The sequence below is a fragment of the Sarcophilus harrisii genome, chromosome 2 (assembly GCF_902635505.1).
Source record: "Sarcophilus harrisii chromosome 2, mSarHar1.11, whole genome shotgun sequence".
NCBI lineage: Eukaryota > Metazoa > Chordata > Mammalia > Dasyuromorphia > Dasyuridae > Sarcophilus > Sarcophilus harrisii.
This window is the reverse complement of record NC_045427.1, coordinates 581,437,789-581,509,877: the sequence shown is the minus strand read 5'-3', so window position 1 is coordinate 581,509,877 and position 72,089 is coordinate 581,437,789. Positions and strand designations below refer to the sequence as shown.

General features: G+C 33.0%; 1 protein-coding gene across 4 annotated transcripts; it reads right to left on the bottom strand.

The window, feature by feature from the left end:
* Positions 1–26,265: 26,265 nt before the first annotated feature.
* BUB3 (BUB3 mitotic checkpoint protein) lies at positions 26,266–71,501 on the bottom strand. Of its 4 annotated transcripts, XR_004232498.1 has the most exons (9): positions 71,299–71,501; positions 70,531–70,725; positions 69,694–69,763; positions 67,503–67,654; positions 65,118–65,276; positions 63,196–63,373; positions 62,710–62,926; positions 58,486–60,541; positions 26,266–27,042 (listed from the first exon to the last, which is right to left on the bottom strand). XR_004232498.1 is itself a non-coding variant. In XM_012540660.3 (8 exons), exons 2-8 carry the CDS (start codon positions 70,723–70,725, stop codon positions 27,012–27,014), a joined length of 1,002 nt encoding a protein of 333 aa, XP_012396114.1. In that variant the 5' UTR covers positions 71,299–71,501; the 3' UTR covers positions 26,266–27,011. The 4 variants fall into 4 exon arrangements, 3 of the variants coding, with proteins under 3 accessions (XP_012396114.1, XP_031811864.1, XP_012396123.1); XM_012540660.3 differs by lacking the exon at positions 58,486–60,541; XM_031956004.1 differs by lacking the exons at positions 58,486–60,541; positions 71,299–71,501 and adding an exon at positions 71,193–71,271.
* Between the last annotated feature and the right edge of the window lie 588 nt (positions 71,502–72,089).

Below are 72,089 nucleotides of genomic sequence, written 5' to 3'. Positions count from 1 at the left end.
GCTAAAACAAATCTAGTAGTGCCATGGATTTCTTGATGCTCATGAAAGACATTTAAGTATAGTGGGAGGGAGGGAGGGAGGGAAAGAGAGAAGGGGAAAGAGAGAGAGAGAGAAGAGACAGACACAGAGAGAGAAAGAGAGAGAGGAAGGGAGGGAAAAAGGGAGGGAAGGAGAGAGAGAGAGAGAGAGAGAGAGATTATTACTGTAATAATTCAAGATAATTACTGTCTTGATCAAGACCCTATGGAAAGACCTGATATGTATATGGCATGGCTTTGAGTTGGATCTCAAGTAGCTAGTTACTAAGACTAAGAAGACAGCAACAGGCCACAGCAGTAGAGGTAGCAGACAATAGCAATTTCCTTGAGCAATGGCACAATTGACTGCATTGAAGATTAAGACCCCTTCCTAAATTGGAGCATGAGTTTTGTAGACATTTGTTTTTCACAGTACCTGAGGAAGGAGACTATACTCACTTAGGAAAGTGCTTTCCTGTTATCTTTTAATTTTTGATCTGACAAAGGGGCAGCTAGGTGGTGCAGTGAATAGAGTACCAGCCCTGAAGTCAGGAGGACCTGAGTTCAAATCTGTCCTCAGACACTTAATACTTCCTAGCTGTGTGACCCTGGGCAAGTCACTTAACCCCAATTGCCTCAGCCAAAAAAAAAAAAAAAAGATCTGACACCCAATCCTATTAAAAATACTAGAGTGTATAGGAATAATGGGGTTTTCCTTAAAATGATAAGTCAATGCTATCTAAAACCATCAGCAAGCATCATATGTAATGAAGATAAACTAGAAACATTCCCAATAAGATCAGAGGTGAAACAAAGTTGCCCACTATCACCATTACTATTGTTACATTATTATTGTATTAGAAATGTTAGCTTTAGCAATAAGAAAAGAAAAAGAAATTGAAGGAATTAGAATAGGTAATGAGGAAAAAAATTATCACTCTTTGTAGATGATATGATGGTATACTTAGAGAATCCTAGAGAATCAATTAAAAAACTGCTAGAAACAATTAACAAATTTAGCAAAATCGCAGGATATAAAAAAAAATCATACATAAATCATCAGCATTTCTATGTTATCAACAAAGTTCAGCAGCAAGAGATAGAATTTAAGATAAATGTAGATAACAAAATATTTGCAAGTCTATCTGCCAAGATAAAACCAGGAACTATAAAAACACAATTACAAAACACTTTTCACACAAATAAAATTAGACCTAAACATTTGGAAGAATATCAAGTACTCATGGGTATGCTGAGATAATATAATAAAAATGACAATTCCACCTAAATTAATCTACTTATTCAGTGCCATACCAATCAAACTACCAAGAAATTACTTTTTAGAGCTTGAAAAAATAATTACAAAATTCAACTGGAAGAACAAAAGATCAAGAATTTCAAGGGAATTAATGAAAAAATGCAAATGAAAGTGGCCTAGCTGTACCAGATTTAAAACTATATTATAAAGCAGCAGTCATCAAAACCATTTGATACTGGCTAAGGAATGGGTTAGGTTCACTAGATACATTAGTCAATGATTATAGTAATTTAGGGTTTGATATGCCCAAAGACTCCAGCTTCTGGGATAAAAACTCACTTTTTGACAAAAATTGCTGGGAAAAATGGAAAATAGTATGGCATAAACTAGACATTGACCAACCCTATACCAAGATAAGGTAGAAATGGGTTTATGATTTAGACATAAAGAGTAATGCTATAAGCAAATTAAAAGAACAAAGTTCAGTCTACCTCTCAGATCTGTGGAGAAGAAAGGAATTTATGGCCAAAGAAGAATCAGAGTATAGTATAAAATGCAAAATCGGTAATTTTGATATAAATTTAAAGTTTTTGTACAAACAAAACCAATGCAGACAAGATTAGAAGAGAGGCAGTAATCTGGGGGGGGGAGGGGGTGTGAAATTTACATCCAAGGGCTCTGATAAAAGCTTCAAAAAACCTGATAAAATATAGAGCATTGACTCAAATAAGAATACAAGTCATTCTCCAATTGATAAATGATCAATGGATATGAACAATTTTCAGAAAAAGAAATTAAAGAAATATGAAAAATAAATGCTCTAAATCACTATTCATTAGAGAAATACAAATTAAGACAACTCTGAAGTACTGCTTCACACCTCTCAGACTGATTAAGATGACAGGAAAAGATAATGATAGATATTAGAGGAAATGAGGAAAAACTGAAATACTTACGATTTTTAGTAAAGTTGTGAACTGATCTGGAGATCTACATTCTGGAGAGCAATCTGGAACTATGCCCAAAAGGCTATCAAATTATGCATACCCTTTGATCCAGCATACTGGGTCTATAACCCAAAGAGAATCATAAAAAGGGAAAAGGAGCCATGTGTTCAAAAATGTTAGTAGCAGTTTCTGTAGTACAGGAACTGAAACTGAGTGGATGCCCATCAGTTGGGGAATGACTGAATAAATTACAGTATATGAATGTAATGGCTTATTATTGTATAAAAAATGTTCAGCAGGATGATTTCAGAAAGGTTGTAGAGACTTACATGAACTGTTGCTAAGTGAAGTGAGTAGAACCAAGAGAACACTGTACAGAGCAAGTATAAGATTGTGTGATTATTAATTGTAATGAACTTGGCTCTTCAACAATGAAATGATTCAGAGCAATTCTAATAGATTTGTAATGGAGAAAGAGATCTGCATCCAGAGAGAGGACTGTGGAGACTGAATGTGGATCACAACATATAGCATTTTCACCTTTTGTTATTTGCTTGTTGTTTTTTTTTTTTCTCACTTTTTTCTTTTGTAATCTGATTTTTTTCTTGTGCAGCATGATAAATGTGGAAATATGTTTAGAAAAATTGCACATTACAGCAAAATAATGTTTTGGTCATGTATACTTATTGTGTATCTAAGTTATATTTTAATATATTTAACATCTACTGGTCATCCTGCCATCTAGGGGAGGGGGGGGAGGGGTAAGAGGTGAAAAATTGGAACAAGAGGTTTGGCAATTGTTAATGCTGTAAAGTTACCCATGTATAAATCCTGTAAATAAAAGGCTATTAAATAAAAAAAAAAAAGAAAAAGAAAAAAGAAAAATTGCACATTTAATCTATATCGGATTACTTGCTGTATAGGGAAGAGAGGAGGTGGGAGGAAGGAAGAAAAATTTAGAATGTAAGGTTTTGCTGAGGTGAATATTGAAAACTATCTTTGCATGTATTTTGAAAAATAAAAAAGCTATTATTATAAAAATAATTTTTTATCTGATTGGCTACTGAAGATGTGGACCAGAGTTTGAGATTGACCAGAATTTGAAATTTCAGGTTAACTGCTGGAACTATAACAACTATAATCATGTAAATGAAAAAGACAATAACAAACAAAATCCTGCAAAATCATAATGATTGAGATTGGTTCCAAAGAAGAGATAGGAAAATGCACTTTGTAGTGCTGGGGGACTATGGTTATAGAATGCTACATAAAACATTAGCTTTTTTTGAAATGCTAGCTAGTTTAGTGAATTTTTTTTCCTTTTTCTAATTCTTTATTATAGAAGATGGCTTTGTGAGAGAGGAAGAAGGAATACATTTAAAAATGTAGGTGACATAAAATCAAAAGAATTGAGAAAAATTATATAGTATAAATTATATTCACATTGAAGTACTAAGAGATTTGAGAGATATGTGAATGATGTTCTAAATAAGACAAGATAACTATAAAGGAAAAAATACTATGCATGGTCCAAGGGCAAATGGTTATTATCACTTGGGGGTGAAAGGGAGATGAGGGAGAACTTTACCAAAAGGATGAGAATGGCTAGACTCTCATGTTCACAAATCTCTCACTGTCTCTGGTACATTTTAGTCAAAAAATAAAGTTGTTATATTTTTCCTGTTTCAGCTTAATGTAGAGAATCATGTTTCTGGCCTTGTCCAATGCTATCTTTCTCTTGATACTTTTTAGAATACATAGTCATTTGAGCTATGAATTGCCTTGTCACATCTGTAGCTAAGCCACTATAAAGATTTCCCTCAGTCCACAGGACTACATAAATAAATTTGTGGGAAGCAATTTTAAATGACACTCTGTCACATGTAACATACAGGTGGCTATAAACATTTAGGGTGTTATTACAGAATTTAAAATAATGGCTCTTTGGCAAGTATTTTGATCACACCCATACCTTTCCTACATTTATGAACCCCTAAGCCTCTTGTCTGTGAAGATAATAGTTTATTACTTGGAGCTACCAGATCAGAATATAGTGTTATACACATACAACCATACCTAATACTTTAATGGATCTATAATATCTTCTATTTTGGCATTCTTTTCATTGGGATACATACAAGTCAGAATTAAGAAAGTAAGAATAGAAGGTATTTGTGTTTGTTCATTTATTTGCATAATTCCCCTTTCCTCTTTACCATTTTATTTTGTCCAAAAAATGAATAAAGAAGAGGCAAAGATAATACTATAGATTAAACATACGAATTCAGATCTTCAACCACCCATGGAAATCTCCATCGTAAAGATTCCATTTCGTCTTTAACCTTTATTTTCCAAAGAACAGAAATCTGCTGGAATTATACCCCAAGTAGTAGCAAAGATATATTCAAGGTCTCTTAGAAATTTTTTCTTTAACAAAGCTTTGAAGCTTTAAATGAAACACTAACTACATCAAGCTTCCCTGTGTATTAATGGAAGGGGAAAGATTAAAAGCGGGGAGGAGAAATAACTTGCAAGTAATTAGTTTTGGGGATTTCTTTCCTTTTAGTTCATCTCTGCAGATGACTCATATCTATGAACCCAGTCCTAATCTTTCTTCTGAATTCCAATCTCACATTGCCAACTACTTGCTAGACATCTTGTAGATGTCTTATTGACATCTCATCCTCAATGTCTAAAATAAAATTTTATCCCTGCCCAGTTCTCACACCTCATCCTAATTTCCTTCTTTCTATTAAGATCACTACCACCTTCCCTATCATCCAACATGGGTTCACAGTCTCCTTGATTCCCCACCCTTAATATTCAATTCGGTGTTAATTCTTGTCAATTCTGTCTATAGAAACTTTTGAAGTTACTCTGTCTACTCATCCAACTCTATTTCAGGATCTAGTCACCTCTTATCCCTAATTGATCTCTCTGCTTTTAATATCTCTTCTCTCTGATCCATCTTCCACACAGGTATCAAATTACTATTGCTGACACACATTTGGTCATGTTATTCTCCTGCTCAAAAAACTTCAGTAGCTCCCTAGTACCTAAAGGATAAAATTCAAATTTCTCAACCATTTTATATATAATAGATATTTCAGTCAAATGATTAATTTTCCTGAACCCAACATGCCATTTCTATCAGTCTAAAATGCAGTCCTCATCATTTCTGCTACTTAAAAATCCTTCATTTCACTCAAGGTAAACTCAGATGCCATTTCCTACATGAAGCCATTCCTGACCTACCTCTACCTTTCCTTTCCACTTATCCTCTGGGTCAGAATAAAATAATCTTAGGTCATAGAGATTACTGTTCACCTCCCTCACAAGATCAGGGGTGCTATTATTTAGCATCACTGATGAACATTTATATTGAAAAGATAGATGACTGTGCACTGAATCTATTACTATAAGCACTATATAAACTCAAATTATTTTCTCAAAGTACATAGCTTACAGCAGCACAAGGTCTACAGTACATATAGACACATCCCACACAAGTACACTGTCATGACCATATCCAGAGTTAGATTTAGTTTACTGTATGTAGATTGGTTGCCAGATTTTCTTGGTAGATTAGGTTAGGAAAAAACAAGATGGAAAACTTGGAACCCAATATGGCAGTTGTATGGGTGGGGCCATTTCCTAGCTACAGTAATAAGACTTAATAAGTAGTAGTTTGAAGGTAGATTGAGACCAAGTGTACAGAACTCTTTGGTTTCTCTACCTATTTTAGCTTTAAAGATCCACAACTTCATTACTATGAGTGCTTCTTCAACAGGTAAAAATAAATCTTTCAAGTCTCTCAGAAAAGAGGTTTTATAAATTACTATAGCACCCTCCAAATTTTTTTTAAAATCCAAATTCATCACCTGGTATCTAACTTTCTTAACTAGGCTGGTATTGGGATAAGAAATCATGGCTAACCTGTACTTAAAGTATAAATGGAATATATAAGCCTTGTGGGCAAGAAATGAATTGGGTCTTCTTTCTGTACACTCAGTGTTTCTGTACAAAAACAAGGATTTTATGGATTAGATTGGACCTGAAGGACAATCTTTCAGTAATCTATGCTGTCTCCCTCATATCATAATGAAACACTGCAGGTCTTTACTGAAAAGATCATTCTTTTTTTTTTTTTTTTTTTTTTTTTTTGGCTGAGGCAATTGGGAACAAGTGAATTGCCCAGGGTCATGCAGGAAGTGTTAAGTGTCTGAGGGCAGATTTGAACTCAGGTCCTCCTGACTTCAGAGCTGGTGCTTTATCCATTTCGCCATCTAACTGCCCCTAGATCATTCTTTTTATTGAAAAGACTTTTTCTTACTGTACTGGATGAAAATAATCTCTCTCACCTTTGAACTATCACTCATTTACTAGATTCTTCATGTTTCCATCTTTCTATCAGATAACAAACTCTGAAATAAAAGAAATACTTGTATTTACTCAAGCCATCAGAACAGTGCTCATGTACACATAGGTACTTAATAAAAATCATTTGAATTGATAAGGTTTCCTCAACCATTTATTTGTCTGAGCAGGCCTAATAATACTACATAAAATTAGTCCAGGTGAAAGATTTAGGGTGTTATAAAGAAATAAAATCTCTACATTATCCACATAATCTAAAGAAAATACAGCTTTTTTCCTATTTAGATCTGTAGTTACTAATCAGCAACTAGGGAAGGGAGAAAGAGAATCATTGTTTTTTGTTGTTGTTTTTTTAAGCCAACAAAATCAAGCTTAATTAACAGAGTTGTATCCACAGGCCTTCATGCTGAGAGATACTACATCTCAGTGATCACATTAACTAGATTCAGTTTTGCTTATCTGTAATTACAATCTTTTACTATGAACAAGGAGGACAAACTGAATTATAAAGAGGAAACAGCCCATACTTTCATTCTTAAAAAAAACAAATATTAGATTTAACTTTATTTGAACTTATCAGGATACTTATATGGGTTTCAAAATCACTATACTAAGAACATACCCAGTTAAAAAGTCTTTAATGAGATGTTTAGAGAATGACTAATTAGAGAAACTTACATCATTTCCACAGTGTTCTAGCATAAATATTTCATGAATTACATGTAATTATTAGCAATATCAACATTAGCAAATTAACAATTGTCAATTCATATTAATAAAATTCCATTTTGTAATAAATAAACTTAGTTTATTGCAGCACATCAGTCTCATAGGTATTTATATTTGTCAATTGTCTTCTACTTCAGGCTAAAACAAAAGTAATCAAATAACTAATTATTTTACAAGATATATCACCATGTGTTTAGGTGTCGATGGAAATGCAAAAAGATATTTATAACCCTCAGAAATGAGCACTCCAATCTGTGTGTTTACTCTTATGCTAAAGGAAAATGTCAAAGTCTCTCCCACCAATATTCAATAAACTATAACCTCCACCAACTAATTCCCTGAAGAAAAAAATATACTACACTTAATAGTAGTATCTGGAAGAACTGTCTACAGGTTAGAGAAGAAACAGGTCTTTACTCCAAAGTAAGCCTTGCCATGTTTTATAGAATTTGGTCTAGGTTAATTACCATTAACAGCAGTTCTTTGCCCTGATTTTTTTTTTTTTTTTTGATTCACTCCCTTTTAGTCCAGGGCTTCTTAAACTTTTCCCACTCATAACCCTTTTTTGCCCAAGAAATTTTTATGTTTCACTAGGCATAGAGGTATATATGTATATAAAATGGGTATACAAATCAAACATTTACTGATAAGTCATAATTTCATGAAAATTTCATGAAAAATTTCATGAAAATTTCATGAAAATTCATGATGAAATATTCAAATAAATAAATAATATAAATTTATAAAAATACATAAATAAAATAAACCACCTAATAAGATGAAAGATTCAGAATACAGAATAAAACTTTTTTTGGTCACAGAAAATATGGAAATTCATTTTGCTTAGCTCTATGTGTTTGTAGTGGTTTTGTTTGTCTTTTTAAATTGATGAGAAGGAAGAAAAATATATTTGGTGATTTTTTAAAAAATAATTTTTTGTAAACAGAAGTCACCTAGCCTATACCTTTATATCCAGGCAATAATTTTATCAGAGCCATAACAAGCAGGTTAAAATCTACCCTGTCTCTCTAAAGACCCCTACATGATAACCCATTCTAGCACTTGATATCCTTTGCTGCTAATTTTATATATATATTATATTATATATATACACAATAAGACATACATATTGTATCATACATACAACAAAATATATATACTATATATATGTGCATACATTTATTCATTTTTGTATGTCTAATACTCAGCCTTGTCTATAGTATTACCATCTACAGAGAGCCTTTCCTTGACCCCAAATGCTAGAGACCTCCCTCCTTATCTCTCATATTTAATTACTTTGCATCCACTCTGTCTATATTTGTACTGTATGTGTATATTTATTAATTTCAGATTAAGAAAAACTGGGTTTATTATATTATTATAAAAATGAGAGCTATTGTTGGCAATATACAATCTACTTAGAACCACCAAATATCCATACAATGATATATTATCCATAATTTTGATTCTTTAGCTGCTATAATGTCCCGTTATTTCCATGTATTTCCAGACATGACCAATGTGCTGATTCATTTTGCTCAACTCTCTGTTTTTGTTGCAAAGGTTTTACTGGGGTCAGAGAAAAGTCATTAAGAACTTAGATGGAGGGATGGAGAATCAATTAATAAATTTAAAAGGAACAAGGACTTATTGTTAAAAACAAGGGTAACAACTGGATTTTTGTCTTGAGGAATAACTAGGGATCACTGAGAATGGAGCACAACTGTGATGTATACTCATCTTTTCTATTTAATCATTTCTGGATCCAGCTCAATATCAACTGTCAGTGACTATCCAAGATACTGATGACCTAGCAATGTTTTACCCATTATAGCTTCAATGAAAAGTCTTCATTTATTTTTTCTGAGCTACTTGGCTGATCTCTTTGGAATGACCACAGATATCATTGTAGTATTCTGATAACTTAATGAGAGACTCCTCAGAAGTGTCCTGATACTTCACAGGCCATGATCCTAATTTCTTATATTCTTAAACTAAAGAGCTTCAATATACATGCTGAGGTTTTCTCAAATAACTATCATAATTTCCTAACTACTCTTTTCCTTAAATCCCATCACCTGTTCTTCCATTCTACTTCAGTTACAAATAGGAATGATTATATACTTAATCTTACTCATCTTCCACAAAAGTTCCACTTCCTTGATCAAAACTCTTATATTCTTTACCTGAACATTACTTCCTAAAATCTTCACTTTCCTTTAGTTTTTCCTAAACTATTCTTCATCTTCATCTTGACCTCTGATCCTGCCACCTTTCATACTTTCTCAGGCCATCATTACTTTTGACTTTCCCCCTTTCCAATCATGACCCCACAATTGACTGTTAAAACGCCAGTGCTCTACTCTCAAATCCCTTGAATTTTTATCTTATCAGTGCTTTGACAAATCCTAACCCTCTATTACTCCCACTATCTCCACTTCATATTCACACAATGCTAGATAGAGCAGGAAAATGCTAAAGCTCTAAATCCACTATACATCTATTACCTAAACACAACTGGACCCTCATTAAGGAAATTCTTTTTCTCTTTCTTAAAATGATTTTGCTCATTCCCCACGGAGTCTATTCTAAACTTTGGCTTTTCTCCTCAAGCTATAATATATATATAAAAACATATTTATATTATATATCATTAATTATATTAACGATATATAATATAATATATAATCTAATTTATATATATTATATATATATATATATATTATAGGTTGAAAGTTATATTACATATATATAACTTTCAACCTATAATCAATCTCCCTTTTCACAGTTGAACAAAGGAAAAAAGCTATCTATACTCACTGTCTTCACTTTCACTCCATCTTACTCAGCCCTTTGCCAACTGAGTTCAGACATCATTATTCAATTGAAACTGTTCTCTCTAAAGTAATCTAAATAATAAATCTAAATACTCTAAATTGGATGTTCCTTTCTCAGTCCTTATCCTTTTAGACATCTGCAACATATTTGATATGTTCCCATGTCACTGCTTTCCTGATTTTCCTTCTGCCAGTCACTGCTTCTTCTTAATCTCCTTTATTGACTAATCATCCATAATCATGCCCCATAACTCGGGTTGACCCTCAAGGCTGTGTCCTGAACCTTCTTTTCTTTTCTCTCTATACTATCTTACTTATGGATCTTATGGACTGCCTTGGATTTATTTCTATGCAAAAGACTTCTAATTTATATCCACAGCCCATTTCTCACCTACATTCCAGTACCACATAATCTGCCTATCCCATATGTATCTTAAATACAATATGTCTAGAACAGTCCTCATCTTTTTCCATAAAACCTACTCTCTCTTCCAAATTTCCCTGTTTCTATTGAGGGCACCATCTAGCCTTCCATTCTCCCAGGTTCATAACATTAACCTTACTCTTGACCCAATATATCCCAATGGTTAAAACTTAAGTCTTTTCTTTTCTTCATCAACACATCTCACTTTTAACCTTACCCCCTAGTCACACAGCTATCATTTGAACACAAATTAGATTACAATTCTTCTATCTGGTGGATTTTTCAAAGGAACTGTCAAGTAATACTTCTGTAAGAGTATAATCAAGTAAAAGAGAAAAAAATTATGTCTATAAAGATTAGTCAATATATAAACTTTGTTAAAAAATGAAATATATGCAATTTAACTTAAAATAAATTTATCATTTACTACAGTTCTCAATAGCTGGTTGAAAAGCAAATATTTTACATTACAGCTTGGCTAATTATTTTAATTGATTGGTTAGATGGCTAAAAACAACACCAAAACAGTAAATACAACAAAACTCTCCACCAGAAGGCTTGCTGGTTTTTTCATAGTAACCTATGATATTCATTTTTAAAGATAATTCTTAGAAGATAAGCTCTTTAAAGTGTTATCTTAAAGATTAATAAATTAATAACCAATAATAAAAAATTTAAAATAGGTATCTTTGGGGGGAGAGGATGAAAGCATTCCAATGCAAATGCCCCATTTTGGTTATCCATTCAAGTATTCAACAGATGTTTATGGAATTACTGCTATGTGCCAAAAAGCCATGAGGCCATAGTGGGTGTAAGTAGGCTACAGTACTGCCTAACTAGGCATACCAGAGACAGTAAAGAATATCAAAAATGTAATTAAAAAAAAAAAGGCTAATAAAATAGCAAATTGTGGGACAATAGCTGACTGGCCTAAGTGCTAGTTTCCATGAAAATCAATACAACAAAGTCTCCAGAATACTAAATAGATCCTTCTTGGAAATCTTTTATCAAGATAAGAGACACAAATGAAGTGAATGAAAAAGTATAATTGGTAACTTATATTGATGTAAATATTAAAGACTAAGAGAGATAAAATGATAATTATAGCTGGTACCTTCAAAGAACTTCTAACTTTTTCAGGACCATGTCAGATGCACTAACCACTCTCATAAAAGAGAAAGAAAAGCGAATAAGCATTTATGTATCACTTACTATGTGCCAGGTCCTACGCAAAGTGTTTTACAAATATTATTTCACTTGATCCTCAAAACAACCCTGACAATTAGGTGTTATTATGATCTTCCTTTTATAGTTGAGGAAACTGAGAAAAACAAAAGTTATATAACTTGTTCAAGGTCACACCAATAGCAATAATAATAATATAACAGTTACCATGTGCCAGGGATTATGCTAGACATTTTACAATTTTTATTCCATTTTACCCTGGGAGACAAGTGCTGTTGTTATCTTTTTGCAGATGAAGAAACTGGGACAGAGATTAAATGATTTGCCCACACAAGGTCATACAGCTACTACTAGATGCCTGGCTAGATGTGAACTAGATGTGATTTCCCTGACTCTAGGAGGAGAGGAAGAGAAGGAGGGAAAGGGAAAGAGGGAGGGAGAGAGGGAGAGACAGAGAAGAGACAGACAGAGATACAGACACAGAGAGACAGATAGATAGAGACCAAGAGAGACCAAGAGAGACAATGTCAGAGAGACAGAGACAGAGAAGGGGAAACAGAAATGTCTGGTAAGTGATGTAGGCCACTATGAAAGATCATAGGACAAAATAGGACCTACTTTAAGTAGAGAAAACAAACTGTAAAACAATTTGATTCTTGTTGGTAATATAAGAAAGATGGTTCTGTGACCAATAGAAACTTTCTAACATTGGATTATATAGGAATAGAAGTTTCTTAAAAGCAAAAGGACTTTTATTTTTTTAAGTTTTTAAATTTACTTCAAATTTAAGTACAAAAGAAAAAATTTTCCATATACATGGCAGAACATGAAAAGATTCGACATAAAGCAATTTCTATTTCAAGAAAACCTACATAATAAATGCTACACATTGTTTTCAAAGTTGTCTAGTTTTTCTTGTAAGTTTTTTTTATGTTGGTTTTCTTTTATTCTCCTTATTTTTAACCTCTCTCCTCACCCCCCCAAGAAGGTTACAATTAAGTGCTGAGATAATAAACATATCTATGAACACACATATACATTCATACACACTTATGTAAGGCTGGGCCAAGATTATTTCCACTTGTCATCTCTTTCTCTGATGGTAGATAACATCTTTCTTCACAAATCTCAATTTTTCCATGTTTTTCTAAATCAAGCAGCTCACATAGTATTGTAACCCAATCACATTTCTGAGATGGTCTATGAAAATTTTCTACATTTCTTCTATTCTTTGCTGCATAGGTTTAATTTATATAAGAAAATTTTAATTTAAAATAATCAAAATTATCCATTTTATACTTTACCAATGCTCTCATTTTATATGGTTTAAAGTATACTATTGAATCTGTTTCCTTTATATCTTTTTTCCTCTGGTTTCTCTGAAATTCCTGACCTTTTGTTCTAAATGAACTTTATTTTTTTTTCCAACTCAGTAAGATAATTTTTTACTAATTTAATTGGCATGGCATTGCATAAATAGGTTAGGTAAAGTCATTTTATTGTATTGATTTTACTTATCCATGAATAATAATTATTACTTTAGATCTAATTGTATTTGTATAAAGTGTTTTATGTTATATTCACATAGTTCTGTGTCTCTTTGGCAGGTACACACTTAAATGTTTCATACTAATATTTTAAGTGGTCTAAAACAATATTGAATAATATGGCTGACAGTGTAATTTCCCTATTTTTCCTCTCTTAATTAAATGTATTTTAGCTTTGTCTGAAATCATGATTATTATTCTTTTTTTTAAACAATTCTACTCCTGACCTTTATATATTTGTATCTCTTTTTTTTTCTAGTATTTCCTAAAAGCAATATATTATTGAATTTTTAAGCTGCTATCACTTTTGATTTTTTTTTTTTTTTTTTTTTTTGGTAAATTCATCCCATACATACTCTTAAGCTATAATTACTTGTATATTTTCCTCCTTCCTATTTTTCCTCACTATCTTTCTCACTCTTTTCTCATCCCTTCTTACTCCTCTATTTTACTTCTACCCTCTACCTTGTCCTTCTATTCTTTAATCTACCCACTACTCCAAGAATCCCATTCCCAGTGAGAATAAATTTCAGTACTACCTGTCCATCCCTACTAACTTCTGTATCAATTTTTCCTTTTTTGCCCCATTTGTATAAATACTTTTTATCTCTTCCTGTTTTTTCCCTGAGGCAATTGGGGCTAAGTGACCTGCACAGGGTCACACAGCTAGGACATGTTAAGTGTCTGAGGCCAGATTTGAACACCAGTCCTCCTAACTTCAGGGCTGGTGCTCTGTCCACTGTGCCACCTAGCTGCTCCTCTTCCCATAGTTTTTTAAATCATCTTCATACTGTGTTCAGCCTAAGCATTTCTTTCAAACTACCCAAATAAAAAGTTCAGTATGAAAATAAACTATTTTATCTTATTGAGTTCCTTATAATTGGTCCTTAATATTTATATTTCTTTGGGATATGTTGAACTTTTTCTTAAGTTCCACTGTTTTTGTCACAAATGTTAGACAGTACTTCAGTTTATTAAATGTCCATTTTCATTAAGAATTATATTTAACTTTGCTGGGTGAATTACGCTTAGTCATATTCTCAAATTTTTGGTCCACAAATATTGTATCTCAAGACCTATGTTCCTGTTAGTAGCTTTTAGGTCTTGTATAATACTTATTGTAGCTCCATGACATTAAAAAAAAAACAAAAACAAAAAAAAACTTTTTCCTGTTGCCGCTAATATTTGTTCTTTAACCTGGATATTTTGAAACTTGGCCTTGATAGTCCTATAAATTTTCCTCCTGGGATCTCTTTTAGGTGATGATTAATCAATTATTTTTCTATTTCTGCTTTGTCTTCTTATTCTAGAACTTCAGGGCAATTTTCCTTGATAGTTTCTTGTAATAGTCTATCAAGATTCTTTTTTTAATCATAATTTTCAAATCATCTGACTCTTGTTATATTGATTTTCCTTGATCCTTGATCCAGACCCATTGTTTTTCTGATATTTCATATTCTATTTTTTCATTTTTGATTTTTACTTTTTTGTGTCTTAGAATGTCATTAGCTTCCCTTTGCCCAATTCTATTTTTCAAGCAATTATTTTCTTCCTTCTATTTCAAGTTGCTTGACTTTTCATAATTTTCTTGATTTTTTTATTGCTTTTTTTAATTTTTCCATGATCTTCCTTATTTGATTTTTAAAATCATTTTTACATTCTTCTAATAAGTCTTTTCTTGTGCTTCAGAATATTTAATATTTCCCATTGAAAGAGTAGTGGCTTGGGGTAGCTAGATAGTGCAACGGATAGAACACCACACCTGAAGTTCAAATCTAGCCTCTGACTCAATACTTCCTAGCTGTGTGACTCTGGAGGCAAGTCACTTAACCCCAATTGCCTCAGGAAAAAAAGAAAGTAGTGGCTTTTTTAGCTCTATTATTTTTCTCTGAATATGATGAAAAATATATTTTTCTGGGTATGAACTCAGAACTTTGGAATCTCATAGTAGCTATCTATGGATGGGCTCTTCCCCCTTTTCTTGTTCATTTTTATTTTTGCTTTATTTTTAGCAGCTATTAGTATGATCAAAGTATGGGGAATAATGCCAAGCCCGCTGTTATTTTCTGAGGCCTATATCCCAAGACTCCAACTTGGGTTCTCCTCTTCACTTTTAAACGAAGGCTAGAACCCCCAGAAATGCTGATCCTATTCCCTTTGGTCTCTCCAATGGCTGCAAACTAAAGCTGTATTCTCTGCCCTGGAACTGAAACAAGGGGACTCTGCTCTCCTACAAGTGCCCACAGCCAGCAGGGTCCCCACCACTCTGTTATTATACTCACCAGGTGTGTGCTGGTTCCTTCTCTCCCATAGCAACTGCCTAACCTGGAATGGAGTGAGCTCAATCCAGCTGGGCTTGGCATTCCTAGACAGTGGAAGTTCCTTCAGTCTCCTCCCACTCATCTGTCAGATCCCCACACTGTCCATGGGATGAAGCTGCCTCCCAATCCCATCTGCCCTCAGGGCTTGTTTTGTTGAATCTTCAGAGTTGGCTTGAAGGTGTTTATACTTCATTCAGCAAGACTTCTGCCCCTAGAGGTCAAGTATTTCCTGGGGTCTTCTTAGGAGAAAATGTTTTGCCCTTAATTTTTGTTTATTTCCACTGGTCTACATTACTTGTAATTCAATGTTCTATCTTTTTCTGTGGAGGAAATTTAAAAGGCTAAGTTTTCGACCTACCAATTTGCCATTTTTCCAGAATGTTCTCCAATAAGACTTTTAGAGCAGACCAAATTACATATTTTGAGATTCATTTAAGTGTAAATATTTTTTCTTTTGGACACATGATAAATTTTTTTTTTTTTTAGTTTATCTGAAACTACCAACTTTTAGTTTCACAGTAAGAATTAAAAGCTATATCATAAATGGAGATGGTTTCAGAGAAACCAGGAAAAACTTATATGAAGTGCTCCAGAGTTAAGTGAATAGAAAAAGAATAACAATGTTTGCAAAAACAATATCATAAGGCCAAAAATTTTAAAGATTTAAGAATTCTGATCAACATAATAACCAACAATTACAGAGGACGCATGATGCTACCTAATACCCACCTTCTGACAGAGGTGAGCAGAGATTGAAACACTTTTTTTCTAACATAACCAACATGAGAATTTGATGTTTGACTATATATGTTGCTACTGAGCATTTTTTATACTACATTCAGTGCTTTATTTCTTTCTTTTTTCAGTTTATTTTTAATATACATTATTTTATGAATTATGTTAAGAGAGAGAAATAAGAGCAAATGGGAAACGTGGGAGAGAGAAAAAAAAACAGAAAAAAGAAGTGAACATAGCATGTGTTTATTTACATTCAGTCTCTTTAGTTCTTTCTCTGGTTAAGGATGGCATTTTCTGTCTAAAGTCTATTTGGATTGCTTTGGGTCACTTAACTACTGAGAAGAACCAAGCCTTTCATAGTTGATCATCACACATTCTTGCTGTTAATTATGTACAATGTATTTCTGGTTCTGCTTGTTTAACTCAGCAATAGTTCATGTAAATCTTTCCAGGCCTTTCTATAATCAGCTTGTTCATCATTTTTTAATAGAACAAGAATATTCCATTATCTTCATGTATCACAACTTGTTCAATCATTCCCCAATTGATGGGCATTCACTCCTTTTCCAATTCTTGAGCATTTTTTTCCCCTTCTCAATTGCAAAGGAGGAAGATAGAAGGGGAAAAAAAAGAAGATTTTTATTGCATTTTTTTTTAATTTTAAAGAATTAAGAAGAAAAAAATTCTTTGTTATCCAAAAAAATCAGGATCCACTTGTGAAGAGTAAAATGCAACAAATCACCCATAAATGAGGTATTTGGGTGAAGTCATTGTCCTGAATCCACAGACTTAAGTGGCAGAAACTCTCCTTCTTAATTTAGGTTCATAACCATCCTTTAATCAAATCTGCAGGTTGATTTTATTGCCTATATGAGACTGCCATATTCATCCCATATCTCTCCACCCAAATTATAAATATAACCAAATTAGAATATGCTTTCCTGGCTCTTCAGTTGAAAGCAGTCAAATAAAATAAAATTTAAATTTAAAAAAACTTCATTTTCATTTCTAGTTTGTTTTTACATTATAATCATCTACAAATACATTATCTCCCCTCCTCAAAAATCATTCCTTGACATGACAACAGAGAAAGAAAAAAATTCACTTACAGCAAAACTAATAACAAACAAGTCTGACCATATATGCAATGTCCCACTGCTGCTGTTCCCTACCTCTGCAGGGAAGTAGGAAATCATTTTCTCCTCTCTTCCTTGAGGCCAAGTTTAGTTATTATAAAAGGAGTGGTGATGAGACAAATGAAAGGATTCTAGAAATTTTCTCCAATTACTTCAGGGAATATATATGTTCTTTGGATTGCTCTTAACCACAAAATGTGGCTGCAGTCGTGCAGTTTTTCTGGTCCTGATTAATTCACTCAATCAATTTATCTAGATCTTCTCTTCTGTGTACTTTTTATATTTATTGTTGGTTACACTGTGGTAACAACATTCCATTATACTCATTCAATAGAGTAGTTTTCTAAGTAAGGTCAAGAGACCCCAAGGAGTCCCTGAGACCTTTTCATAATGTCTATGAGATCAAAACTATTTTCATAATATTAAAACATTTAATTTCTAGTATGACAAGTAACAATAGATATAACACATCAAAAGTTTTTTGAGGATCCTTATATGGAAATATGACCTATGGCTCCACATAACATAAAGTACTTGAGTAATGTAAATAGCAAACGCTCCAACTACCCCATAGGAGAATTGGCACATGACCCTGGGTCATCACTGGCACTATACTTTCTATAGTTCTGTTTCTATATACTTGGCCTGACTTGGGGGTGGTATGGAGGATCCACCACTTTGTCCTGCTGCCATCTAGGATAACTGGTTTCTTGTGAATAATCCCCCCCCCCCACTTAGTCTAATTAACCCTAATAAAATCTATCAATAATCAAGCTGACATAGGTCCATCTTACTTCAGTATCTTACTGTTTTCTCAGAGGGTCTCCCATGCCACAATTGGCATAATTAGCTAGACTGTTTCTTTGAATAGCTCGTGTCCTTACATTTGGAATGTCAGCAGGAAACCAAAGAAACGGGCTTGGGAAGAGAGGTGTCTACAAGGGAAATTCTAGCCATCCTCACCATTGAAGGAGAGAGGGTGAGTTGGCCACTGTGGGTGAGGTACTCTGAGCTGCCAAAATACAGGGACACCCAGAAAATGCATGTTGGCTTGTGCCTGGACATATGCTGCTAGAGGGTTGTGTTGTTCAACTCAAAATTTATAACCTGGGCAAATATGAGAACTTTCAGCACTTTTAAGAGATATTTTGAAATGGCAATTGCCTCCTGTAATATAATAGGATAAATAAGAATTTCTCTGTCTCTCTCCTTTTACAACTGCTTAATCAGGACAGGCAACAGAGGAGGTAAAACTCAGTGATGTGACCATTATTTGAGATATGACAGATCAGAATATGAATTAAAGACTTGCAGGTTTAAAAGGACTTTAATCAAAGTCTGAGAGAAATATATACATGTAAAGAGTGTAAGCAAATGATGTGCTGTATCCTGCTTTCTAGAGCCCCCAAGTTGGGGTGACAAAACATACTATTGCTTTCTACAGCCCTCACACCAGGGTGATTAAAATCTTGTGTCCTGCTTTCTAGAGCCCCAACACCGGGGTGATTAAAATATACCGTCCTAATGAAGAAGTGATGAGGCAGGACTCCTGAGGAGGGTGGAAAAAATGAAGTCCTTTTATTCCAAGGACTTTCCCCTTTTTATATCCTCATACTCTTACATAACAAAAGCACTGGGCATGTACCAAGTATATACTGTACACATGGGACCACATAAACAACTTGCTATTGTATGTAGATTGCCACCCGGTATCACTCTGCTTCAATCACAATACAGGTTGTCACCGTGCCCTGACTTCTCAGGAAGGCAGAGAGTCCTTAAGGGAAATGATGGGGAGCCCAACCAGACACCGTTAGCAGGTTCCTTCTGAGCTGAAGGGTCTTATACCTCATCCAGAGTTCCCCCACTGTCTGTGACCCTATACAGTGACGGAAGGAGAATGGGTAGAAAATCAAAGGTACAGATAAAATGATCAAAGGATTTGGGAGTAAGGCAGGTAAAAAGTAATGTTTAATTTGGGGGGCCATCTCAAGAGCTGTCAGTCTGTGTCTTTCTGACACTATGTCTCTCAGAGTCTGTAATTGTGAAAACTGTGAATCCCTAATTATGGCTTAAATGTTTTTTAAATGCTAACAAGGCTGGTGCAAACATTCTTTAGTATTTATTTTAAGGCAATTAGAAGCATCTCCCTAGCTCCACTCTTAGAATAACAAATTTACCTATTTATAGCTACAGGTAATCTCACTGATTATAGGCGAGTTTGGTAGCAGTGCCATTAAAGTTTTAGGAGAAAAAAAAATATTTTATCTGGCTTTTAGAATCTGCCTGCCTTTGTTAGTAGCCTTTTCTAGGTCACAGAAGAAAAACAAAGTTTTGTACAAATTGGGAAACAAGAAAAATGTATTTAACAGATTGTGTTCCATGTGAATTTTAAGAACTATCTTGCTTCCTCCCTACAAAAAGAAAAGTTTATTTAAGGTAGCAAGAAGGAGCTAGCCCAAGCCCTCCTGAGAATTCCCAGTTAGGTGGTAATAACTTGGGGAAAATGCTGCCAGAAAGGCCCATTACTAAATAAGACTCAGTAGAAACTGGAAAAATTATTGGGGGGGGCGAGGGGAGGAAAGAAAAATTTGTAATTACTGTTTGTGAAAAGGAACAAAGAAAAAACCTTTTAAACTCCTCTTCATTTTGCATACTTCCTGCTTTCTTGAAATCAATGTTTAGGCAATGATACACATTTTATCACTCCAAGAAAAAGAACTTGTTGTGGATTATGGTATTACTAAACAATGAATTGAGTAACTGAAATTTAAAAGTTTGTTTACAATAGAGAAGTAATTTCTAATAATGATCTTTATACCAAGATGAGTCTAAACTCAAGAAGAAAATGATTAATGTTAAGTGAAATCTATGTTTGTATGTGTGAATCCTGGTAAATTTTTATTGTATCATGACAATGAAAATAACTCCAGCCAGTCCTAAATTGTGATGAGTGAAACTTGCTATTTGAAGTAAAATTTTCTGGGACTATAATCTGAAATTGTTTTGAGTTTTAAAATCAACTATAGCTGCCTGAAGGATCATTGAGTTGGTAATTTACCATTCTAGAGAAATGCCACAAACTACTCAGAAGCAAGTAAGATTTAGGAGATGACTGGGAATAAAGATTTAGGGGATGAGCTTAGCACAGTCAAAGGTAGGATTATTTGACTCATTTTCCAATTGCGTCACTTCTTAAAAATATTTTCCACCTAGTATCCTGACTCTGGCAATGAGACAGAATTGTTACTACATGATTGGGGTGTCAACTGTGACTTTTACTTTATCCTGACAGACATGTTAAGTCATTCTATACTCTTCGGCTTAGGCCTGAAGAAAGTTTTAATGCTGTTGTACTACCTTACTTTTTCCTTGTACAGCAAATTTCTAAAACCAAGGCAAGTAATAATTAGTAAATATGAGCACAATGCAGTTATGTAATATCTTAATGTTTTCAGCCTAAATATATTGTCATTCCATAACCCAAATAAACAAGTAAATTAGTGCTTGGGCTTGTCATCTGCTTCATAACAGTTATACAATCATGTAGAAGATTAAGCCCCGAATATTTCATTCTTTTCGTATGCTATGGTAACAACTGGACAAAGGTTTAAAAAAAAAAAAAAAAAAAAAAAAAAAAAAAAAACTATGTGAAACAAAGATGTGAATAAATTTATGTGGTTAAAGTAAAAAAAGCCTCTTCTGTTCTAAGAAACAATTTCATTGCAATCACTTTAGAGCAGTAATATTTATGTTAATATCTATTTTAATATGATTAACAACTGGTTAATGTTTTACTACAATCCCTTTGATATACTGTTCTTTGTATACAATTAGGAATTAATTACTTAGTGTAGCTACACATTCCATCCCAGATCTTTTGTTACAAGTAGTCAGCTTCTTTTAAGTAAATTCATGTATGTAACCACTGAACAGAGCACATCTCCCTGCAAAATGTTATCTACATTTTCATTTACAAAATTAAATCTTTAATGTAATATCTGATCCTTCTAAAGAAACTGGAATTAACTAGAAAGGAAAAATTTTGAGAAATCAAGAAGAAGGTAAGTCAAATGTAAATTATTCTAATGGAATATGCAAAAACTCTAAATTCTCTGAAGTTTCAAGTGAATTATGGGTTTCTATTTTATGTCCTTCTTGTAACTCTACCATTAATAAGGCCAGAACCATGAAGTTTGAGCTAGTTTTCACCACATGAACTAGTTATCGGAGAGGTAATATTTGGGACTATACTAGCACATTAAGATCTGTTTTGCAAAAGATTTTAATAGAAACATCTAGAGAGTGCTCAGTTAGGGAAAATTGTGATAGATCTCCCTTTGACAAAAAGGGGAAATTGAGAAAACCAAATTATTCTGATTCTATTTTGCAACTGATTTTATTCTGTATCACTCCCAATTATTATAAAATTGCCCTCGTTATGTCTGTCAACTTAAGATCACAAATTCAGCTAGCTTGTAATAAGTTCAATTCAAAAATCTAATTCTCACATTAATCACCAAATGCCATTGAATCTTCCTTTGTTTCTCTTAGGGCGGGATAGAAGGCAATTGTAACAATTTTAATTCACTTACAGATCATGTTGTTTCCCTACTTATGCTTGTGCTGTTTGTTATACATTGTGCCTCTGATGTTGAGCTCCTCTGTTCCCTCATCCATGATAGCAAAACCACTAGTGTAACCACTCAGAGAAACTGATTGAAGATACTGTCAAAAAGATTGTAGAAGCAGTCATGGAGCAGAATGTGGAAACTAAAACTTGGAAACTCCAGAGAATGTAAACTACCTTGACCTTGAGTAAACATAAACAGCAAAAGAAGTTGCAACTATCTCATAGGAGAACTAGCACATGACCATGGGCCATCCTTGACAATATACCTTCTTTGTTCTTTTTCTACATTCCTGGCTAGAATTGGTGTCAGTATGGAGATCCACAATTTTGTCCTGCTATCACCAAGGATGATTGGCCTCTTGGAAGCAAGTTTACCTCAATTAACCTTAACAATTGGCACAGGCTTCTTTCTTCAATATTTCAGTATTCTCTCAGCTAGCGTACAATTGGCATAATCAAGACAGACTATTCCTTACAATCCTCAAAATTTTAAGCATGGAAAAGATCCCTGACACCAAAACTTTGACGAACTGATAGAACACATTTTATTTAGTCATTATTCAATCAATACTTATCTTTATTTCCACTTCTTTGGTACTATAAAGATTTTTGTGCACATGGGACTTTCCTTTCTGTTTTTTGATGGAAAGAAATGAGAATCTATGTAGCATAGAATGGGCCTAGAACTATTTCCAATTCCCAAGACAGTATCTAGCTTAAAAAAAAAAAAAAAAAAAAAAAAAAAAAAAGAACCCTCCCCCCAAAAAAAATCACCACTGCACAAAAATAAACATGTGGAGACTAACCCCAGTTCTGCCACTGACAGATAATCAGTGTCCCAAAGTCCACTGCTTTAAGATTTTTGCGACATCCTGTAAATCTTACATAAGTCACTTAACCTCTATTTCTTTCTTGGAAAATATTAATAAAAATGAGAGGAAGGAAATTTAAAAATCGGTCCATTTTTTTTAAATGTATAGAAAACAAATTTTTCAAGGGAACACAAACACAGCAATGTTGTCACCACCCTGTTAAATTTAAAATACATCAAAAAATAAATGATTCTTTGTATACTGAGTTTGTGGTGATTTTTAAAAGAATTTTAAAGAAAAAAAAATGAGTGAAATTTCAAAAAGTCAGTTATTCTTTCTAGTTAATCAACATCCTCAGGTGTCAAAAAATTCCTGACCCATCTAAGCCATATAATAGATTTATCAATATAAAGCAAAGGGATAACATTTTTTGTGCTAATGGCAGTAGGATGAAACTTATCTCCATCCTCAGAATGTTTTTAAATGCACTGAGAAAATGCATGATTAGAAAGGAATCCAATTATAATGAAATACAGCTATCAAAATATTTTTAAAAGAGACTTAAGGTCAAAGAATGTCTATGACGTAGCAACAAGGCAGAGGATTAGTGATCAAAGAAAAGGACTCTGAAAATTTCCTCCAATTCCTTCAGGGGGCATATATGTTCTTTGTATTGATTTTTAGATTCTGATTTTGATTGTTTATGCATATCATAGTCTAAAAATAGGTCACATCACTGGGGGAACAGCATAATGATTACCTTTGTCTCCGAGTCAGCTTAGATTCACGTATCTGTCAGCTGAACTTGCTGATGCATAACAAGATTGAGAATCATGATATAATTCATTTGAAAGATTTTCCCAAAAATGTTCAACATTATACAAATGTTATTACTACTCAGATAAAGAATTATCTTCTGTAAACTGAATCAATTTAAAGAGAGGCTCATTTATTCATTCAACAAACATTTACTGTATGTCAACTATAAGAAGGCATTTTGCTGAACATTGGGGGAAACAAAAAAATGAATTACATAGAGTTGTAGCCTTTGAGTACTTTGCCCAAATTCACATGGCTAATAAATGTCAGAGGTTTAAATAGAGATCTTCTGACTCTAAGCCCAGTGTTATCAACTAGTCATAACACAGGGACTTTATTTCTTCAACAACTTGCATTGCTCCTGGAGAAATGGAACATTTTTTAAAAATTGTGAGTGGACAAATTATTGGTAAATATTTACAAGTCTGAAATATGCAAATAAGTAGGCAACAGACTAAGAAAATCTTCAGATTATCTTTTGAGAAATAGTAAAGCATGACTATGATGAAACATGCTCTTTTAATTACTTCTTACTGAAATATTGTTCTTGAAAAATAAAAATCTAACTCTCCTCTCCAAAAAAACTCTAAAATTCCTAATAAAAAGTGAGCCCAGGAAATTGAAAATTCAATATGACACTGTCCTTAATTAATGCTATATATTTTTTCTTTATGTCTTTTTTATTTTAAGCAGGTAAAGTTAAGTATTGTCTATATTAACTTTGAACTTCCTGTCTATTAATAGTCACCACCTTAGTGTGATTCAAATATAGTTTTGTATGTAATTGAAGTACAACACACACACAAAAATAATTTGAGATATAAATGGAGAAAAGGGAGGGTGTGGTGGGGGGAGGATGGCCGAAGGAACATATTACTTAACTTCATAATGATAATTACCTGAGCACAAAGAAAATTACAAGAACATTCTATACTGGATAGCATCCAGAAAATCAAATCTATGTTGCAGCCTTAATACATCTGAATACTTGGAATTGGCAGAAAAACATCTATTCTATGAATAATGGCCCCTATGATCCCAGAGGACAGCAGTACATGAATTAAAAAAAAAAAAAGTCTCAAGCCTTTCCCAAAATGGTGCTAATGTTCCACTGAAACTTAATTTTATAATTTACTGGCAGTCAAGATGGCAGGAAATAAAATAATTTGCTATATTCTGTACAACAAACCCTGCTTTTCCTAGGCAGGGGTAATTATCCCCATGAAAAAAAGGGAAGAAAAAAATATGCCATCTCATATTAAGCTAAAGTCTCATCAAGAAGAGAAAAAGTGCCTCATTACATGTAATTACCAGGGAATTAGAAACATCATTTAACTAAATGAGTGAATAATGCTCAGGATATTGAAGAAACTTGCCTGCACTTCTGCAGAGCACTCTAAGTCCCATTACAAAAATTGCCCCTCTTTAATGGAATAATTTTAGGCCTCGTCTGCCTTGCTTTAAAAATAAAGAGCTTCAGAGGCAGAAAGAGGCTGAAACTGCCACAAACAACTGTTGAAAGGAGCTGCAGAAATGGGGGTGTCTCTCCTGGATACCAGGTTTTAGAATGAGTCATAATCTCACATAATAATAGAAACTGATTTGAAAAAAAGAATTGCCCCTTTTTTAATTGTACCTTCTCAAGACTGTGATAGAGGATAAATAATAGATGAAAGATGCTGAAACTTAGGATGCTGCATCCACTTTTTTTTCCTACAGAGATAGTTTCACCCAATGTTCACTCAAAATGAAAATTATGACATACCTGAGGATTGGCCTTTAATATAACATAATGTCATAGTTTCCTAGTCAGTGATACCAAAGCCTTTCCCACTGGCATTTTTGCTTTTATTAATTGCCAAATCACATTATAACAGTAATTAATTCATTTGTTATCTTTCCTGCTAAAAATAAATAAATAAATGATATCTTCCTTCAAAAGGGGTTGTCAAAATCTGTTTCTTGAGAGTACAAGAGAAATGTGCAAATGAATCAGAAAAAAGAAATGGGATTTCTTCAAAACTATATTGGGGAACAGCTAGATGGCACAGTGGATAGAGTGCCTGTCTTAAAGTCAGGAGGACTTGAGTTCAAATCCGACCTCAGACACTTAATACTTCCTAGATTATGTAACTCTGGGCAAGTCACTTAATTGCCTCAAGAGATTAAAAAAAAAAAAAAAAAACTGTATTGGGAAGTAGCGTTAACTATAATCGATATCTAAAAAGGCTTTTATCATGGGTGAAACCATAATTAGGAAAGGAAGGTCCAATTACATTTCTAGGGACTAAGGCTTCAGAAAATCAAGTCCCTACTCATTCTTTCTTTGAAGGTAAAGAAGACAATGATTAATTCCACTTTCTTTCAGTTTGGCATTTATGTATTTATTTGTTTCCACTGTTTTGTTACCTGGTCTTGTCATTTAAAAAAAAGTTTTTTTGTTTTTTTTAAAAGATAGTAGTTGTAATTTTTAGACTCTTCTATATTTTTCATGCACAGAATACAAAGCTGTCCAAACACATGTCCTTTAAATTTCAGTTCTAGTCAAAGATGGGTATGTGTGAGAAACTAACACAGGCAGGACTACCATGGAAAGACTTAGGTCTGAATGCTGATTCCAGCACTAAGTATTCAACTTTGTGCCTATGGGTAAGATCTTTAAACTCTGCAAATTTCATTATCCTATTCTAAATACATTTACATTACAGGACTATATTTAAAAAAAAAACCCTGAATCCCAATTCTGGCTCTATGTGGTTTTTGTTAGGTCCTTTTTTCCATCTGGGTTACCTTTTCCCCATTTGTAAAATAAAGGATTGGACTAAATGATCTCTCTAAGGTCCTTTCCAATTCTATAAGCCTATAAAATGAAGATAATTCCCGAACTATTACCTACTTCACAGAGTTGTTGTGACAAAAGTGGTTTTTACACCATAAATAAAATTATGTTTCTAATTCTCTCCCCTATCTCTTCTGTGTTCCTCTGTCATGAAGATGCAAACATTACTCTGAGTCTAGTACAAGTGACTGAATGAAGCGAAAAACAGCAGGTAAGCCAAACACTAAATATCAGTTTTTATAGCACTATAAGTATTGTTCATTAACAGATATATTGTTAGACAGTTTCAAGTTCAGTAAACAGGAGGAGGTGGGGAACATGAAGCCAAGCCTGAGCTACTGTCCTTGTGACCACTGATGACTTCTCTTCGTCCTTCTGGGGTCAGGGGTAAATCACTCCAAACCTTTCTGAGACCCAGTTTCCCTATGACAAAGAAAGAAAAACACTGTTATTTATAGGGATCAGATGAAAAAGAATGATCTAAAAGAAAGATTTGACAGATGAAAGATGATAAGTACTGACAATAAACAAGTACAGCTTAGGCATTAAAGGTCCCAAAATAAAGAGGAGATTTAAGCTATGATTTATTGACATTTCCATAGGCCACCTAGTTACCCTATCCACCATTGGTAAGCTTTTGCCTTCTTTTACCCCTCTCTCTTGCCAACATTCAAAAAAAGCAGAATATTCTCCCACTTTAACATTAGTTTCTTGAGAACTCTTGTTTATATTTGCATTTCTAATGCTTGGCACAATGACTGGCACATGGTAAGCACTTAATTTTTTTCCCCTTCCCTATAGAAGTCATGTCTTTTTTTTTTCTCCTAATTTTTTTTTTTTATAATTAAGGCTTTTTGTTTTCAAAACATATGCATGGATAACTTTTCAACACTGACCCTTGCAAAACCTTGTGTTCCAAATTCCTCCCCCACCCTTCCCTCTATACCTTCTCCTAAATAGCAAGTAATCCAATATAAATAGGAATAAATGGACTTTTTCTTAAAATAGTCAGAAGCATATATTTAAAACCATCAGTAAGCATCATATGCAATGGGGAAAAACTGGAATCTTTCCTAGTAAGATCTGGAGTGAAGCAAGGTTGCCCACTGTCACCATTATTATTCAATATTGTGTTAGAAACACTAGCCTCGACAATAAGAGTCGAGAAAGAGATTAAAGGAATCAGAATAGGCAGAGAGGAAACCAAACTATCACTCTTTGTAGATGATATGATGGTATACTTAGAGAACCCCAGAGATTCTACTAAAAAGCTATTAGAAATAATCCAAAACTTTAGCAGAGTTGCAGGTTATAAAATAAATCCCCATAAATCCTCAGCATTTTTATACATCACCAACAAAATCCAATAGCAAGAGATACAAAGAGAAATTCCATTCAGAGTAATTGTCGACAGCATAAAATATTTGGGAATCTATCTACCAAAGGAAAAGTCAGGAATTATATGAGCAAAATTACAAAAAACTTTCCACACAAATAAAGTCAGACTTAAACAATTGGAAAAATATTAAGTGCTCCTGGACAAATAAAGTCAGACTTAAACAATTGGAAAAATATTAAGTACTCCTGGATAGGTCGAGCAAATATAATAAAGATGACAATACTCCCTAAACTAATCTATTTATTTAGTGCTATACCAATCAGACTTCCAAGAAAATATTTTAATTATCTAGGAAAATGAGAAAGAAAACAAAATGCAAGCAAACAACAAAAAGAGTGAAAACCCTTTGTTGTGATCCACACTTAGGTCTCACAAACCTCTCTTGGGTGTAGATGGCTCTCTTCAACACAAGATCATTGGAACTGGCCTGAATCATCTCATTGTTGAAGAGAGCCACGTTCATCAGAATTGATCATCATAAAATCTTCTTGTTGCCGTGTATAATGATTTCCTGGTTCTGTTCATTTGACTTAGCAGTATCAGTTCATATAACTTTCTAGGCTTCTCTAAAATATCCTGCTGATCATTTCTTATAGAACAATAATATTCCAAAACATTCATATACCATAACTTATTCAGCCATTCTCCAATTGATGGACATCCACTCAATTTCCAGTTTCTTCCACTACAAAAAGGGCTGCCACAAACATTTTTACACATGTGAATCCCTTTTGCTCCTTTAAGATCTCTTTGGGATTATAAGCCCAGTAATAACATTGCTAGATCAAAGAGTAAACATATTTTGATAGCCCTTTGAGCATAGTTCCAAATAAACACTTAATTCTTTATAGTATTTCTTTATTCCAAAGTATAGGAAGTTGGGGCCAAAATGGAGAGAAGTCAGGGAATTGCCCGAATCAAGCCTCTAAACAGATTCTGGAGTAAGAGAACCAAAAAAAAAAAAATTGAGTGAAACAATTATGAAGCAATTTTCTAGCTTAAGAAAACTTAGAGGACTTCAGGAAAGGTCTATCCCATTTGAGTAAAAAGAGTGCAGCCATTTACAAATAAGGGTACAGTCCAGGCAATCTAGCAGGAGGCTCTTAGCCATAGCACAAATCTGCAACTGAGGTCCCACATCCTGGCTCAGTAGGCCAGCAGCACAGCAGGACATTGGTGAGACCTCCAGCTTCTGTGCATAAAATAAATTGTGAGCTCTGGAACCCCAGCACAACTAGTGTGAGTAGGCCAGGTTACCCCTATGTAGTGAACAGGCTACCAGCACCTAAGGCCCCAGCTTGGAAAGCCAAAAAATGCTTGGGAAAGTGTTCTCTGTGCCCTAGGAGGAAATTTTTTAAATGAGAAAAAAAAAAAAAAAAAAAAAAAAAAAAAAAAAAAAGCCCTGACCATGGAAACTTACTATGGCAACAGGAAAGATCAGAACACAAACTCAGAAAAGGACAGCAATGGCAAAATGCCTACATGTGAAACCTCAAAGGGGAATATGAATCGATCTTAAAGCTCAAAAAGGATTTTAAAAATCAAATAAATGAGAGTTATGCAGGATAATTATTTTTTTTTTTTAAAGCGAACAGCTTAGAGAAGGAAGCACAAAAACTGACTGAAAGAAACAGCTCCAAAAATAGAATTGGTGAAATGGAAAAAAAAAAAAATCACTGAAGAAAACAACTCCTTTAAAAACAGAATTGGCTAAAAGGAAAAGGAGATATATCTGAAGCAAATAAATAATTCATTAAAATTAGAATTGGTCAAGGAGAAGCTAATAACTCTGAGAGACATCAAAAATCAAGCAAACAAAATCTAAAGAATAAAAAAATAGAAGGAAATATAAAACACTTCATTGAAAGAAAAAAAAAAAAAAACTGACTTGGAAAATAGATCCAGGAGAGAGAATTTAAGAATTATTGGACTACCTGAAAGCCTTGACCAAAAAAAAAAAAAAAAAAAAAAAAGAAGAACCCAACCCTGGACAACAACTTTCAAGAAAATATCAAGGAAAACTGCCCTTATATCCAGAACCAAAGAACAAAATAGTAATTGAAAGAATCCACCAGTTACCGCCTAAAAGAGATCCCAAAATGAAAACTCCAAGGAATATTGTAGCCAAATTCAGAAATTATCAGGTCAAGGAGAAAATATTCCAAAATATAGTGTATGAGGCATATACAAAGGAAAAGTACAAGTTATAAAGTTCTAGTAATTCAGGCTGATAACTACCATTAATTTAATTCAATCTAATTCACTTTAACAGCCATTTATTAAATGCTAAAGAAATGCAAAATATCCTAAGGATTCAAAAATACGAAAAAAACAAAAACAAAAAACTCTAAGAATTTGCCCTCATGGACCTTATAATGTAGTGGGTGATATAAAACACACATATAAATAATAAGAGATGCATACAAAATACTATTCAAGTACTAAGCAGGAATTTCATAGAATCATATAACTTAGATCTTAAAAGGTCCTCAGTAAAACTATGTCATTTAAAAACATTTCCAGAATGATTTCACATGAAATCTACCCCCAATGTGTCCTTAAACCATTTCTTGTTATAACATCATATTTCACAGACAAAGTCCCAAGATTCAGTAACTTGGTTACTTATCTCCAAGCTACTCGATGGCAAAGCTAAGAATCAATGCCTACTGTGGGATTTCTTGCACCCATCCCACTAAGTGAAGGAAATAATTGAAGCAAAAAATCCAGGCCATCTTGCCACTGAACCCAGATGGCTCTGGAAGGGAGTCCTCCCTCACTAAAACCCAATTCATTTCTCTGATGTCATGGTTCTCTTTGAAATGAAGGACAAACAACAGGATCACTGAAAATGCCACATGAGTTCCCAAATGCAATCCAGTCTGCTTTTCCTCCTACTATTTAGATGTGTAATTATTTAAGGAGATTCTCTTTACTAATGCAGATGAACTATTCTGCAACTTGTAGTCTTAAGACTGTAATGATAGTTGAACTCTAGATCTAGCTTCAGGAAGACATGAGTTCAAATCCTCCCTCAAACATTTACAAGTTGTGTGTTCCTTGGCAAGTCACATAACCTCCAACTGTATCTTCATCTGTAAAATGGGGATAATAATAGCACCTACTTACTTACCAGGTTGCTTCAAGGATAAGATTTTTATCAAGCACTTTACAAATCTTAAAACACTACATAAATACTAGCTATTTTTCTTATTGTTGTTGTTATTGAGTTGCCAGAGACACTAAGAGATTAAGTAATTTATTGTGTCATACAACCAATATGTATTAGCAATGAGACGAAAACCCAGGTCTTTGAAATCCCATGATTAATTCTCTATTTAATGCTGTGTTGCCTCTAAAAATGTCTAATATGGGGCAGCTGGGTGGCACAGGGAATAGAGCGCCAGCCCTGAAATCTGGAGGTCCCAGGTTCAAATCTTACCTCGGACACTTAACACCTCCTGGCTGTGTGACCTTGGGGCAAGTCACTTAACCCCAATTGCCTGAGCAGCAAAAAAACAAACAGAAAAAGAACCAAAAAAAAAAGTCTAATACGTTCAATTAACTGAGTTAATACATGTAATATTCTAAATAACCAACTAGTATAATCTGAAGAATAATAGCCTTCTTGATATTACTGTCTAAGCATCAATTTCATGTCCTGCAGAATTCTGTGATAGCAATACAGGCCATCTTGCCACTGAATCCAGATAGCTCTGGAAGGGAGTCCTCCCTCACTAAATTTCACAGGATGAAAACTGGGTACCAGTTTAAGTCTTCATGGTGCTATTATGTACACCATGATGAAAAGATTTTGGAAGCTTCATAGTAGCATGGTAACAAACAATCCTGATAAAACCTATCAATCTCAAAAGGCTTTAAGTATGAGCCAAGTAAAGGCAACTAGGTAGTAAAGTGGATAGAAAGCCAGGCTTAAAGTCAGAAAAATCCATCTTCTTGAATTCAAAATCTTGCCTCAGACATTGACTAGTTATATGAACTTTGGCAAGTCACTGCACCGTTTGGAGTCACAAAGAGCTGGACATGATTGACTCAACAATATTGACAGATTACAGACTATATCTCAAAATTAATAATCAATCAAGCCAAGTTTCAAAATGCTCATCATATATATATATACAAGTGTATGCACGCGCGCGCACACACACACACACTGCCTACAGGTGATTATATACCTCTCCCCTATTCCATTACAGAGTTGCATTGGGATTTTTTTTTCCTTTTGGGTGAGGTAAGGAGGAGGGAGGGAATTGGGGGGGGGGGGGGGGTTAAGTTCCTATGGTGTGGAATGCGATATTGCATATGATGTTTTTTTTTTCCCAATATTGATCAGTTTTATTCTATTTGTCTCCCCCATTTTAAAAAAAGGAATCTTTGAAGGGGAGATTTAAGGGATATAGTCAAAAATCTATGACTTAGGAAAAAATACCAATAAAAATCTTTTTTTATTGCTGGCCACATATCAGACCCAAAAATGTCCACAAGAAGGTTCTCTATAGAGTACAGGGAGGAGGGACTGGAGAAAATGGCCTCATACAGCAATATTACCCTGTTTTAGAGCCACATCAGAGAACATGCAAGGGCAAAGCTTCCTTTTAGGTGTATAATTGAAGAACTATGTATATTTATTCTCACCACTTAACTACACACTGAGGTCCCTCAGCTTCAGATAGGAGATATCAGCTCTATGATCAACTGGAGATTTAGGAAGGATGAAAAAAGGCCATTTTCCTATTTCCCTTTGCTGTTCTTCTAAAAAAAAAAAAAAACAAAAAAACAAAAAAAAAAAAAAAACACATTTTAGGTACTTCAAGATCAAATTGAGTAAATGCAAAATAAATTAAACTCTGATTTACTGAGCTGTTTCAATTGTGCCCAACTTGGTTTTCTTGGAAAAGAACATGGAATAGTTTATCATTTCCTTCTCTAGCTCACAAATAGTTACGAGAGTTGCCCAAGGTCACACAACAAGTAAGATCTGAAATCAGGAAGGCTCATCTTCCTGACTTCAACCCCAGCACTCCAAACATTATGCCACCTAGCTAAACATAAACTGTAATTATGAAAGTATTATCTCCTGAATAATTCATTTCTTTAAAGAAAAAAGGAACTGAAGAGAAGACTATCACTGTGTCCAAAGAAATTAGATGCTGCCATATGTACAGAACTCTTAACACTAGTTCCAGGAAGAACTGAGTTCAAATAACCTCTCAAATACATAGTAACTATATAATCAAGGGCAAGTCACAACTTCTAACTTGGTTCCTTAAACTCTAAAATGAGGATAATAGCATCTACTTTCCAAGGCTGTTTGAGGATAAAATGAGATATTGATAAAGAATTTTGTAAAACTTAAAATATCTTATCATAATCATTATGATTATTATCCACACAAAAAAGTCAGTTTCCATTTCTTTTGCTTCAGACATCAAGTAGTTCAATCCTCAAATTTAGATTTGAGAAATGAAAAAATGAAAGTACCTTTCACATTAATAAAGAGTAGTAATTTTACAACTTTTCTGGTGACTTCTGAGATCAAATATTGCAAATTAAATACTGCAGAACCCAGAAAAATAAAGGTTTTTTATGCATGTGGCTTTTGTTATTCAAAATATCAAAAGAAAAGCATAAATGTAATTAATGTGTTACATCTGTTACATCAAGATATCATTTCTAATTGTTTTTAATCATGAGTTTTCAAAAGTATTCCCTGAATTCCCCATTTTTAAAAAATGTTTTCATTAAAATAAAAGAATGTGTTCACTAGATTAATTTATGCAACTATTATGAAATAATCTGATTTTGAATAGAGGATATAATAGGAGTCTACATTCTTGAATACTTTGTCCAAGTGCTTAGCTTCCAGTGATATTCCTAGCTGGCTTTGGGGAAAAGCATGACCCAGGGAACTATCAAATTTGGCATTTCTCCATTAAAACTCAGAATAGAGAGAAGACTCTTAGGCTAAAGTTTTGGTTCTGCCACTAAATAGCTGCACAGGGGAAAATGGATCACTGGATTACACTATCTCTAAGAATCTTTTCAGTTGATTCTTTCATGAGTCTATGAAATGAATGCTACATTCACCCAAGTTCATAATCACCCTAAGTTCAAAAGGGACTGGAAATACCTATATCTGAAAACTCCTTCAAAATTCTGAAGGGGATCATAAAAAAGTGGCATGCATAATCTTCCTATGTCAGACTTGCGCTTTAAGCTTTTTTTCTAGAAGTAGGAATAAGCAGGCATCCAACTATTTACACATTATTTCACATCTCACTAGTGATTAATGGTATACTTAAACATCAACTTAAACATCATAAAGTCAGACCCTGAAAACTCTATTATAAAGCTCTCAATTTTACCAAACAATAAATATCAAGTATCTTAGAGGTGATGATCATTAGTATGATGTAATGGGAAGAAATCTGGACTTGGAATAATACTGAACTTATACAAAGCAAAAAAAAAAAAAAAAAAAAATCCTGAAGAAATTAAGTTATACCAGAAAAACTGTGCAGGCCACAAGTTAAATCTTATGAGGATAAATACCATGACAACAAACCTCTTTATTAGAATCCAAAAAAGTTTTCAAGGTCTGGTCAATGATTCATTTATTTCCCAAGTTGATAATATTCCAGCCATAGGCACTAAATGAAACCAAGAGTTTCACTTTATTCCATATGTAGAGGCCGTAAGTGTTATTAATCAAAAAGAATTTATTTAGTAGCTACTATGTGCCAGGCTCAAGAATAAAAATAGTCCCTGTCCTCAAAGAACCTGGTTTAATAAATATGAACCACTAGATTAACTAGCATAAACCCTGGTAAACTACTAAATCCACTCAAAATCCATGTATGTCAGGTATACCAAGGATTATGTAACTTCTGAGCCATCACATAATACAACAGATTTGAGCACATGTAGCCAAAAAGCTGAATACAATAGGAACCTAAAGGAACCTGCAGTAATTAATGAGAATTACCTGTTCTTTAAATGTATCCCTGCCCTGTTATTCTTATAAAGTATAAATAGAAAATAGGCACATATATCAATATTTACTCAAGTTCTCTTGTCAATTGGTTTGGTTTATTTTTTTTAAATCAGGAAATGAAGGAAGATTTGAGAATATGGGCAATCTGTTTCTGTTTGGTTTTTTATGGCACTGATTTTGTAAATCAGTGGAAGATTAAAAAAAAAAGTCTCACATTTTCTTCCAATCCTCTACCTTTCCTTAATTAAGTAGAGGGTACTTAAAGTTATTATTCACATCTTTGGGAAAATCATAATTTTAATTATAATTATATGATAAATATTTCATGGTATATATCTTGGTCATATAATTAGGAATAAAAAATGTAATTCCCCAAAAGATGCTAAATAATTCAAACCACAGATAATATGGTTAGGGGCATGATTTAAATGTGTTCAAAGAATATACTAAAAGACTTCAAACCTGATCAGCAAAGCAATATAGTGCAATTCAGTTGTCTCAGAAAGGGGAAAAAAAAAAAAAACCTTTAATGGGTCCAAATTGAATCTCTTGTTGAATCTTGAAAAGAAAATAAATTATTTTCAAAGCAAATTTAAAGGAGAAAAAAAGGGCAAAAACAATTTAAAAAATTAATTTTAAAAAACATAAATCAAAGTCTGTAACCTTTGGCCATAACAAAGGACAGGTTTCACTGATTCATCTTTCCTCTTTAACACCACCAAACCAAGAGATAAATATATGATAGGTACTCAATAAATTAACATTTGATATAGTAACCCAATAAAAAGCTTCAACTTCTATCCTACAAAGCAAATAATTCACACTAATGTACTCTTTAACAATGTATACAACCCTGCGAGATAATTTAGTGCAAGTATTATAGGTAATTCTATATATGAAGAATTTCAGAGGTTAAGTGACTTTCCTAAAGTTACATGGCTAATAACTGCCTTCACTCCTACAAGATTAATTTATAGGATTTAAATCAGGAAAGCATACTTGAATCAAGTCAACAAGTATTTATTAAGCATTTACTATGTGACAGGATCTGTACTCTGGGGATATAAAGAAAGGCAAAGTACTTGTCCTCAAGAAGCTCACAACCTAATCAAAACCAACAAATTTGTAATATTTACAGCATAGGAAACTAAAGGGAACAGCTCATGGTTAGATTCAGAATTAAGTGGTTGAGCCAAGATTTAAGTCCAGGTCCTCTAATTTAAAACTAAAATTTTTCTCCTCTACCATTCTGATAAAATCAGAAATCCAGCTCTCTAGATTCCCATGCCACTATTTTTCCTAATATACCACACTGCTTCTGTAACATGGTTTATGGGAAGATGAAATAATAATGGTTCTATCCTCCAGTCTTAACCAAATAGAATCAATGCTGTCACCTCTTTTATAGGGGAAAAAATAGCTGCTAGATTTAAAGAAATCACATAACATATTTTGAGTTAAGAATCTTTAAAGAGTTAACAAAAATATAGTACCACTGAAAATAAACTGAGACTTTTCATATCCACAATCCAGTAGCACCCAATCTATTTAAAGACTAAAAAAGAAACAATTACATAGACATTGCCACAATAAAATGCCATTATAATAAACTAAATTTATTTAGTCAAAAAAGTCATGCTGTCCAAAGTTATATGCAATACTTTGGAGAGAATCATATAATCTTAGGGCTAAAAGAGATTTTGGAGATCATTTAATCCAACCCCTTTGTTTTATAGATAGCTTAGTGACGTTAACTGATCTGACTAAAAGTGCTTATTCCTTCTCCCTTCTTTCCCCCAAAAATAAACAAAATAAAAAGATGATAATATTCTTGGATGCAATCTAATGAATTTATATCATTCTAGAAGTATACAATTAAAGTCGATTATATTTTGGTCTTGTAACATACATTTAAACTAAAATACTGAAGCTGTAGATCCCCAACCAGTTACTTAGAAATAACTCTTTTCATGTTAATTCATCAATATATGCTAAAAAGCACTATAAGGCTACTTCTTGTAGCCTTTAAGTAGAGGCAAATTATATTTCAGAAATGACAACTAAATATACATAGTCTCACAGATTTTCACAGGTAAAAAGAACTTCAGATCAACATTAACATTTCTATCACGAATAAACTAAGGCCAAGAAACATTGGGTGATCTGCTTAAGGCCAAATACAAGTTTTCTGATTCTGAGTCATACTATATAATTTGGGTATAATTTTTTTTTTATCACAGAGATAAGATCATATTTCTCTAAACTTATTTTTTCTTTCAAAATTTGCCAAGAACCTATTAAAGCAAACAACCTGCTATAATCATCTTAGTAATATGTATGTATTTAATTGTCCAGTGTAACCAAACAAAAACAAAAACACTTATTCTGAATGTATACAGTTCTCTGAAATCCCAGAGGCATATTCAGTTCAAGCCAAACTGTGGACAGAAGTGTGCGATAATACCAGGACTAAGAGCAATTTCCAAAGCAATTGGCTGGCTGAGTCACTCGAAAACGAACAGATTTTAATTTTTTAATGTACTAACAGTAAAGTGCGCTATTTTATCATGTACTCAAAAAGCCCAATTACTTCACAGTACACTCAAACTACATCAGAACCAGAGCTGTTCCTTGAACACGTGCAACAGACTGGTTTAATAATTACTGCAAGGTTACAACTGGACTGTTTTATGCCAAACAACACAAGAGAGCAGCAGCATACAGTTATTTAAAAATGGACCACTAATGAGCAAAACTTTCACTATACTTTGTTGGAACCATTACAATTGAATTTTATCAGAAAAGAATGAAAATGGGAGAAATACTCTATATTAGTTGGAGATTGGTAAAAAAGAAAAAGCTATGTTCCAGTATTACAAAGACTGCATGATTATCAGTAAGCAGTGACCAAGAGAAAAAGTCCACTCAATGACACACTACTGTAACGTTCAGGGCACAGATGCCACTTGGCTTCTAATACCATAGTGTTATGAGCCTCTTATGAGGGACAACTTGTGATTTTTTTTTCTCCTACAGGCAGTCAACAATGATGGATGATTCTATTAAAAAGGTAGCTATGACTCCATGTTTTCTGAAAGGAACTCAACATTCAGTAAAAGGCAATGACTTAAGCTTTTTTAGGTCTCAATTCCTGATGGGGAATCAGTATAGCCTTTGTTTAGTTGGTCCTTATATAGGTCAGGAGGCCTGTTTCATATGATTTCTTTAGTTTCTAATCCTTTTGCCTTTATATGTCTAGAGAGCTAGTAAAAGAAAGATTAATCTTATAAAGGCTAAGCTCTGTATTCTACTTGAAAATATTCCAGTTTCAGATACTAATATGACTACTTCCTGGTTTCAACTAAATCACCTTTCCATTGAACTAGTTTCCCTGAAAACGTAAAACTGTTGTAAATGGTAAGAGAACCCTGGAGGTAAGCCTAAATGGCTAACTGAAACAATATTAAGAGTGTTATTCCAAAATCACTGATATTCACAGGAACATATCCAACCTTACCTTCAACAGAATAGTTCTAACATTCTAGTAAAAGGTTACTCCCTGTGTTGACAAGAGAAAAACTAATTCTGATTAAAAAATAAAAGAAAATTTGGAGTTTGTATTTAAGGAAAGAGTAAAAGTTCTATATAGCTGGCTTAAAATATTTTCTCCTCTAGGAATTTATTTTGAAATTAGCAAAAGATAAAAGTAATGGAATCAAAGTAATAAAGAATGAAAAAGAATCTTGGGGGCAGCTAGGTCGCGCAGTGGATAGAGCACCAGCCTTGAAGTCAAATCTCTTCTCAGACACTTAATACTTCCTAGTTGTATGACCCAGGAGGACAAGTGACTTAACTCTAAGTGCTTCAGCCCAAAAAAAAAAAAAAAGAATCTTAAAAGTCATCTAATCCATTCCCTCAAATACAAATTACTTCTTTAATATCCCTGGGAAAATGGTTAGCCACTCTCAAATTGAACACCTTAACAGAAAAATTGTTTTTTTTTTGGCTATGATTTGAGATGCAACAAAGATACTCTCAAGATTTTTCAAACTTAATCACTATTACTACTTCTGATGCTGGGCATGGCCATGGGCATAGAGGATACTAGCAGAAAGATGCTAGAAAGCATTACTAAGTATTACCAAATCTTGAAATGAAGACCTGAAGAATACAGGTTCTGTTTTCAACTCTGCTGCAAATTCAAAATCAAAAAATTTTAGATTTGTATATTTCAGAAGTCTACTAAAAGACTTCTGAAATAAAACAACTGGTTAATAAGTTATCTAAGGATGACATTTATAGTTTGGACCACAGCTTAAAAAAAAAAGAGACCAAGCTCTTGGCCTGGGATGCACTGGGATATTGAAGGGCATATGAGAATTGGTTGAAAGAAATGGGAATTTCAGAAAGTTGAAGAAAAGACAAGCTAGCTGTCGTGCAAATATGAAAAGGACTGCCACATGGTCTGCCTAGTCTCAAGGGAACAAAAAACAGAAGTTAAAAAACAAAGATTTAGTCCAGGATTAGAAAGAATGAATTGTTTGGCAGGTAGTAGTTTATTTCTACTGGAAGTCTTCAAGAGAAAGCAGGATAAGCACTCTGGTATAAAGCTGAAAGGATTATTATTTGAACACTGAAAGGATCAGCTAGCGTCTGAGATCACTTCCAATTGTGGGATCCTAGGATTCTGAATTTTTTTCTATTGACAGGGAACTTACTATGTCTACAAAGGCTGCCCATTCCAGTTGTGGGTAGCAAAAATTGTTGTGATGCTTTTTCTTATACTGCAGACAGATCTGCCAACCTAGAATTGCATACTCTGGTCCTATTCCTGCGTTCTTATGCTATACAAAATAATTTAATTTCTCTGTCACTTAGCAAAGACTATTTGAAATCTAATTGTTTTTAAATTTTGGCTTAAGAATCTAGGACTTAAGTTTGGATGTTCATAGCTTCCCCAAGTCATCAATGTGTCTAATGAAACATTATGTATGCATATTACAATTCTAATAGCTATTTCCCAAGTCAATTGCTCTCTTCCTTTTTATTCACCTTTGACTTACACCAAAATCCGCCCTGCTTTCAAATTTCCCTAATTTCTGTAAAGGCTACCATCACTCTTCTGCCATTCTTTGACTACTTATATTTTCATCAATCCAATCACTTGCTAAAACCTGCTCTTTCTCTAGCTTCCTCCTACCCCACCCTCATCTATTATATTCCAGTTTCTCTGTATCCTCATAGCCACTATCAGGACTTTCATCACCTCTCACTTGGACTATGGCAATAGCCTACTGCTTTCCCCATCTCAAATTTATTATTTTTATATTTAGGTCATATGATACTTATAGTGGTATACAGTATTAAGTATAGCTTTAAACCTAATTTCTGCCAGGATGCTTTTCAGTTTTTGTTAAATAAAGATAGCCTTGCCCCCATAGTTGTTGTCCTTATTGTCTTTACTGGACATTACTTATTTCAATGGATTCTAGGTAATCTGTTCTAAAAATCAGTCTTTTTTCTATTTTTTTTTTAAACCAGTATCAAATAGTTTTAATTTTTGCTTTATTATACAGTTTGAGATCTGGAATTCCTAAGGTCCTTTCCTTCTTACTCCTTCATTCCTTCCCCCCAATTATTTCTTTTGAGATTCTCAACCTTTGGTTCCTCATGAGTTAAATTTTGTTATATTTTGTCTAGTTCTATAAAATTTGGCATTTTTTATCATATGTACGTAACTATGACAAATTAAACCATTATTTCTCTTCCTCTATTTCTGTATAGTGTTTCATAGTTCTATTCATATAACTTCTGAGTACAGACTCTCAAATAATGACATTTTGTTATTCTGGAATTTCTATCTTTTCTTGCTGGGTTTTGTTGCTAAATATATAACAAAGCTAGTTATTTTTGTAGATTTATTTTATATTTTATTTGTTTCCATTAATTTTTAGCTGAATCTTATTCAATTAAATATTGCTGAATCTTAATTGAATCTTGAATATTGAAGTTGAATCTTATTAAGCTATCATAGGACAGTTCCACTGTCATTTTTGGAACAATTTATTATAGAAACCTTGAAAGGTCTTTCCATTTTTCAACAGTTTGTTATCTTCCATCAATGTCAACAGTAAAACTCTTGGGAAAACTAATCTAAATGGGTCTTTCATCAAGCTTTCCATAATCTCAATTTCCTTCTCCTATTCCTCACTTTTTTTTGAGGTAGTACTGCTCATAATCTTTCATAATTCTCCTCTGTAAGACTTGATAGACAAGCCTTAAATGCTATATCACTCTGCTTAGAAAAGTAATCATATGTTCATTGGTTCAAGAGACTTCTAAGCCCTTTTCATTGTAATAATTTACATGGGTTGAATTTCCTTGTAACCCGATATCTATGCCGATATCTGTTCTTTTATCCGTTTTCCATTTTTTAAGAAGAGCCAATAACGATTACTAATTTTAATGGATCAGATTGGAGTCATTTTAGTTGCACACCATCCACCCCTTCCTCTCATTCTGTTTTTGCTTTTTAACTTTGCTCTGACAAATTAATAGTTTTGACTATTTGTAGTATAGAGTTTGGGAATTTCCCAGGATCTGAGACCTTCTCTGCAAGTCCACATAGTCAAAACTATTTTCATATTAATACTAAGTAAGATATTTTAATTCTTAGCACATTAATTAGTGATCCAAATACATAAAAGTTCTGGAAAAGTCCTTAGTTTTTAAGAGTATAAAATATTTTTAAAGAGTATAAAAGTTTGAGAATCACTAATACGTACAATTGAGTAATAAATTACTCCTACATATATATGTATTTTCTTTTCTGTTAAAATATAATAAATTTTTAATGATTTTATTTAATGTTTATGTCCTACCTCTCTTAAATCTCTAAAAAAGTATAGATAAAAATTTGACTTCTAAATGATTTAGAAACCTTTGGCATTTTCCAAATTTTCATTCCTAAACTACGTTTTTCACTATTTTCTCTTATATACTTACCTTATCATTGAAATCACTGACTACTGGAGTATAAGTTTACTTAATTTGAAATGTTTTATATGTTTTTCGTTAAACTTTTAGTCCTTACTTTTCTCAACAGTACAATGATCTGTAACTACTTTCTCTTCCTTGAAGATTTGTCTTTTTTAATTATGGTGAGATTTATGTTCTTTCACAACCCGACTTTTGTGGAAATGTTTTGCATAACTTCACATGTGGTTTCTTAATGAGGATAAGAGAAAGAACATGGAATGCAAAAGTTTTAAAAGAAATTATTTTAAATATAACAGAGGGGAAAATATTAAATACATTTAAATTTAAAAAAAAAAATAATCTTAGCTTGCCATCTATGGGAGGGGGTGAGGGGAAGAAGGGGAAAATCTGAAACACAAGGCTATGCAAGTGTCAATGTTGAAAAATTATGTGTGCATATGTTATGAAAATATAAAGATTTAAAAATAAATAAATGAAAATAATCTTTTAGTTCTCTTCATACTATGTTACTTATGCTGGTAAATAAGATAAAGTGATCTTCATAATAGTGTTTTATCATGAGTTTTTTAACCCAAGATTACGAAAAAGGTCTCATGAGAAATTTTTCCTGTCACCTTTGGACCTAAATCAATACTGTCATATTCTTTATCTGTGTTTTCAAAAAGAACCTGTGATCCATCCTTTCATTTAGCAGTAATTTCTTTGTCTTCTGTTTTTATATATAAGGAATTAATTAAACTGATATGTTTATCATATCACTGTCACTTTAAATTTACTGTCACTTGAAAATTATCTCACACTTTTAGAACATAAAAATTAGAGTTTATAAGAGTTTATTTTATATGATCAGAAAAATTCTAAAAATCATGATTCCCTACTCCCCTTTTCATCTCTCTCACCATTACAATAGAAACAGAAAGGGATTAAGGGTGATCTTTTGTCTACTAGGAAATTCTTCTGCATGTGTTACTTAATTCTGTGCTCTAGCTCTCACTTTATTTTGGACCACAATCTAAATTCTAAAGGAGCCTCAGCAGCTACAGAAGCACCACCAAAGGGAATCACAAAATGTATAATATCCTAGAGGATACCTCCCTCTCAGCAACAAATCAACCAGATTCTATCTTTCAAAAAAGCAAAAACTGAAAAGTTAAGATTCCACAAGGGGAAAAAAGCAGTACAAAGATATTAAGAAGCAGTAACATCAACAACTCACATTTATGTGTTTTTTAAGGTTTTCAAAGTACTTTACAAATATTTTCATTTGATCCTTACAACTATCTTGATTTATACATTAGGAAACAAGCAAATAAAAGTCAAGTGACTTGCCAAGAATTTCACTTTTGAGAGAGGATTTGAACTTAGATCTTCCCTTATTCCAGTTTTGGGGTTCGATATACCGCACCATCCTTATACAATGAATAAACAGAAAAAGCTGATTCTAGAATAATTACAATTAGAACCAAAAACCAAAAACAAATCACAACATAATAACAACAAACTCTCAGAGCAATTGGCAGTTCTAGTCAAAAGAACCAAAAGGAAATTCAAGATATTAATGAAAATCACAAGAAGAAAACATGATAGAACAAAATTTGAAAAACTTATTAAAGCAGTAAGTATCCTGGACAACACAAGGATGACAACTACCACCACCACCAAAAAAAAAAAAAGAAAAAAAAGAAGAAAAGCGTAAAATAGAAGTCCAAAACTATATGACACAAAAAGAAATGTTACAACAAAGCAAAAAGCTAGAAAAACTGGAAGAAAAAATGAATTGTCTATTATGAAAAAAACAAATGACCTAGTAAACAGGATATGGAGAGTGGCCAAGAATTATCAAGCCCCCAAAAGACCATGATGAAACAAATAATCCTGAATAAAAAAAATTTTTAAATCACAAAATAAAATTCACAAGTACTGGAAACAAAAGGCAAAGTGCAGTTCCATGGAATCCACAGTTCACTCCTATAGATAAAAGTTCATGCACAATAAACAGTGAAATCACCACAGTTCACCCTAAGACCAGTCCAGTAGAAATGGTACGAGAGACCAAACACAGAAAAGCAAAAGAACTATACCAAATGCATACAAAGAAACTCCATGCAGGAACCAACAATTGTGAGGGTATTAAAGGGCTGATATATAGATTATCTAAAAGAAAGATGAAAAGATTCTAAAGCTGTGGAGAAAGTCATAGACAATAATAATGAAAAAAAGGTGGCAAAAAGAACACAAGTAACAACCAACCTATATGCAACCTATTTCCATCTACACAAAATCTTTATAAGAAGGCATCCTTGATGAAGCAAACTTTCACAATGAGCATTCAGTAATAAACGATATCTTTTATATTTCACAATTAAATTAATAGAGGTAAAGAGTCTAAGATTTACTGTGCCTATTATTTGTGAATTTCTTTTAAACTTCATAACAGCTGCATAAGGCTATATATAAAAACTGTGGACAAAACACTACCTTACAGGCTTTTTAAACTACAGCAAGGCGCCTGGTATCCATATATCAAAAATCATTCCTTGGAAGATTCAACAGAAGAAATGTCTTTAATAATAAAAATCAATATGAGGTACAAAATAGAAAGATGTATCCTTGTCAAACATATTTACCATTGTGAAGAAAATGAACTAGCAAAGAAAAGGGGACAAAAGTGGGAGAAAAAAATATGATAGCATATTTTTACAACAGGAAAAATAAATGATCATTAACTACTATAAATATGAAAAAGTTAACTTGCTCTTAAGACTGAGAGTGACAAAACAAACAAGGAGACAAACTTGAACAGTTTTCTGCATTAGGAAACAATTAAAACAAAGACTAAAAGTTAAAATAAGTTATTGAAATAGGATTTGTTATACCTGTGGGTGAATCCAATAAAAGAGGAATAATCATCATAATCTCAGACAAAAAAAAATAATAAACATAGATACAGCTAGCAGAAAAGTAGGGAAACTTCACTGGACTTCAAGGTATGTAGCTTACAAAACATTATATAATCCCATATACCAATTAACATATTATTTTCAAAGAAAAAGAATCACAGCTATACACTGATAGTTGAAGATTTCAATATACTTCTTCCAGATTTAGACAATTTTAACAGAATAATATAAAAAAAAAAAACCCTGAAGATTAGAAAAATTAGAAAATTTGGAAATAAATTAGGAATCTTAAAAAGCACAAGTATCTTCAATATCAGGCAGAATCTTTATAAAATTAATCACATCTAAGTACATAAGAGGCAGGTGAAGATATTAAATGCTTTAAAGATGATAAAATTATAATAAAGAAAATATGAAAAATGAATAATGATATAAAAAGAAAACTAAATATGCTTAAAGAATAAATAGATACAGGGCCAAATGATATAATTAAAGGAAAAAAAGCAGGACAATGAAAAAACACCAAAATTTGTGGGATGCAATAATAGACTGGGGGGGTGGGGGAGGATTTCTGAACAGATACTGAAAAACAACCCCCCCCCCAAAAAAATTAAGAATACATCTATAAAAAGGAGAAAAAAAGGAGGGAAAAAGCAAAAACAAAAATATTAAAAGCTGACCACTAAAACCAAGGGCCGTTTTTATCAATAAAATACATGAATTTTAACATTCCCATCCACTCCCCAAAAGAAAAACCCCAAAATTATTAAAATGAAAAAGAATTCACAAATGGGGAATTTTTTAAAAAAATCATCAGAAATTCCTTATGTACTAACAAAATTAAAAACAAATGAAATTAATATTTACCAAAAAATATTATATCCAAATTAATGAATTAGAAAATCTAAATGTAATTTCAGAAAGAAATGAAACAAGGCATACAAGTTCTGATCTAATGGACTTAACAAATGGATTCTAATGAATATTTAGAGAAATATTTGATATTTGGTACCAAATAGCCCTATACTACACAAATTGCAAAAACTAAGAATGTGCCTTAATAAAAAAGTCAGGAAATGAAGCGGAAAAAAATAAACTATTAACACAATGTCACTAATGAATAATAATATAAAAATATCAAAGGGACTATGTTTAGTAATTTTAGTGATACTTAAATTCATATAAAAAAAAAAGGAAAAACAGGTCAACATGAGGAAGACTATAAATCAGATTAGTAACAAAAATAAAATCATATTTTATTGATACAGAAAAAAAGGCCTTGAACACTTAAATATTTTTAATATTTTTTTCTCCTAATAGGATCAAAATAGAAATAAAGAACATTATTTGTAAAGAAGATTACGGACAAAATGAAGATGCCCAGTGCTTCTGATATTATTTGATATTAAGTGCTAGAAATACATACTACACAATATGCATAGGTGAAAAGAAATAAAATTATCTGTGTTCAATGATCTTAAAATCAACCAAAATTGAAACAATAACTAAGATTTACCTGACTTTAAAATCTTAAAAGAACTCTGTGCTTGTGTAAAAGGAATTTCTATATACCTATCATTTGCACTTTAAAACAATCCTGAGATAAGACTACAAGCATTATTTCCCCCATTTTATAGGTGAAGAAATTGAAAAATTAAATAGTTAAGAAACTTGCCCATAATCAATCAACAAATAAATATAAGAAGCATTACTAAAAACTTAAATCTTCCTTTATAGTGTTAATTAGGTTGTGGAATAAATTTTTTTTGTTTGGTTTTACCAAACAAAAAAAAAAAAAATCAATTTCTGACTATTGATTACAAAGCCCAGAAAAATCAGGAAATTTCATTCCAAGTAATAACAAAATGTGAAAATAACTACCTTATGATAAACAAAACTACAAATTTCTAGATATGTAAAAGAACAAGTAAATGGAATAATATGGTAATAATAAATGTAAATATATCAAAAGTGATACCCAAATTAATTTATAGATTTAGTGCTATACTAAACTACTATAAGATTACTATATAGAGCTAGACAAAAATGTCAATACTTGTTGGAGGGATGAATTAAAGAATCCCAAGAGAAATAATATTTAAAAGTTGAAAAAAAATTCCGAACACACCATTTTATAAAGCAGTAATCAAAATGATTTTGTGCAGATTATAAAGAAAGAACAAATGAATACTATAGTCAAATGAATTTAGCAAGCACTTAGTAAGCATCATCATGTGCTGACTCTCTCTTAAGACTTGGAGATACAAATAAGGGATGAGGAAAGTAGGAGGAGAACCAGTCCCAGGCCTGAAGATCAGTCTAACGGAGAGAAAGAAATAATATGCAAACAACAATGCACAAACAAGATACAGAGATAAACTGGAAGTAATCAACAATGAGAAGGCATTAGCATTAGAGATCATCAGCAAAGAAAGTCTCATTGCAGAAGACAGAATCTTAGGAATGAAGTCAAGAATCAAAGAGATAAAAATATAGAATATTCTAGGCATGGAGGATAGGATAATCAGTGAAAATGCCCAGAGTTGGGTAGATGGAGCATTTTTTAAAAAGAACAATATCACTAGTTGGCATAGTTGGTAAAGGGGAGTAAAGTGTAAAAAGACAGAAAAAGTAGGAAGTGGGTTAGTTAAAAAGAGCTTTGAACACTAGATATCCTAAAGGTAATAATCAATGGAGTTTATTGAGTGATTAAGGATGACGATGGTTAGATTGCACTTAAGATCAATCTGATACCTAAAGAGACTTGTAGAACAGAGATCTGCAAGCTCTAGTTCAAACATAAACCAGGTTGGTGGCCATGTCAGGAGAGAGAGGGAACATGAAGGAGACATGTGACAAAGGTAAAATCTATAGGATGTGCCAACAGTTTGGATAGGGGGGAAAGAGGAGTGCAGAATTGAGGATGGAACCTAGCTTTCAAACTCTGGGGATTGCAATGATGATAATATCCTTCACAATAATTTAAGTTCAGAGGATTAGAAGGTTTTGAGAGAGAAATGAGTTAAATTTTGGAAATGTTGAGTCTAAGACGTCTAAAGAATAGCCAGTTCAAGATATACAACAGAGAGTAGGAAATGAGAGACTGGAGGAAAGGACAGAAATTGGGGTTAGATAACTAGCTCAATTCATGGGAACAGCTGAGATCACCTCTAGCAGAAATATCAAACACACTACCCACAACACTCCCCAGTATAGTGCAAAACAGATTAAAACGTAATTGGGAAATATTTAATAAAACATAAAATAAAACACTACTAATACTATTATTTTGAAATTAAATCAATATACAGCCCATAGAAATCCATATGTATGGATTAATGGCTCCTATTTCTATTTTAATTTGCCATGACTGCTCTATGGAAAGAATGCAAAGGGACACCCATCATTGGCAAGTTATACTGAGAAGGAACAATCACACAGACAGGAGGAGAATCAGGACATAAGAGTGTCATGAGAACCAAGAGTAAAAAAATATCAAGAGGTTCACTGACAAGCAAAAGCTGCAGAGAAGGGTAAAATTTGAGAAAATGACATTTGGCAATTGAGAAATCACTGGTAACTTTGAAAAGAGAAGTTAAGTAATGAACACTACAGACTTAAGAGGGAAAAGGATGTTGGAAGCATTGATTACAGACTTCCTTTTCAAGAAGCTTATACACAAAACAGAAGAGAGATGGGACTATAACTAGTAGGGATGGACTGTCTGAGTGAGGGTTTTTTGAGGATGAGAGATAGAATACATATGAATGTTAGTAGGATCAGGGAAGCAATCAGTACTAAGGAAGAGACCAAAAATAAATTAAAAAGTGGGGACTATAATGGAGCAAACTGCTGGAAAAGAGACATGGAATGGAAGTATTTATGCATGTAGAGGGGTTTGCCTCGGCAAGAAGAGAAGCTTCTTCATGTGAAACAAATGAAAGTGGCAGAAAACATCTAAGTGCTTTCTAAGATGAGTGAAAAGAGAATATGAAACTCTCAGTTAACTGCCTCACATTTTTCAGGGAAAAATGAGGAAAGCAACCCCTTCCCCCAAAAAAATCAAAATTAAATGTAAGTTATAAAGATCAAGCAGGACTCAAAAGGATATATGAAAAGACAGACATATAAAAGGAATGCCCTGCTTTAATAGGGGACCCAATCAGCAGTTTCATAATTCCCTTCTCAATTCAACAATATGAAAAGAGAAGAACAGAAGGCTTTGGTTTGGTAGGGCAAGATCAGTGAGTGATACAGTAAGAGGACAAGGGATTTAAGAGAAGACAATATAGAGTTGGACTAGTAAGTTCACCAAGTCAAAATGGTGAAAACATGAAAATTTAGCTAAGGAAAAGAATAACAGACTAAGAAAGAACTAGGAGGGGAAGGGCTTGCAGGTGATGGCTCTGTTTTTTGCCCTTTTTTTGTATTCTTAGCACCTACTACAGTTCTTGACATATAAAAGCTTAAAATACTAGGGGAAAAGACTTCTTTGGAAAGTTGGAAAAAGTGGAAATATGACCCCCCCAATTTTTTCATTTCAATTAGAATCTCATAGTATACTATATATACATATTATACTATAAGATACTAATGTATACATATAAAATGGTGTATACATACATATACACACAATAAACTCCAATGAATAAGTGACCTAAAAACATAAATATATGAAAAATAAAAAGGATGACACCATAAACAATTAGAAGATATTAGGAAATATTTTTCACAACTATGTTTAGAGAATTCATTATCAAATAAAGCTCAGAAGTGGCAGCCAGGTGGTGCAGTGGATAGAGCACCAATCCTAAAGTCAGGAGGACCTGAATTCATGGTCTCAGACACTTAACACGACTTAGCTGTGTGACCTTGGACAAGTCACTTAACCCCAATTGCCTCAGCAAAAAAGCAAAAACAATAATAACAAATAAACCTCAGAGGCAACCAAAACAATAAAAGTAGCTCATTTCAATTAGTTTTTACAAAAACTAGAGAAATAAATCAATGTAGCTTATGTGAGAAACTAAATGAAAAAAAAAAAATTCAGATAGGTGAGTAAAGTCTGCTATTTAAATTATTTAGGTCCCATGATCCCCATTGGTAGGCATGTATTCCAAGGCAACAAAGCCACGGGATCTTATAGATCTAAAACAAAAGGGAGCAGAGAGGTCATCTAGTCAAATTCCTTCATTGGACAGAAGGAGAAACCAAAGTCCAGGGAAGGAATCTGTCCAATGGAACACAAGAAAAATAAATGGGAGAGTCAGGATTTTAAGTTGGGATCCAAGTTCTAGGCTCTTTCAACCATCTAACCATACCCCCCCCCCATAAACACAAGAGTCCATATATACTAAACAAAGTAGTACTTTTTATATAAGCAAAAAACTCTAACAAAGTCAGTCCCTATCAAATGAGGAACAACTGAACAGATTATAGTATATGGATATAATGGAGTATTATTGCACTATAAGAAATGATAAATTCAGAAAAACATGGGAAGACACGAAATAATTTAGAGCAAAGAAAACAGAACCAAGAAAATATATACATACACATAATGACTATAATAAACAATCTAAATAAAAAATCTATATTAGACTATATAAACAATCTAAATCTAAATAATTTAAACACTAAAAGACATTAAGAATAAAGATTAATTGCGATGATAAATTTTAGTTTCTAAAAACTAATAATGAAACAAGTTCTTCCTCTTGAAAGATAGTGAAATGTTACATATTTATATAAAGATCTGCTAGCTTTGCATCACTTTTTCTTTTATATGAAAGGGTTAGGAGAGCCAGGTGAGAACAGTAAAGAAAGAATGGTATTAAAAAAAAAAAAAAATCAGTAATACCTTAAAGAGGAAAAAATTACTTTCTGAGATCATAATTTTGGATTCTTCCTTCTCTCTTTCACTCCTAAACTTATTCACAGAAATCTCAAAAGTTGAAGACATCTAGAAGCTTGTGATCTCTTACAAGAATCTTTCTAAAACAGGGATTCTTAACCCAGGATCTGTGACCAAGGCTTTCTGAAAAGATACTTTGATTTTGATTTTGTGACTTTTCTTTCTGTGTTCTCCAATTCTTTAATGTCCTCTGTTGAATTATTTATTTCTTACCCCTCATAAACATGGTACCTTCCAAGGTTCTATTCTAAACCCTAAATCAATATACAGATGACTGTTTTTCTCTTGAACTCTACTTCTATATCCTGCCAACTAGAAATCTTTACTTGGATGACATTTTAAACTCAACTTGAAGCTCATCTTCCCCTTAAACCCACTTCTTTCCCCAAACTTCTCATCTTCTGTTGAAAGCCATCTAGTTATTCAGGCTGGAAATCAATCTTGAAGTCATCACTAATGTCTGCCTTTTCCTAGCACTTATTATCCATTAAATTGTCACATTTTATTGATAATACATTTCTTTTCCCATAACCAGCACTAATCAAGCCCTCATCAACATTCAATTGTTAAAAGTCTGCTACTTGCTTTCTTTCTATATTCAAATTACATTCTAGAAGGTACAAAATTATCCAAGGTATAAGTGGGATCTATCATAGCACTATTTCAGTCAAAAATCTTCTATGGCTCTCTTGCCTTTAAAACAAAATACAAAATCCTCTATCTAGTATTTAAATTTGGCTCTACTTTTCCTCTTCCTGTCTACTACTTCCATTTATGCTCTATATAGTTCCAGCCAAACTAGCTCACTGCCTTTTTGTCTTTCACAAAGGCAAACTCTTGAAGGAAAGGTATTGGATTAAACTAATGCACGTCTTCCTCATTTCAACCACTGAGAATCTTTTTAAGTCTTAAAGGTCAAGTACAGATACTAATACTTGCATTAATTAAGCCATGCTTTTCTTAATGCATTAATCATTAATGCTCTTTCCCTCATGCAATTATTCTTTGATTCTACATTGGACCACCCAGAAGAAAAAAACTTCTTACATGCAAAAACAATTTTCTTTTCATCTTTATATTCCTAAGATTAGCATAGTACTTCAACCAGTCAGTACTTCATAATTTTGTTAATTGATATATAAATGCTTATGAGTCATACTATAAAACTAACCAAGCAGATTCAGAGTTCAAGATTTAATAAATTAATGTGTTAATTTATTTTACTGTTATATTTAGAAAATACAAAAATAAAAGATTTATAAATATTTAATAAATAAATAAAATATTTAGAAAATATAAAAATAAAAGAAATAAATATATACCAAAATGCCAGTAGAAAATACAGCATCTTTGATTCCTACTAGCAAACAAAAAGTTGATTTACATTTAATAAAAAGCAAAAAAACTAGCAACACAGTGAATTTTCTGTCATTTTTAGGACATGGGACTAGCTGTCAACCCACTGTCCATGCATGACATCTCCATTGTTGCCTATTAGCAAGAAAGAAAGAAAATAATCGGCCAAAATTCAATCAGCAAGCTAGATAAAACACGTGCCCACTAAAAACTTTTTGTATCTCGATCATACATGTTTCTTATGATTTGGAGACTGAAAGAATTTTTTTAAATCACTTAGTTTAATATTTTACAGATAAAGAAAGACTCGGGGAAGTAAATTCCTTGCTCCACATCACAAAGAAGAGCCTGTACTGAAACTCAGATCCTATGGTTCCAAGTTCTGTTTGCCCTTGTATTATACTGCCTCTTGACTTATCAAATAGTCATTCACATACATGTGGCACCTGAGTGCAAAAAACCCAAAGATGTACAACTAAAAGAGGTGGGGCCAGTTACGTATTTAAGAGTAAGGGCTGATAAATGAGAGACAATCCCTTTAAGTGTGTCTAGAGACTTGGAGGAATGTTCCCCCCCCCCCCCCCAGCACACTGGGGGGAACAAAAAGACAAGAACCATGGAGAAAAGTCTTGTCAAGAGTTGTAATGTGCATGGTTGGAAATGAGGAAGGTTTGCAAACTGTTTCCCTCACAAGCTTATGAGATTAGTTTGTGCAAGGGATTTTCTTTAGATAAAAGAATGCTAATATTAGATAGCATGTTACAGTGTGAAATAACGAAAGGATCATCAAAGCTTCCCAAAAAAAAAAAAAAAAAAGTTGTTCTTTTCTGGCTCAGGAGATAAGGGTGATGAAACAATGAAAACAAATCATGCCTGAGCTCCTTAAGAACACATAGCTGGTAGTAAGAAAATCTTTAGGAGCCAAGTTATTTCGAGAATTATAAAGTGATGTTATAACAAGGTCAGAAGTCTAGGTACATAGATTTTATATTACTGCAATAGGCTATAACCAAGTCCTATAAAGCAGATGAAAGGTACTTTGTTACATTGAAAAAGCAAACTTAGGTGCTTTTGAGACCAGTAGGTATAATTTGTACAGCTCCTCCAACTTGTGTAAACTGAACCAAGTTGTGAATTTGCACAGCCAAGTATGGTCAGAGGTGAAAAAATATTTCTTGCACATAATGAAATAACATAATGAAAAACAATCAAAGAAAATAAACTCTTCCACATACTCAACTCGGACTCCACATACTAGTATTTAGTGTACCTGGAGATTAGGGGTAGAGAAAAGAAATATGAGGTAGTCTCCTTTCCAAGGAGACAACTTTCCTTTTCAATTGTTATTTCATCCAGGTCATTTTAAAGTCATGTGATAAAACACTAATTTGTAGCAAAATAAATCTTTGTATACTAAAAAGTTTAGTACCAAAAGTTTTTGTTTGTCAAAGCATGAGTTATATCAAATAAATAAGTTAAGTCAAGCCATTTCTCTCACACTTCAATTAGAATATGTATAAATCATAGATCTAGTAGTGACCTTGAGAACTTTTCCACCTGCATACAAAAAAATTTCCCAAATAAAGCAGGTGCTTGCCACAACCTTAGGTCAAGTTCTGTGGGTATCCTTCTAAAATGAAAGCATTGTTAAAGCATGCCACTGATCAAGGAAAAGGGGCCTTTGTACATAATGGGCAAATTGGTATCTTGTGACCACTAAGCTCTGCAGCTTTCATTTCTCTTGGCACTGGTACCAATCAAAGCAATGTTGCATGATGTCATTTTTAAAGGAAACTGCAGTAACTCGTTTTAATAGCTTAAATCAGTACTTTCTAAAGTGAGAGATGGGCTACCCAAAGACATTACAAAAGTTAAGAAGGATCTTGAAGCCAGATCTATTTTAGATGACAACATATTTTCATAAGGCTATTATTTCATTTGAGAATTCGTGATAAATCTTTCTATTTTTATAGGATGCAACCTGTTGAATTATGCAAATTTTATCTTTAAAGACAAGCATAGACTACATCCTGTCTTATAAAAGGAAAAAAGATCTGTTACAACAACAAAATACCATATTCCAATAATTTGTTGCAAAATAAATGATGAATGTGAAGAATACAAATAATTGTTAGAAGACCCATTCTATAAGTGATAGGAAAGAAAATAAATTGACTAATATACACTCTGGTTAAGAATATATAAAAATAACACCAACAACAACAAAAATGTTTATAAGAAAAATACAAGTAGATACATATGCAAGCAAAATAACCATTTTGTTAAAATTGACATATCTATTTTAAAACATTTTAAATAACTCGAAGCTTGTAATGTCCTAGAAATAATATATATCTTAATGTTAACTTTGCAGATAACTACTAAGTTTGAAAAAAATTTTTTTTTAATTTAAGATAATGGGGAGTATGAAGACAAGGTATATCTTATGTCAGAGGACAATAATCAATTTTTAGTCCCAACTCTGCTCTTTTCTTTTTAATGATTACTAGTTTTGCATGAAGACAGATCTAACCAATGCTTCCTCTAAAGCTTTGATGACTTTTTTTACCCAATAAATGACTCTCTAGCTTCCCTATACTCTATTTACTAATTTTACAAAGAAAACAACAAAGAAAACACACTACAAACATTTAAGCATTAAATATCCATAAATGTTCTTTTTATAAGGCAAGGGAAAGGACAATTTACAAAAGTCAAAAGAACCAAAATAAAAGAGGAAAAATTGTCACAAAATGACAACCATTAAAAAAAATACAAGGTAAAGACAAATTTTCTTATAAAGAGGGCAAGAAATGAATAGTAGAAAAATAAAAGTATATAATTCCTAATCTTTACTAACTGAGTAGTCAGTACTCATTTAACTAAGAAATGTACACATAAGAATTATCTAACAAATTTAGCCAAATATTTTTAGGTTTGAAATATGCTGCAACAACCTATTAATGGGTGCAGCTAGGTGGTGCAGTAGATAGAGCAATCAGCCCTGAAGTCAGGAGGACCCGAGTTCAAATCTGGTCTCAGACACTTAACATTTCCTAGCTGTGTGACCCTGGGCAAGTCACTTAACTCCAATTGCCTCAGTTAAAAAAAAAAAAAAGAAAAAGAAAAAGAAAAAAAAACTATTAATGTTGGACCAATATATGGAATAGTTCTGGGATAAAAGGATTCATAAATGAAAAATTGTCGTACATCAGTATTTTTATAAATGTGTCATATTCAATATTTTAGGGAGAAAAATATTAGCATATTTCTCATAGAATTCATATTTAAATCACACAGAAAAAGAATTCTGCAAAACATGGTTTGATGACACTGCTCTATCCTATTCAGTTTCCTAACAATTCCTAAGTAATAATGAGGCATAGAGGCTAAATGAATTGTCCAAGATGACAGAGATATTAAATGAAAAGGCTAGGATTCAAACTTGGGTCTCAATTTCTGCATCTATAAAATGGGAATAACTACATAACTTCCAAAAGAGTAGCATGAGCAACAAATGACATAAATTATATAAAGTACCCTGTGAACCCTCAAGTAGTATATAATTGTTATTATGAATATGCTACTAAAAAGGAATGCTATCTATTGCCTCATGTGAAATTAGACAAAATTTCTAATTTCTAACTGGTTAGAGTTAAACAGAAATAAAAGGAAATTATATTACAGGCAGAAAGAATCTGAATAAAGGACTTAAAGATTCATGAAGGCAGGCATATTTAGGCAAGTATTTAATATTGGGAATTGTGGAAGAGGTAAATGGACTGATTTATAAATAGCCATAAATGCCTGCCTGAGTATAGTCTTTATTCAATGGACTTGGGGCAAAGGAGAAGGAAGAGATAGGGTTAAAAGGTGAGGAATGGAAATTATTAGTAGATATCTAAATCAAATGTCATCACACTGTCCCCTTCCTTAGTTTGCTCAGCTTTCTACTTAACTAGTACTTTACTCCCAGTAACATTACTCTCCCATTTTATTCTGGAACTTTACTGTCTGTTTTAACCCCTTCCTTCTCATATATATTTTCAAGCTCTGAGGGAATTAAGAGAATTTATCATAACAGGGGCTCCTAATATAGATAAGCAAGAGGGGGTCCATTTTGAGGATTGTGAACAGATAAACAAAATAATTAAAGTGCAAGTCATAAAGCTCTATAAGTAATTATTATTAGCTATTACAATAAAGATTAACCATGGTTAATGGTTAAACCATGGTTAACCATGTTTAGAGAAAGAATTGTCTTTAACATCTTGGGAGGTTATTTTTCTAGACATACAACTCTAATCTTAGGAGACGTTTGCCTTTTCCTCCATTTGGAGCATTGAATGTGGTACAAGGAGGCAGAGAAAACTAGAATTGAAGTAGCCAGTGTTAAAGCAGGAGTAAGGAGGTAGAACATTACAATTTGTACAGCTATGAAAAAGTTTTTTGACTGAGTCTAAGATTTTAGAAATAAGCAGACCAAAGCAGAACTAGAGATCATCACTGATCACAAAATAGAAAATTTCGATTATACCAAACTGAAAAGTTTTTGTACAAACAAAACTAATGCAGACAAGATTAGAAGGGAAGCAATAAACTGGGAAAATATTTTTACAGTCAAAGGTTCTGATAAAGGCCTCATTTCCAAAATATATAGAGAATTAACTCTAATTTATAAAAAATCAAGCCATTCTCCAATTGAAAAATGGTCAAAGGATATGAACAGACAATTCTCAGATGAAGAAATTGAAACTATTTCTAGTCATATGAAAAGATGCTCCAAGTCATTATCAATCAGAGAAATGCAAATTAAGACAACTCTTAAGATACCACTACACACCTGTCAGATTGGCTAAGATGACAGGAAAAAATAATGTTGATTGTTGGAGGGGATGTGGGAAAACTGGGACATTGATTCATTGTTGGTGGAGTTGTGAACGAATCCAACCATTTTGGAGAGTAGTTTGGAACTATGCTCAAAAAGTTATCAAACTGTGCATACCCTTTGATCCAGCAGTGTTACTACTGGGATTATATCCCAAAGAGATTATAAAGAAGGGAAAGGGACCTGTATGTGCACGAATGTTTGTGGCAGCCCTTTTTGTAGTGGCTAGAAACTGGAAACTGAATGGATGTCCATCAGTTGGAGAATGGCTGAATAAATTGTGGTATATGAAAATTATGGAATATTACTGTTCTGTAAGAAATGACCAACAGGATGATTTCAGAAAGGCCTGGAGAGACTTACACGAACTGATGCTGAGTGAAATGAGCAGGACCAGGAGATCATTATATACTTCAACAACAATACTAGATGATGACTAGTCCTGATGGATCAGGCCATCCTCAGCAACAAGATCAACCAAATCATTTCTAATGGAGCAGTAATGAACTGAACTAACTATACCCAGAAAAAGAACTCTGGGAGATGACTAAAAACCATTACATTGAATTCCCAGTCCCTATATTTATGCACACCTGCATCTTTGATTTCCTTCACAAGCTAATTGTACAATAATTCAGAGTCTGATTCTTTTTGTACAGCAAAATAATGTTTTGGTCATGTATACTTATTGTGTATCTAAGTTATATTTTAATATATTTAACATCTACTGGTCATCCTGCCATTTAGGGGAGGGGGTGGGGGGGGTAAGAGGTGAAAAATTGGAACAAGAGGTTTGGCAATTGTTAATGCTGTAAAGTTACCCATGTATATATCCTGTAAATTAAAGGCTATTAAATAAAAAAAAAAAAAAAAAAAGAAATAAGCAAATAAATTCGGTCCAGAGCACTAAAGTGAGAAACATCTATCAACATGAAAGTCCATTAATTTCACAATAGACCACAGAAGGAGAAAAGATAAGAGTAGAGCACTCTGAAAAGTTAGGCCTCAGAAACTTCAGCTAGAAAATAGATTTGCAAGTTCTAGATGCCATCCATTTTATATGAGTAATATTTGTAGATACACTTTTAAATACCTAGCAACCCTAACCTTGTTATTTGTATATAATGCTCTTTTCCCATGTGAAAATATTCTTCTAAATAAGAGTATGTAGTAAAAGGGATAATACCAGAGGAAAGGGTAATACTAGAGAAAAATTGGTGCTAAAACTGAACACCAAAATACAATAACAATATAAAACAACAAATACAAAATACAATTAACAATAGCAGACAAGAAGACAGTAACAACACATCTCTGAATTCAGGGAAACAAGAAAAAATGGTTGAAGAAACACCTAAATTGGAGTTTAGAAAAACTTTTACAATAGAAGCAAACCTTTCAGACCAAAGATTCCCTTTAACAATTCCAAAAAGATGTTGCTGTGGCCACACACAGTCTCCAGATATGTGTGAGAGAGACTAAGAGAAAGGAAAAGATGACCAGTTGGAAAAATGTTGCAATAGTTCAGGTATAGAACTGGGAAAAACGGCAAAGGATGAAAGATAATTCTATGGTTTCAAAATTGATTCTATAACTGAAAAGAGGGTTACCACTTATAGAATAGAAGAAATCTGTTAAAAGTATAATTGATTCATATAGGTATTTAGAATTAGAAGAGTTAGAAGAAAACTTAAGATATGATCTAGTCTGAAATGTCATTTTGCAAAAACAAAAACCAGTACCCAGAAAGATTAGATGATATTCCCACAAGTTAGTAAATGGTAAATTCAAGATTTGAATCTTTTGAAAGCAAAACAGCGACATGCAAATATAAAGCATTTCTATAATATATTCCTATAATAAAATACTACAAAGTATCAAAAACCAACATATTGAGAATCACAATTCTATATGAGGTTACAAACAATTATATAATTATCTGCATTATTCAGCATCTTATACAAGGAAGGGATATCATAATTTACTAATCTAAATACTTTCATCCCTTTATTTAAAAGATCAGGAAGAGGCCCTGAAATTGTGACTTAGCATAGTCACTCCAACTAGTCTCCTACCACACCTTTTGCCCTCAAATAAATATATAAAATAAATTTTGTTTAACCAAACCAAATAATAACCATAACAATGGAGGCCAATCAAACATATTGCTAATATGAACCTCTCCAAAAAATTTTTTTCCTGAAGTAGATTACATGTTGGTTAACATAATTATCTCTTATTTCAAACTATTTATCACTTTATTGCCTTTGACGGGAAAAGTAGTCATTCACCTTTAATTCAACAATAATTATTGAGTACCTACCTACACTATGACCTATGACCCATCACTGTGCTAACCATTGTAGTAAACATACAAAAATAGAAAATTCAAAATGGAGTAGATAAAAAAATACTGGTTAAAAGTCAACTCCAAGATCCTATATGTTTTATATTTACCCAAATGGTTGCAAAAATATTCTAAATTACATCAAAAGATTAATATAATAAATTAGATCCATCACAACATGTTATTTGCCATGTCTCAAGGTTTCTTAATCAAAATTTGATGTCTAGATATATATTTTTCTAGGTAAAGGCAGTTTGTTTCAGTGCAAGGATTTGTGTTACTACTTGAGTACTACATTGGAGATACTTAAAAAAAAAAAAAAAAAAAAAAAAAAAAAAGTCAGATTCCACAAGTTCTAAGCTCATTTTGAGAAGCTGAATAGTTGGCTACCGAACTAACTATCATCCTTGTCTCTTGAAGCTGTATATACTTGTGCAGATAAGGTTTGCAAAGCAGGATGCACAAGGATATACACAAGGACCTACACAAGGATACACGGTTTTAAGAGACAAGGATGGGAGTAGTAGTCGAACTTCAAGGGATCATTTTTTCCCAGGAAAAGTGATAAATGTACATCAGAAGTAAATATAAGTAAAAATGTGGCTCAAGGGCAAAATATAGCCCTAGCATGGTCATGAAAAGGGCAATTTTGCTTTATGATAGCTTTATAATGTAGATCCCCATTAATTTCCAAATTTTAAAATATGCAACAATTTAAAACAGTTTCTGAAACTGATTTATTAAATAGGAAATAAGATGTTTTTGTTACAAATGTTTGTGTTACAAATAGTCAAGCTGCTGGGGTTGGGGGGGGGGGGGGGGGGAAGAGAGAAGGGAAGGGAGGATAAAATTTCCAAATAGAAATTTCTTTTCAGGTTACAACATAAGAACAGAGTCCTGAGTCTAAAATTTTCTTAGAAGCACTAAGTGGCACATATACAGGATTCTTTAAAGACAAGGGAAAAGAAATAAATCCAATAACAAAAAAAGTTCATCCATATTCACTATAAATTATCCCTTAAGGATAAGTATCTTTTGTAGGAAGTACACAAAAACTTTCCACAGAGAAGCCACACTTCCACAAGATGATTAGATTAGGTAGACCTGCAATGAAGAAAATACATTTCAATAGATGATTTGAAGGCTTATACTAACTTTCCATTGAAATTAATACTTGTAAAGCAAAAGAATACTTTCTCTGTTAACAAAAAGTTATGCCAAAAAAAAAAAAAAAAATCTATCAAGATTTTTGATTGAAACCAAATAGTATTCAAAAAAGATTTTTGCCCACATTAAAAAAAAAAATAAAGTAAAACTGAATTGTAAATTTAATAAAAATCCCACTAGATGAAGGCAACAGAAATAAGCCAAAATTAGTACTTATTTTTGGACAAAATTACAAAGAAATGAATTTCATTCTCACTACAATTTTAAAAATTCTTAATCACCAGAGGCTAGGCAACTGAAACAGGCATAAGAATCATATAAATGTCAGAATAGTATGCAAAACTCATTAATGTTTTCAAAAATTCACTTAGAGATAGAAACAGGTCCAAATAGATGCCTGTCTAAATGTACTGCAATTACGTTACAATTATTTTCCAAATACACAGATATGCTCTGTCTTTTCTCAGCTCATTACTGACTCAAACAATTTGCTCTTCTGGGATCAATTGTTTGCTAATAAATAATTGTTTACAGTCACAAAATGAAGTTATGAGGTTCTTATTAGTTTTCCTTCTGCACCCTAATAAGATTGAAATCTAGCCGATTCCCAAGAGCCTAACCTTAACCTTGCTTTGTTTAAAAGCCCAGGAAATGATGAACCATCTGCTTCAGAAAATAATGGAGAGCCAAGAGGAAATATTGTTTAATTGTAGATTAACCTCCTCATGAGGCAGAGTGAAGCAGCTTCAGAATTAGCAACTAAAAGTAGCAAGGAAAACAAATAGCATAGAAGCCTACCTCATTATTATTTAATATCCAGTTTTAAAAAAATATATATGGGGAGGTTTTCTATATGCTTTCATTTATGTTCAAACAATGCCACAATTCAAATTTTATAGTTTGCAAATTCCAAACAAAAATATAATGAAAAGCACATCCACTCCAACTCTATGTTTCAAAATATCTTTACTTCAGCAAATAATTTCATGACCTTTTAGGTAGTAAACTAAAAAGCTCTTTTTTTGCCATTTAAAATTTCTGCAGATATTCCCTTCTTTATTAATTAAAGCTGCCATCAGCAACATGACATTTAAAGTCAAAATCTGTCACATACATGATTTCCTACAAGTTGACAAAGGGAAAACAACTTTATGAAATCAAAATGGCCAGCCACAAAAGAATTAGAACAGGTTTTATTAAGCAAGAACAAAGCTTTACTTAGCAAGCCTCAAATTCTATTCACTTCTAAAACATGCCCAGTAAAGCATAGAATGCTTATTTTGCCACTTGCCAGAATAAACTTTAATTGATGAGGGCAACAAAATTAAATTTAAATTTAACAAAATACTAGAAATCAAATTGAAAAATTAATTTCAACAACTATCTCTGGAGTACCTACTACATGCAATCAAACCCCACATTAGGTCTATGAGAAATACAAAGATGCATTACAATGAACTATGTTTCACATATCTAAACTTAATAATACTTCATACTTAAGTGTTGTTTCGTTTTTTAATATAGTTGAAATATTCCAAATAAAAGCTTTTCTCTATTGACATATATGCAGCCTCTTTAAGTCAACATGAAAAAGACTAAGATGTCTTTTATCAGATTTTCAAAACTAGGGAAATTATTCCAGGAAAGGGCAAATAACCTTTTTGATTTTCAGTAAGCCTTATATTCATCCAATTTCTGTAAATATTATAGGGAAATCATCTCTAGAGAGGAAAGACTTAACACTTTTCACATTCTTAAGTCTTTAAATAAAGAAGAATGTGCTTAACGAAATTATTCTTGAATTCTTCAACTTAATTTTCCAGCAATAAGTAATAACTTCAGAGATTCAAATAATGGTGCCTTTTCAAGAAGAATAAGAGTTTGACATTCTTCTCTACAAAACAACTAGGCACAATTTTATCCATCATACGTCTATCAACCTACGGATATTGAAAGCTTGGGAGAACAAGATAAAATCAACTCCAACCCTACAGTCAGCTGTACTATCTATCAGGCATCAACAATGCTATTCATGAATTTGGAAAAATTAATAAATTCTAGGATGAATGCAAGAAAAGGCTCAAATACAGGTGAAGCATACTCACTTGGGTTTTGTTTCTGCATCTGTCACTTGGCGAATGAAGATACCATCTTCAGGATGTTCAGTGTCATCCATTTCATACATATATGATGATGCTATTGCAAGTGTGGTCCCATCATTACTAAAGGCAAGTGATGCTATGCTAGTGGGATATCGATGGAATTGGCACAATCGTTTTTTGTTGAATGGATCCCAAATATTAACAAATCCATCAGATCCACCTGTAAGCAGTTTCAAAATAAATTCAATATTTCTGAATGTCAACTACAGAAATGTTCCTTGTGATTAATATATTTATTGAATAAAAGCTAATTAATCAGAAAATATTCCTGTCACTACTTTTTAAAAGAATACTTTTCATATTATAAAATGCAAAGAAATAAAATTTAAATAATATTCAATGTTCCATAATTATTAAATTTCCATTGTTACAAATATTTGTTATGGTAATAATGACAGTATCACAACTATATTTTATTAAGTAATTTACCTGTAGCAAATGTGTTGTGAATGTTGTGAAAGGAAATGGCATTGACAGGATAAATCTGCTCAATATTGTTTTCTTTTAGTCTGTGACACTTGAATGCATATTTCTTCTTCTGTACTTCAGGACTTGGATCCAAATATTCAACTGCCACTCGGCCTTCAATAGAGCTTAACACATACCCCTGCCAAATAAGAACATTAAGAGAAAAATGTGAAAAAAAAAAAATCTAGTTAGTTTACTTAGCATTATTTTCTGAATCCAACAAAAACAAAAAAAAAGTATATTTCAAAATATAAATGGAATACTGAGAAAAAGCTGATGATCCAGTAAGTGTAATTTCTGAAATTAAATTTGAGCTTTCTACTCAAAGCAAAAGTGGATTTCCATATATTTGAATCACCATCAGTGGTTTATACAAAGTTCACACTCATCAAATGCATTGATTTGCAGTGTAAATTTAATTTTGATTAAGTACTACTCTAGTGATTCTTTGATACACTTGGAAGGACCAGTTAGCCTGATACACAAAGATTCAAACCTGGTAAAAGTATCTTGTCAAGTTCAACGTTTCACTTCTAAAGAAAATAAACACTTATTACAAAGCCCCAATTAGTAGGAGAATCTTCTCTTTCAGTGATGATATCATATTAATGATGTACAAAAAAATAAATTTTTGAAGTATAACAGATTTTCCCAGTGATATCTACAAAATAGCATTTAGCGCATAGAAGGCACTAACTAAATGACACACAGTAGGTGCTAATAAATGCTTGTTTAATTCCCTTTCTCTACTGTTCCCTTATCAGGAATCAACCTTTGTATATAATCAATTAAAAATTCCAAATATGGCATGAAATGTAAGTTTTTTCTTTAAAACTTTTGAAAATGATACCACATTTCAAAATTTTCTTCTCTACTTCCTTTTGAAATTATGAAAGTAGGAAATGTCAAAGACAAAAGGAAATATCATGTTTTTCAAAATGACTTTTTAAAATATAGACGTGTTCCAGGATAAACTAAATATTATATTCTTGAAGAGTTTCATGTAACAAAATTTACTGGAGGTTTCCCTATTGCTTTCAATTCTGGAACTGGAGATGAACTCCTACAGAAAAAATCCTAGGTTAAAGGAATGAATATTTAAAAATAAAAAATGATCATTTTCTCATTAAAAAAGGCAAACGCTATTTGAAGAAACACAAATCTATTCTACCAGAGTATGAAATAATATGGGAATTTCAGATTCCATTACCAAAGAAGCTCTCATGTGTTTTTAAGACTATCCAAAGATGGCTGATTTGTACTCACCTCTCTTCTTAAAAAAAAGTTTTAGACCAATAAATGGACCAATCTAATTACAAAAAAAGTTGATCACATTATTACTACTTCTTAAAAGTTTATGGCTACATTTTCAGGTGGCATATATGTAGTCTTAAAGCTAAAGACTTTAAATCCCAGATTTTATGAGTTAAATAAGCCCACCTTTACTTAGAAATGACAATGGAAGGAGGTTGTAGCACATAGCAATAACTGTAGCAATGATATGAGAAATGTTTTGAGAAAGGGGAAAAGTTTCATCTATCCTATTATCTACCAAGTTTGTTTTTGGTTGTTATCAAAAACTTCTGAAGACTGTACATGTAACGTAATGAAGGCAGTTTTAGTGCAAAAGCAGTTTAAAAAGGGATTTGAGTACGAAATTTCAACAAACTAAATTCCAGGTTTCAATATGGACTATATATCATTCATCATAAAGTAAAACCAAATAACTGAATTACATCTCATTTGGCAATATTTACCAAATAGGTAACACTCAGGGTTTTAAGTCTTTAAACAATGAATTTGCTTTAAAATGTTCTTTTAAAAACAACCAGAGGAGAATTCACATATTTTCAATGTTTAATGATATTTGAAAAGATCAGTACCTGCTTGTTTGGAAATGCTCGTATGCAACGAGTCTGGTATTTCAGACTAGATTCTCTTCTCTGCTGCACATAGCCCATATTCCTCAAGTCCCATACCAACACTCTTCGACCAGCTGTCCCCACAATTAATCTGTCTCCAGACACAGAGAGCGTGTAAACCTTTTAAAAAACAGCAAAATTATTACAAGAAATCCCATATTTAATCAAAGCTTCAAAAAACTGCTGACCAGGCCCCAATTTTTAAAAGGATTGAGGCAAAGTGCTTTCAGTTAATTATGAAACATCATATGTACAGCAGCTTTTGGCTTTTCAAAGCAAATAATTCTCAAAATAATCTTCTCATAAAACCTTCGCAATGATCTTATAAAAGATAAATAATATGCTTCAGACAATTACCATTTACCAAAACCAAATCACTTAACACAATAAAATCACCTAAACATTGCCCTTTAAAAAAATCCTTCATGTCGAAGTTATTCTACACATAAAAATAACAGAAAACTATAACAATTTAATAAGCTTATAATCTAAGATAGTTGGGTTTTTTGTTTTTTTTTAAAATTCAGGCTCAAAAATGTCTTGTGATGTTTTGATTAATTTTTTTTTTTAGAAATCAGAACAGTTTTTCTATGAACTTTTCTTTGGATCTAAATTTTTTTCCCTCACAAATTATAAAACGTGGACTGTCCAAACCATCCAACTTGAATTAAGATGGTTTTGTATTGTATTTCCTGAAAGCAAAAATGCAGCATATTTTAAAATATTACTGAAAATCAAACATTATGTAGAAATAAGCATTTCTTAAACAAATTATTTAAATATAGAATTTAGCCACTTTTTTAAGCAGTACTTTCCAAAAATCTACTTCACAGGCCAATACAAGTTTAATAAAATTGTTTGAACCTTCAGTATTTATAATTTTAAGACAGAAGCAAAAAAAAAAAAAAAAAAAAAAAAAAAAAAAAAAAAAAAAAAAAAAAATCACAGATTTCTGAATATTCCATTTTCAAGATTTTTTGATAATAAGTCTTCAATAAAATCAGCCATATGTATCAAGCTATTTTTAACAATTCAGTATTCCTCTAAAATGGAATTTAAAATTTGTACCTTAGTCACATTAGTTGAAGCAGTTATATAAACTTTAAAAATTTAAAAGCTAGACTATGAGGTTTTTACATTTCTAGTAAGAGAAATTTGCCAAAGATGATCAACAGAAAAACAAGTTATACAGATAACAGAAAATCTACTAAGTCTTGTAAAATATCAAAATTTATAAATCCAGAATCTAGTAAGAGCTCAATTTATAATGGTACAATCATATCAAGAATCTTATCTCAAATCTTTACTATACAGATGACATATACTTTTCTAACTATGTTTCCTATCCCCAATGACCATAAATCAAGTGAAACCACTGTCATACTACTGAATAGGTGTATACATTTATCAAAGAAAGTATTAAAAAAAAAAAAGTGACATAATGAACCTCACTGAACCAATAAGCAGCTTGATTCAGTGTGGCTGTCCATTATATGATATTCTGTCAGCAATTTATCACAGCTCTTAACATGCTACATACAACTATAAATCAAAACTAGAAACAATGCAATTATTTTATTCTGAACAAAGGTCTTGCCAGAAGTAGATTTGACTGCAATGTGGCAAAAAATAATGGATCTTTGGATGCAATACTGGATATAATGATGGCTAACATGGTCTGAATAGTATATTTACACTAAGGAAGTAGATTCAATTCAAAAAAATCTGTCCTTAAAATTAACTACTAACTGATAAAAGTGTCAACAGGGATGCACAGAGAATGCTCAACTATGCTTGTTTTATCAGGCTTTGCTTCCTGACCAAGAGGTTTAAATGACACAAAGTTTTGATTCTAAAGAAGCTTTATACCTTAGTTTCCAAGTATATCTTTTTATTATAAAAAAAAACAAAAAAAAAAAAAAAACCAAGGAACAATAGCACACCTTTATCGCAAATTGCAATGACAGCGCATTTTGCCCTTTTAACAATCAACTCAAACAAAATCTCAAGTCATAAAGAAAAATGAATAAAAAGCTTCTTTTTTTCTGCTTTGGGGATTTGAACTCAATCTAAGACAATTGGCAGTCTTTGCTAAATGGCTTTACTCAAATGGCAGCATGTTGCACACTTCAGTTTCAGTGTGGGGAATCATTTTTAGGCCAAAATTTTTTTAAAGCATAAAACTAAGACAAAAAATAAGCCTCCCTGTTAAATTTCAAATATGTTTAATAGGGTTTTTAAAAATACAGTATACTAAACCTTTAAACACCACTATTTGCAATAAATGCACATCAAATCAATTTAACCTAGTTAAATAAGTATAATTTCTAAAACAAAAAAACCTACCTTTTCTGGCTGAGAAAAAGTTCCTGCATTACAAGGAGTTCTGGGATCCCACAATTTAACTGTTTGATCCCAACTTCCAGTAACCATAACATTCACTTCTGGGCAATATTCAACACATCTAATAGGTGCATCATGGGTTCCAACAAGGTTTTCTTAAAAAAAAAAAAAAAAAAAAAAGGTGAGAAGAAGAAATGTCTAGCATTATTACCTCAACTAAAGAGATTCCTCATAAGAACAATAAAATGAGCTACTCCTACAGTAGCCAATAAGTAAGCTGCAATAAACCATTTCACAGAAGTCTGAATATAAAAGTATATTTCTCTATAATCCAGTCCAGAAGTAACTACTCCTCCTTCCCTTTCCCTATAATTCTATAATACTTAATTTAAATTCCTGGTATAATAACACAGCTGGTCTACATGGCAGTAGTGGATATCTACAAGCTCATAAATGCCACAATGATTTATCTTTGTATCCTTTTAGTAGGTACATCTACCAAGAACTTGATCCTCAAAAAATATTTCTTAGATGAAAAAATTTGATTCCTTGAGCCCTCAACAAGGAAGTCTCAAATATTAAAAATACCCCCACCCCCAAACTTATTTTTTTACCTTAATTTTTTATGGTTATTAGTTCTGAGACTTATATGAGAACATCATGTTGTATAATTTTATTTGGTTTTCAAAACAACTCAACTTTGGAAGAGATACTTCCATTCCAGTTGCAAGCTTTTAAAGTCATACAACAAAAGTAATTTAGAGGAACACAAAACCTGTTGCCAGTGCCAATAATTTCCTGACTCTAAATGAAATGAATCCTAAATTAACTGAAAGCTTCTTTCTTTTCCCCCAAAAATACTATTCTACCACAGGATAAAAACTTTTGGCATCTTCTAAATCGTTTTCAAATCTTGAGACTTGTCTAAGCAAATGTATGTAGCCACATACTAGAATACGTATAATATTGAGCTATATAAGAAATGCTACAAACAAAATAAACAAACAAACAAAAAAAAACCCTACATACTTGGAGAATGTATAAATGAAAGTCCAATGTAATGTATTTACTCATATTTTACTTTGTTAAAATATTCTATTTTCCTCTCCTTTGTATCTATTCCTAGAATTTTCTTTAAAATACTCAAAAAACTTTTCCTATTCCTATTTACTTTATCTGTGAAAATGCCAAAGATAAAAATGAATTGTTTTCATGGAAGAAAAAAATTGTAGGTATAAGTATATGTGAATGTGCACATCTATATGACATATATACATATATCATATGCTTATACACACACACACACACATACATCTATATAAACAAAGAATAACTCTAAGTACCGAGTTAAAGAGAACTGGGATATTTGCCAAGCTTTGCCATCAACACATTGTAAAACTTTTAAAATAGATATTTCAAAATATAGACCTCAAGTATTTCTAATAATAGCTAGTACATGTTACTTTGAGGTTTGCAAATTATTTACATAAATTGTTTGATTCTCAAAACAACCCTGAGGTAGTTGCTATTTTTAATCCTTATTTTACAGGTAAAAAAACTGAGGTTATATGACTTCTTCCCTCAGGGTCGAACAGCTGGTGTTAGAGGCAGGATATGAACTCAGATCATCTTGACTCTAAGCCCAGAGATCCATTCACAACACCACCTAGTTTCCTAATATAAAAGATTATTTGTTATTCACTTCAGAGTAAAATGTAATGCATTATTCATTTAGTAAGTCAAATATGACTAGAGCACATTAGACTTCTAACAAGTTTTAAATATAAGGAATAGGAAATGGAAATATAGACACTTTAATTTCACAGATTTCAAAAATCTTTTTAAAATCAAAATTAATGAAAATAAAGTTAAATTTGTAAAGTTACTCAAAATCCTAATAAGATGAAAACCAATAAAAATGATCTGAATCCATCTCACTACAGAATCAAATACTTGACAAGTCACAACGCTTAGGATGGCACTCACATTTTGATATTAAAGAAAAAAACAGAAAATAGTCAATAATTTAAAAGCCATTTCAACTTTTTAAAATGAAATTTTCAATTTTAATTGCAGCTATTCTTGCAAATATATAAATTATTTATCATGCTATCTTGTTACCGTGAAAAACCACCTACATCCTTAAAAGCTCATAAAATCAAGGATCTGAAAATGAGAAATTCTGCTGGCTTACCTTGATCAGTATTCAAGTCATGCATTTTCAACTGATGATCCAATCCTCCACTCCAAGCATGTGTTGGATCCTGAAAGATTTTTTTTTAATTGTAAATATATAACACTTCCAACAAACTTTAAAATATATAAACTTTAGGATTAGCCATGCTTTGCCCAAGATACCATTTTTTTAATGGAAGGTAACAAAACAAACAAATAGCAAAGCATATATTTCCAACTATAAAACAAAGTAGCTTATTCACAAATAACGGGGCATGGGGATGGAAACAGAAATAGAGATACTTCTAAAATCTAATTCTAAATCTAGATTTCTTATTATGAGATCTGTCCTTTTTTTTACATTATTCTGATAACTGTTAATTGATATAATTGATTTCATTTATAATCATAAGTATTTTACTTTATGTATTAAAAAACTAAATGAAGGTTTTTTTATTGTGGGATCGCTGAATTTTTTTTTACATTTTGTAATTGTAATTTGATAGAATTTTACTTATAATCCTATGCATTTTACATCACCTATTAAAAAAAATCATTCTGAGAAATCTCTAGTTTTCACCAGACAGCCAAAAGTATCCATGACACTAAAAAAGAGACCCTGGTTCTAAAAACAAAGGCAAACCTGCTTTGCTTTTGTGACTGACTCCTTTTGTCATTTATAAGAATCTAAAAGGCATTAAGAGATTCTTTTAATAAATAATGGGAGGAAAAAAATATCCACACCCAATTCTACAAAAATATCTTTGGGACTTAGTACCCAGAGACTTAAATGATTCTCACTGTGACGGGGGAATCAGAAAGAGTCCCCTGACGATGTCATTATCTGGAGACCTACATAGAAAGCACAGTCGAGGACGGCGCCTGTGTGTTGGTATTTGAGACGCATGGTGTTGGCTGGGACATCATAGAGCCGAACCGAAGTATCCCAGGAAGAGACCAGCAGGAACTGGGATGTGTTGGGACTGAACTTCACTGAGGAGATGCCATCTTCTGGAGGCTGGTTCAACTTGAACTCATTGGACCCGGTCATCTGCACAATCAAGACACTGAGGGTCAAGCGGGGTCCCAGACAATTGGGAGGGTGGAGGCGGGAGTGGGGAACCCGGGAATGGAGGAACGGGCCGGGGGGTGGAAACACAGCTCCGAGCCCTGCAGTACAAGGAAGGGGGAGGGTGGAAGGGCGGCGTCGGGGGTGGGGGCGGCAGGACTAAGGGTTGGGGTAAGTGACTGCCAAGGTTCAGGCGGCGGAGCCACTGCGCCTGCGCAAGGCTGGAAACAGGCGCGCCTCCACTCCCCATCCCCCTCCACACATCCACCCCCTAAGATTGCCCCTCATCCTGACCCCCAGGGATCGTCTAAACCGCCTCGGCCGTAACCGCTCGAATCCTTCCCGCCTCATCCCACACCGTCTGGGCCCAGGCTCTCTATCCCCAGCCCTCTCCACTCGCGGTCCGCCCACTCGTCCGCTCCTACGCTGAGAAAGCAGCGGAAATCCACCTGGCTCCCCTCCGGACAGCTCGGCCAGCTCCCAGCCTGGACAGCCTCCCAAAAGAAATTCAACAGCAGCCCCTCGGCGCCCCACCACCTCGCCTCCCCAGGTTACCTTGTCGTCCGCTCGCAGGCCACCGTCCGTTGCTCTTTGCCGCCTTCTTCCTCAGCGCTCTCTTTAAGGAACAAACCCTAGCGCGCGCCTCTGATTGGGCGGTTTCAAACGCCAACGCCTAGTTCCAAGTCACCGATTGGTCCGAGAGGCTGTCTTATAGACTTCAACCAACAGCATCCTGTTCCGGGTTCAGCGGAAGTACAATATCCCGGGTTCACGGGGGTTTTACATTCACAAAGTTGAGGAAGCTGGCTCCCAACCATCGCCTACTATGATATCAAAACTACGTTTCCCACCATTCATTAGACCGTACATAAGCCCGAGCCCTTGGAGCGCCGTTGCATACCGGGAAATGTAGTCCTTAGGTAGTGGAAACAACTTCTTTTGTCCGCGGAGTTAAATGAGAAAGTGTATAAATTGCTACAGCTTTTTATGCAGAAAACAATACTTAATTCCTTAATTGTGAAATTAACTCTTCATTACCAAATATGATCATCTTTTCTCAAGCCTCCATCTTCTCTACCTCTCTGCCACAACGTTTCTCGTGGTTGATCTCCTACCATTGTCACTCAGACTCCTGTTCTGGTTTTTTAGCCACGTTCGATCCCTTCCCTGTAGATGCGCACCTCGTTCTGTTAGGGGGCTTTCTTCTCTCTACGCCCTCAAACCAGGTGGGCAAGTGTTCCACAGGGTGGTCAAAAAAGGGACACAGACACTCTCAAGGTCTCTCTGAGAACTTTGCTACGAGATGGGAGAGATGGCAGGACCCTGTGCTCCGTGAGCACCGGAGA

Bases quoted from the DNA above. Each gene is read 5' to 3' on its own strand.
- BUB3 (XM_012540660.3), bottom strand. From the start codon at position 70,725: ATGACCGGGTCCAATGAGTTCAAGTTGAACCAGCCTCCAGAAGATGGC. The intron at 69,764-70,530 runs GTAGGTCTCCAG...AAAATCTTTCAG, and splicing joins TCCTCGACTGTGCTTTCTAT to GATCCAACACATGCTTGGAG. The intron at 62,927-63,195 runs GTAAATTACTTA...AACTGCTTACAG, and splicing joins TCACAACACATTTGCTACAG to GTGGATCTGATGGATTTGTT.